Source organism: Anarhichas minor, unplaced genomic scaffold (genome assembly GCF_050575085.1).
Source record: "Anarhichas minor isolate MPS153535 unplaced genomic scaffold, ASM5057508v1 ptg000020l, whole genome shotgun sequence".
Classification (NCBI taxonomy): Eukaryota; Metazoa; Chordata; class Actinopteri; order Perciformes; family Anarhichadidae; genus Anarhichas; species Anarhichas minor.
The window spans coordinates 3,343,786-3,415,261 of record NW_027466466.1 but is presented as its reverse complement, the minus strand read 5'-3'; the positions used below and the strand labels follow the sequence as shown (position 1 = coordinate 3,415,261).

At 42.3% G+C, this 71,476-nt stretch overlaps 4 protein-coding genes across 5 annotated transcripts; 1 reads left to right on the top strand and 3 right to left on the bottom strand.

Annotated features, from left to right (window-relative positions):
• Positions 1–20,007: 20,007 nt before the first annotated feature.
• Positions 20,008–26,158, top strand: snphb (syntaphilin b). The gene is made up of 7 exons (XM_076095339.1): positions 20,008–20,050; positions 20,167–20,290; positions 22,599–22,724; positions 23,360–23,467; positions 23,813–23,959; positions 24,136–24,781; positions 24,929–26,158. Exons 1-7 carry the CDS (start codon positions 20,008–20,010, stop codon positions 26,156–26,158), a joined length of 2,424 nt encoding a protein of 807 aa, XP_075951454.1.
• A 4,954-nt stretch (positions 26,159–31,112) lies between these two features.
• sdcbp2 (syndecan binding protein (syntenin) 2) lies at positions 31,113–46,520 on the bottom strand. Of its 2 annotated transcripts, XM_076095402.1 has the most exons (9): positions 46,354–46,520; positions 43,762–43,812; positions 42,704–42,800; positions 37,975–38,075; positions 36,861–37,025; positions 35,233–35,408; positions 34,750–34,921; positions 33,578–33,669; positions 31,113–32,790 (listed from the first exon to the last, which is right to left on the bottom strand). In XM_076095402.1, the coding sequence occupies exons 2-9, from the start codon at positions 43,810–43,812 to the stop codon at positions 32,736–32,738; spliced, it is 909 nt and encodes a 302-aa protein (XP_075951517.1). In that variant the 5' UTR covers positions 46,354–46,520; the 3' UTR covers positions 31,113–32,735. The 2 variants fall into 2 exon arrangements, with proteins under 2 accessions (XP_075951517.1, XP_075951518.1); XM_076095403.1 differs by lacking the exons at positions 42,704–42,800; positions 43,762–43,812; positions 46,354–46,520 and adding an exon at positions 41,793–42,470.
• A 2,321-nt stretch (positions 46,521–48,841) lies between these two features.
• Positions 48,842–56,692, bottom strand: fkbp1ab (FKBP prolyl isomerase 1Ab). Its single transcript, XM_076095316.1, has 5 exons — positions 56,531–56,692; positions 56,301–56,348; positions 53,275–53,387; positions 52,494–52,673; positions 48,842–50,244 (listed from the first exon to the last, which is right to left on the bottom strand). The coding sequence occupies exons 1-4, from the start codon at positions 56,565–56,567 to the stop codon at positions 52,545–52,547; spliced, it is 327 nt and encodes a 108-aa protein (XP_075951431.1). The 5' UTR covers positions 56,568–56,692; the 3' UTR covers positions 48,842–50,244; positions 52,494–52,544.
• Positions 56,693–59,623: 2,931 nt separating this feature from the next.
• On the bottom strand, positions 59,624–66,992 carry nsfl1c (NSFL1 (p97) cofactor (p47)). The gene is made up of 9 exons (XM_076095315.1): positions 66,833–66,992; positions 65,970–66,070; positions 65,707–65,784; positions 63,657–63,822; positions 63,423–63,518; positions 63,020–63,129; positions 62,617–62,754; positions 61,405–61,575; positions 59,624–60,768 (listed from the first exon to the last, which is right to left on the bottom strand). The coding sequence occupies exons 1-9, from the start codon at positions 66,932–66,934 to the stop codon at positions 60,606–60,608; spliced, it is 1,125 nt and encodes a 374-aa protein (XP_075951430.1). The 5' UTR covers positions 66,935–66,992; the 3' UTR covers positions 59,624–60,605.
• Between the last annotated feature and the right edge of the window lie 4,484 nt (positions 66,993–71,476).

Here is a 71,476-nt window from a genome sequence, read left to right as displayed (position 1 = left end):
GGGCAGTTCCAAAGGACCCTGGCTTTGTGCCACACATCATCATCTCTGATGTATACACTCTGTCAAGGTAGTGTTGGATAATATAGCGTTCTGAAGCCTCTCTTCCTCAATATTGCAGAAGAGTACGTGTACATTTATGTGTAAACATAAACACACAAGCCCTGTTAGCAAGGCAAGAACCAGCACTATTTTTGCCATGTCGACTATTGCAAAATGTTCCCTCATCTGCACACTCTGACATTACAAGGCCAAAACACAGCCTTCTCAGCAAAGCCATTCAAGTTTCAATAAATGTTTTGCTACGTTTTGTCAGGGCAGAACGTGTTCCACGTTTCAGGGCTTTATTTGTTGTTAGGCTGCACTCAAGGATGAACTCAAACAGTTTCAAGAAAGATGAACATTGAGGTATCTTTTGTAGAGTTCAATGGGAATGCTGCCTGCCTGATAAGCAAGGAAAAAGTCACCGTTCTAATTATCTTAAGCTCTGTGAGTTAATCGCCAAAGCCATTCACCGTAGGGCAGTTTCGGAAAGATTGCATGTTGCAAGTTTCTGATATTCTATGTCCAGAAAAGAAGAGCTTTTTCAACAATATCTCTCTATCGGCAAACGCAGTGGCAGAGAGGATTAGCAAGTTATCAAGGGACATTTATGATCAGTTACACGCAGCACTCCAAATTAAGGATCGCTCGGGGACAATAAAAATAGCACCCAGGACACAAAGAATTGTTATATTGGTAGAAATGAAATTATTACGTTTATGTCATGGTTAAGAGAGGAAAGCCTCAAGCTAATGAGTCATTTTGTTTGCAATATTTCAGTCATCATTGTTAAACATCGTGATCAGTGATTAATTTAGAGCGCTCATATTTAAACACTTTCCAAACGCCCTCACAATTTAGGGTTTAATTAAAAGATTGTTGATACTATTCCAAATGTACTATGAAATATATTCAAAGTGTGTGTGTGTAAATTTCCATCGCTCTATATCAGAAACAAGTTTGTATTTTTGCTCTGCAGTTAGAAATATAGAAGAAACGGTAACTCAACCAATGCCTACAGGAATAATGTAGTCATTGGTTACAATGCCCCATAAAGCCAGAGTGATTTCAAGTTGTTCATGGTGGATGAGAGTGATTATGTGACTTAATTCGTATAGTTTATGATAAATAATAATAAAACAAAGATTATAACATTTAATGAAAAAAAATCAATCTGGGACATTGGTTGTAAAGTCTGGGACAGGTGAAAGTATTCAGAACAGTTGTAGGACACTGAGGAAAATCAAATTCCGAGCCCTGGTTACATGACGAAACAAGAGTTGTTCCTGTATACTCTGTGGCGCCTGACGGAAGCACAGACTAAACCGACAATGCTCAGCCAGATTTTTTCACCAGTTGTTTAAATTTCCTGTTCGAAGTGACGAAAGAGTTGCTGAGTTTGTGTCTAACGCACAGCCTTACCACAGCTATGAATATATTTCAGCAGATCTGCAGCACAATTAAGCCCTGGATTGCCATGGAACTGACAGGTAGGTGGAGCCCTGTCCATGACAGACAAAATGTCACAGCTCTGCCACTATTATCATGTTTTTTCCATCTCTCACTCACCTAATCAGCTCATTCAGTGCACGTGCCAGTCACACTCACCTCATCAGCTCATTACTCTCACCTGCTCACTCTGCTGCATCCACTATTTAGACCCCAGTCTCACACACACACTCACTGCCAGATCGTTCTCCGCTTTCATGCAAGACCGTCCAGCGTTTATAAAGCATATATTAACATAGTCCCTAACCATTAGTGCATATCTAAATCATTATATATATAAAAACAAATGGGGAATCCATCATTTATAAAGTATGAAAACACAATCATGAAACACATAATAGACAAGCTTATTAGTCAAGAATAAAACATTTATAACTGTTGTTAGGAATTGTATACTAATGAGTGTTAATGTAGGAACAATGCTTTATAAACGATGAATTAAGTTTTTACTCATACTTAACTAATGCTCCAGAAAGATTATGGTAATCAATCTTAAGAAAAGAAAATCGCAATTTGATTAGATACAACGGCGGTCACAATGGGTAGGGCCCCTACATTTATTAAGGGCTGCCCCCTCCAGCCCACTGTAACTGTGGTGAATATGTTTGCACATTTTTGACCCCACATGTATCCCCAGAGATGTGAAACTGTGATCATTCATAGGCAGTGGTAAATATAATGTATGTTAACACTGAATGAGTATTCATGAAAATGTCCATGTATGTGTTAGGTGCCTCGTGTAAACAACTACAGAATTGCTCTGTTACCTTTTGTCACCTTTTCTTACCCGTTGGCAGATTAAATATTGGTCGCGTCCATTATTCTCTCTGCAAGTGACTCTGTGCTGCTTGAGATATATAATAAATAGAATAACAGAGAATACAGGACTATTCAGTGCTTGGACGGTTGAGTGATACAAAAGGCTGTTCTCCTCAGTGCAGCAGTGGGGGGGCAAAGTATAATCAGGCATAGTGAGTAAGAGTGAAAACTTACCACCTTATTGTTTTTATCGAACATGAAAATACTTCTGCCACCGAGTTGTTCATGAATCCATTTTAATGTACGTTATTGCCAATTATTCATTTTTCAATGCAGGAGTTACATGGGATGTTTGAAATAGATGCTTATTAGCACATTTCCTTTTAGTGACTTGCCAGACAGAGGATGAAAATGTATTTTGAAATAAGGTGTAAAACTGCGTCCATGTTTGACAAGTGTGACGGTACAATCATAAAATGTATATAGCTCAGCAGGAGATGATATAAAAGCGTAATTTAAAAAATAAATCAAAATGGGCTGTTTCAGAAAGCCATTTCCCAGTCTTCATACATTTAAAATTCCCATTTATGCATTTTAATAACAATCATATTACTGTTTTGCTTCAGATAGCAGAAAGCCCTTTCCAATACTGGTTCAGTGGTTCACTATAGTTCATTCTCGGGACGTCAGTGTTTTGTTTGCGTACCTTTGAACTTGTTGGAGGTGAATTAAGTAGGTCCAAAATTTAAGAATACATTTTTAAGTATAAATGAAGATTCATAAAGTATTCCTTGTACTTCTATGCTGCCGCCTCAATTTCCTTATTAAGTATGAACAACTACAGTAGAAATGGTAATAGGGTAACACTTTATAATAACTGCACACTATGAAGCATTAGTTAAATCCTTTGACTGATTGGACTTTTTTTTTATTAATTATCCATTAGTTATGCTTTGACACCAAAAAGCATCTCAGAGTCGATAAAGTGGACGTGATGCAGACCGTTTAGAGAAAGTAATGATTGAGTGAACTCTGCTGGTTAAAGGTTAGTATTACACTCAATGAAGAACGGAGTGAAGAGTATCTTTGATCGACGATACATGTTAACTTATCTCCAACCCATCCATTTGGATGCAGGATCCCACAGCCAAAGATATTTCTTTGATTGTAAATTCTTACTCATCATTTTTGTTTGACATTAACATTAGTATATCCATTCACTCACAGCCATTTAAACTTGTTTACACATATTTCACCACATGTACTGGCAGAGTACCTCTGTAATATTCCCACTAGAGAGCAGCATCGAGAAGAACAAGAAGCCATCCTGGAATGATAGTAAATGCACCAATCACAGGGCCCTTTTAAATAAATGAATTAAGTATATTACTGTGTCATGCATACATTTCTGCCCACACAGGTTTGGAAGACACCATAAACTCAAACAAGCCAGGATCAGGATGGGACAGGACAGGAGATCTAGCCTGTCCATGCACCAGCGTTGGAACTCTGACCACTTTGCGTTGCTCAATAGTGGATCCCACTGTGTGGTCTGCATAACCTGTACAAACCATCCAGACCACACTTTGCCACCATATATGATATAGGCCACCATGGAACGCAGCCCATTCTCTGGACTTGAACATATCCATGTCACCATAAAATAACAATAATGTCAGGAAGTAAAGTGACATTTTTTTATCAACCTGACAAAATTACGTTCTTGTGGGAAGAAAAGAAAAGGCAACATAGTGGGGCAGATTAGTGAAACAATCTTTCACTTGGTGATACAAGCAACAAATTTGGCACAAATTATCTTCAAGACCTATATTTTCAAAAAAGCCTGGTATCCACGATGGAAAAACAATATGGCCGCCATTTTCCAAGATGGCCGCCAGCAATTGCCAATATATGCGATTTACAGATACACAGGGCTAATTAGATAGCATTTGGGACACTAAACTATACTAGAACTACAGTTAGCACTACAGTTAGTAGACTACAACTACAGCAAGTACACTAATTAGCCGAGACTGAACCCCATGCTGAGTCTCACAGCAATGATGTCACCAGTGTGCCCTGGTTGTGCTTTGACATCACTCTTTTATAAACAGAATGTCCCCTCATATAGATCAATCAAAACATTTTAATTTGGATCAAAAAGATAACTTGGAACTTGGACTACTACTTCATCCAGCTGAAACCTAATCTCTGATCAAAGAACGACAAAAAGTGTGAATTTTGAGTAACAAATGGCCGCCATCTTGAAAAATTGCGACCATATTGAATTTTTATTGGCACCATTGAATTTCTCATGTCAAAATACATACATTTTGATGTCTAGATTATTAAAATATGTCCAGCCATTAAATTTCTACACTGAAAAACCTATTCACATTTTCGGCGACGGCCATCTTAAAAAAATCTTGGATTTTCAGGTGGATAGAGTAGTTCCTACGCATTATTCATGCAAAATTTGGTGCTTGTATCACCAAGTGAAAGATTCTAATGGAATATTGACTTAATCTGCCGCACTAACACGGTAACTTCTTTACATTCTAATATAATGTAAAGAAGTTACATTGTATTAGAATGTAGCTTCTTTACATTCTATTAGAATGTAAAGAAGCTACAGTGTATAGAATGATTCTATTGAAGTTATTCCTTTTTTAAATGTTTTAGACGAGTCACTAATCACTTTAAAATAGTGATTATAGCTGATTTAACTTACAGACATGAGATTGATCTTCTCATGTCACTCTCTTTATACAATGATATAAATTCATCCCCGTTTTATTGATATCTTACGAAAAATTACTCCTCATTTTTCGTGCGTTTTTCCTGCAAAAGTCCAGCAACATGAGTCTGTTTTCGCTTGTTACATGCATACTGTCTTTTCAAAATAAACCTCCATCTTCACAGGAAACAACTAAGGTTTAGGGCCTAAACCTTAGTTGTTGGCATAGTCTATGGCATAGACCATAGACTATCCCTTGGAAAGCGAAACACAAGAGCCACATGGTTAGGGCCAAGCCAGAGATGACACTCACACCAAGATTGTGAGCAGCTGCAGTCATCAGCTGTATTTGTTTTTTATCATTGTTGTTTCGTTTTTAAATTTGTACAGAAAAAGTAGACTTTCAACAATCTGCATGGATTTGTCTCAGAGTGAAATAAAAGTGTGCAATAAAAATTTTAAATTACACATCTTGTTAAATACAAATACAGCCATACTGTCCATGACAGTGAGCGCCTTGTTGACCAGTTTCTCCCCTATGGCTTCAGACGCCCCCTGCTCCTTTGTTGTCTTCTGAAGGAGACTCTCGGTCATCTGCAGCCTGCAAGAAACCACCTGCAAACACACAAGTGACATTTTGAGATTTCTGTGTTTAACACTTTTTTCGTAGCGGGCTGTTAACAAGGGGAAAACACATTTCCATGTTGCAAGTGAAATGGGATGGACTGGGCCTCGAGTACAGTACGTTTTCGTAAAGTCCCTGTGACTCTTGGGAGGAGTTGACTCTCTGGCCCAGAGAACTCCCTTACATCCTGTCAGAAGTCACTACCCTGTTCTCTAAAGTCAGAGCATTTTTTGCATTCTCATCATTCACCAGTTACAAAGCACAATGGCACTGAGCCAGACAGCCGTCAGCCAAATTATTTTAAAGTTCTGTAAAAGTCTGAATACATTTTCTGGAAAGAACAATTTAATTGAATGCCAATTAAAGGGAATCTAGGAGTGTCCTTGAAATAAAGAGTTGTATTTAAACATAAGCATGCAATAAAAATGAAGATAAATGTATTAACAGGAACGTTATTCGTTTGTCAAATTGTGTGCTTGCATGTTGACAAATGTTCGGCATGTTCACCTGACATGTCCTGCACAAAGACATCTGTGGGTTATCAGTTTGTTTTATTAATATCCCTATAATAAGATCTTTTCAGGAAATTTGACCGTAAAATAGAACATTACCGTGTCTTTTACTTTATCACCAATTCACAATATTATATATGACGTTAGCAAAACTAATGCTACAATATCACAGACGGAAAGTTATTATTATAGTATTTTTATTCTGTGTAATTGTTACATTATTTGGTAAAATTCAAAATAGTGTTTGTAATTCAATTTGAAAGTGACCAACAGAGATGTGACGTCTAGTATGAGGTTGCCTTTCTCTGAAAGTAGAACCTATTCTCATAGCAACGTTTTATTTTTGTTGTTGATTTTGAGTTGTTTTATAAAGCTAGTCACATGCAAACATCGACAACAGAAAATATCTTTAGTAAAGTATTACAATCCAATATGAAGCTGTGTGCTTCATGAGAAAATAATTAAAATACTGTGCAAGCATGAAGTATAAAAAAAACATTGGTTTTGTGTTGTTTCAACAGTAATACAATGCCGGGATCAGCAGCCCCCAACATAGAACTAACTTCACCGCGGTGTGTGTTCCTTTAACAGAATCCGACGTAGACGCAGATGCCTCCATCCACACACCCTGTGCCCATCCTCACGTGGCAGCCATCCAGCGTAACTCTAGCGTCCCCCTCCCCTGGCCCAGCCCACCTCTCCTCTCCTCTCCTCCCGTCCTCCCTCGGGTGTGTGAGCCAGGATCACCGCTCCATCCAGCGGAGCTCTTGGCGAAGAAGCTGCAGGGGAAACGATGAAAACCGATGGATCCGCGACAGGACTAACGGGGTTCCGGGAAAGGGGTCGCAGGTAAGCGAGGCCGGAGCATGTCATTGAAATCATCAGTGGCACCGGCCGCGGCAGAGCTGTCTTCTTTTTTTTTTTTACGGAGGATGCGCCTGCGGCGTGGAGAGATTTCCACCAAGGAAACAGAATGTAAATATGACATAAATTGTGTAAATATGAGGAGGAAACGTTGGGGGGGGGGGGGGTCTTTTGGGGAGCCGAGAGTATTCCGCAAGGGCTCGAGCTGTTTTCTGCTGTGTCTGTTTTGTTTTGGTGCAGCTGATGGAGGGATGCTGCGCAGTGCGCTCCGGCAGATGTTTACGCGTCTTGTCACCCTGTTTGAGCGTGCAACTCCCCCACGGCCTTAGTTGGGGATGGGGCGACAGATCCATGCTGTCATAACATGCCGTCATAACATGATACATGTGTTTTTCTTGGTGTAATAGAAGCGTGCCCGACTGCGAACCCCTTCTCTGCACGGAGAAACAGCTCACTGTGTCTTAACCTCAAAGTAAGTGACATCCATGTTTGCAGGCAGGGAAGTCGTGACGAGTTGCCTAGCGCTGCAGTTTGACCTTGCAGCATTTGTAGTTTTCCAAGAACGCAGGTCTCACCTGACGGATAGCAGAGCAACAGCTCTATTTTTTGTATGGCTTTGAAATGTTGCCACTGAATTATTGACATATCAACGCTTTATCCAATTTCCAGGAGGCTGTAGGGGCTTAGCTCGGCGTTCATTGGCTCTAGCATGTTGTTCCTTCATGCAACAACATAGCATGCATGCAGAAAAGAATGGATAGCGTGGTGCTGAGTTTGGTTATTTTGTCAGATCTTCCTGAGCCTTGGAACAAAAACACATGTTTTATTATGAGGCAAATACTGACTGATGGTCTTGTAATCTCATTCTCCTATACCCAAAAAAGCTCAAATATTATCCGAATTCAGTGTTGGATACAGTAGTAAGTGCACCACAATTCAAGCAGCCAGGACAAACGGACTATGAGACAATACAGACATTCAAATAAGCTCCTCGCCTCATTTGGAGCAAGACGCCCAGAAAAGAGGCGCTTTGTGGTCGTTTTCCCTCTTTTTGAAATCATTTTGTGTATCTTTTTCTGTTGTTTTGAGTCACTTTCTAGTCGTTTTGATCTCTTTGGCCCCCTGGCCCCCCTTATCCCTCATGCCTGTTCAGAAATCCTCCCATGCATACAAACCTGTATTTATTTATAAGCCCACACAGTGTCTGAAATGCAAGAGTGTGGAGAGCAGAAACACAACATGCCTCGGCCGTAGAGGGACGAAGCTCAGTGTTGTTTACTGTCCTTTTTGGTACAGGTCACTTTTTGTCCTTTGCAGCATGGCCATCTTGCCAGCAGCAGGCTCCTCCATCCTGTTCCTCAGCACTCTCAGCCAATGGCAGCTCTCCTCCTGCTCACGTTCCACACGAGAGGCGGACGGACCGTCACCATGGTGACATGGCTTTCACAGAATGGTGTTTGTTCAGATGCGCCCGTGGAGGGAAAAATTTCAAATTCTGCCTTTTTGTTAATGATAATTCTACCAAACAGAATGATTGATCCTTAAGACTGTACCTCCACAGCAGTGGTCTCACAGGACTGTATGCAAGAGTTTATTTCAGTTCTTTTATTGTGCGAAATCTCCACATTCTCCTGCTTGTTGGGTTTCATTTCTTTTGCATGTAGTAATCTGTCTCCTCTGAGCTATTGGTTGTAATGCTAATTACGCCATTTAACTCCACGCCATTTAACTCCACGGCTGTTCATGCCGCAGGGGAGGAAACAGCATTTCCATGAAAGAGGTTTTGCCTTTCTGTGTGGAGTTTGCATGGTTTCCCGTGCCTTTGTGCATTTCCTCCAGGTGCTCTGGTATACCCACATATTCCAAAGACATCAGGTTAATTCTCACCGTAATCACCGTAGGTGTGAGTGTGAATGGTTGTCTCTCTCTAAAGCCCCTTTCTCACAGGACATGAAAACCCCACTATCATTATGCTTTTGTCTTTAGAGGGAAACATTACAATCAACGTTCAAGGACCCTGCAGTAGTCACGGTTATTTATTGGCTCCAATTCCAATCAGTAGTGATGGAGACATGACACCCAGGAGGATGCGCACATTTTTTCGCCGTGACATCTGGAATCGGCTTCATCCCCGGTGACCCTCAAGGATAAGCAGTGTAGCTAACGGATGGATGGCTTCAGCCTGCATATTAAAAACGATGAGCTGACAGTTATAAAGCTCTGTAGGGTGAACTGCAGAGTCGTGGGATTCTATATATGTTTGTCACTACGAGCCAATCGTGTCTCGTAGAAGTAGTCATGTGATCCATTGTTAATGTTAAATATATTACAACAGCTTTAAGCTTTTCTCACATTTAAACACAAATCTCTGTGGAACTGGTTTATTTTTCCCTCTTAAAGCGTGATAGGGGTCACTTGTGACTTTAGTGTCTTTAAGCTTTGTGTTTTGGTTCTACAGTCCGCCACTTTACTATGTTGGTTCATCTTATCGTTTTCATCAAACGAAAGCTAAAGCTAAAGGGACAAATATTTCCTCAGTAGTTGGTCGAGATCAAAACAAAGCTAAAAGAGATTGAATATTTGTTTTCTATGTTTCTGTCCAAAGGACATAACTTTAAATGTGAATTACTGCTCCGTGTCTGCTGAATGTGTAAATAGGCACCTGTTGGCTAACATGTTCCCCATATCACAAGAAGGATATAGTACTATTTTTAACAAAAGAAAATGATTAACAAAGATTCTGTAATATCATAGTCTATCATTGCAGCTTCCTGCTGAATGGAGCCTGATGTGTCCTTAGAAAGAGTGTAGTGCTCAGTCTCCTCTGACCTAAAACGTGATTGTGAATATTGATTTCCTGTTTACCTCAATGCTCTTTGCTCGTCTTGCCTCTGAGAAAAATAGTTCACACAGACTATTAGCACGATCACTTAGGCTGCAGCGCCCTGGCCTGATTTTGAATGCTGCTGCCTGGCCCACTAATGACATGTAAGATATTTTGAGCATTTGACAAATGAGCAAATGAAGGCTAAATATTGTTCAAATCCAGTGAGACCATGGTGGGAGAAATCTGTGAAATAAACCCTTTGCTGGGCTTAATGTCAAACCAATTAACAAGAAAATAGACCAAACACCAGGTTTATAACTGAAGACATTCTCCTCTCTCTTTTCTCTTTCACCCTCTGTGTTAAGTGTTGATTGATGGCGCAGAAAGAGCCATGCTGTAGTTTTAGTGCTGTGCTCTGCTCAGCTAAGCTAGTCTGCATCCGCTGCAGCAGTAGGGTGACTCTGCAGGATTGACCTGATCTGTGTACACTGTGAAAACAGAAAGTCACTGCTCTTTACTGAATGTTGTTCCCATCCTGCGTTTTCTGGGAGCGGCTCAATGAACACATGGGTATATGCTTAACTCTTTTCCACCTCACACTACTGGTCTTTCATTGTTGAACTACGTGCATGTCCACGGAGCAACGGAGACTTGAAGGAAAGTGTAGCTACTAACTGTGTTGGCTCTGGTTTCAGGGTCCTGGTATTGAACATGCCGGCTCACCGTCGCGCTGTCATGGTTTACTGGGACGCTTGAATATAGCAGAGCCATCGTTAATGTCATTAGTAACACCTGCGCTGTATGTTTGTTTTATCTTCAAATCAACAGCACATCTCACTAGAATGTACATTTTCAAAATGTTTCATTGGCTGATTCTTATTTCTTGTTGTATATGCTACTTACGTAGCATATATCTTAGTTGTTTGTTAAATAGAAAGATATATGCAAATGTGGTTCAGTTTGTGTTCTATTGTTTTCTAAAACACAAGAAGCATTTTTCAACCACAGAGAGAGCATTAAATACAGTAGACAGAGCTTTTCTCTGTAACTTACTGGCCTCTGTGTTTGATATGAAACAGAGTCCCACATGTCTTGCTGTGGTCTACAGGGACCGAACCTGGCAACAGCTAACAAACAAACAGGGTCATCAACGCAGGCTCCAAAGCTGAAATTCACCTAAACTGCTCGCAAAACAATATATTATTTTACCAAATTAAACAACATATTTTATGACAGAAAATGTCTTTTTCGCAATTATATTTTCCCCCTCATCTTGTTTGTGAATATGTATAGCACAGAGAGTACCACAAAGTGTGCTGAACGTAGATGCTGACTGTGCAGCATGTCCTGATGAGAGAATGAGTCATCCTCATCTAGTCCGATAGAGACCCTTTGCCTTGGAGAGATGCAGCGCTTCATTCAGCCCACTATGTATTATTTAGCTCAAATGAAAGCTTCTCAACTTATGCGGTTTAGGAGACGTGTACAGGGATGGGGATGCTACGAGCTTGCAGTAGCAGTTTAATTAGCTAACCTGTCTCACACCAATGGAAATAGAAAAGTGTTTTGGATTACAGTTCTTTGCAAAAACACAGAAACCAAGTAAGGCATAACACTTAGAAATATACATCTCACTTCTGAGATGTTTATTTCATTTATTTTACTGGTGTACTTTAAGAAAACACTGCCGTCTGCAGTACTTTGTATACCTTGTACACTTCTCATATGGCTTTTGTAAGTGTATTCGTGAGGGTGTGTGTGGGAGTTGCCAATTCCAGTTTTGTTTTACATTGCTGTTAAATGAAGGGTTTGACGTTTTGGGAAATATGCTTATTCACTTACTTGTCAAGAGTTTGATGAAAAGATTGATTCTAGTTAAGCAGCCGCTTAGCTTAGAATGACGACAGAAACGGAGGCAAACTGCTTGTCTGGTTCTGTTCAATGGTACATATATATTTGGGTTAAACAAAAAAAATATGACATGTTAATCAGTCAAATTTAAAATAGCTGGTACACTTTAAAAATATAGTCTGAGAAAACTCAAAAACTAAGTCTTTTTGAGTTTACTCAACTTCAGGGCCAGCCAGTTGGGTCAACTCATTTTAAGTTTTACTATAAAATTAAAACAAAAAATGATTTATTAGGATTTTTGTTTAGATAACTTGAACGTTTTAGATTAGCAAACCCGTGACAGTTATTTTTGTGATGATAAAATGTCAAAGGCTCAGTAAGTGAAGTGAGGAGGGACGCCACCCCCTTGTTAGCAAATTGACCAAAATGCATGCCCCTTGTTAACCTGTGATCCCCCTCTCTTAGTAGCAGAGTGCAGGGGAAGAGAGGTTTAGCTGAATATGTTAATCTACACTGCCTGACTATCTGTCTGAGGGTTGTGCAAATTAGAATCTATGGCCCCCCAACATGGCTCTAGATTATCAGCAGCCGAACTGAGCTGTGTATTGATAAATCCACGACGCTGTCCGTGGTGCTGAATAGCAGAACGATTTGTAATTAAAAGTGTAGTGAGTGGTTACAGCATAGTTCTGATTTTGATCAGATAGAAGACCGTGTGAATGAAAAAGACACATAACAAACTTCCATCAGAACTTTCTTCAAATTTTTAAAAAGCAGGCAGTCTGGAGATTTTCAACCTAAATATAATGCATGCTGGGAAGTATGGCATCAGTCTGACAGTCTTTCTAAACAACCTGATTTGATAAGTTGAGTGAGTCAATTGGACATTATATAAACTACAACAGAATATTTTACTGCTGGTGATTTTTATGTCATTATGTTCTTTATGGCAAGGACTATAAATTGGCGTTTTTGCCGTCTAAGCATTTTTATTTAACTTTGGATACGCTAGCTGCCAACAACTATAGCTTAGCATATTTAGCTTACAGACAAGACAGTGGTATAGATCTCCTCATCTTACTCTTAGCAAGAAAGTGAATAAGCGTTTTCTAAAATGGCAAACTTCCTTAACATAATGCACAATATTATCTGACAGCCCTGCTGCAGGTTAACTTATAATGGAAAACACACGTGACTGTGCACACGAACACACTGTTACGCAAGACTGTAAACAATGACCGGTGACAGCAAATGGTCAGCAAGGTGCACGGTGACAGGTCGCTGACGGGCTACTCACCACAGTACCCTGACTCAGCACAATGTTGATCTCGGCATGACACAGCAAGAACACAAACACGGAGGCATAGATGATACAGACCAGAGGGGCTTTGAATGAGCAACCCTGAGCACACAAACAAAATATTCAAGGAGAAACGCCACCAAGGAAACAATTTAACGTTAGGTTTAGGAAAAACGTCATGGTTGGGTTTAAAATAAGTATGTAAACAAAACGAAATACATAAACACGTCACTAACATAACGTCACAAAAACTCAACAACTCTTTGGGACACGAACACCGGTCTCCTGGTTGAAAGTCGATAGTTTGAAACTGTGTTTGTTTGACCCATCCACCTCCACTCCCTTCCATCATAAGTAGTTTTACTCACTGTCTAGACTGCGTCACTAGCTCGGCGCTTTGCATATTCACATGGATGTGTTTTAATTCGTGTACGACAAAGGATCCTAATTGACTTTCCATCGGAATTGTTTCCCGTTTAATTGCTTCGCCGTTTAGAGGTCGTGGTCATTTCATGTATTTCATTACCCCTTTTTACACATGTTCTGTGCAGTTGTTTTAGATATACACAGAGGGAGATGAACTGTGTGTGTGTGTGTGTGTGTGTGTGTGTGTGTGTGTGTGTGTGTGTGTGTGTGTGTGTGTGTGTCCAGATTAAACGGTGCTGTCCATCCTCTGCCTATCTAGCAACCCTTTCTCATCTACTCCACCTGTCTTTCTCCACTTTCTCACCTTCACAAGGTCCGTGACACAGGCCGCCTCTTCCTCCTCTCATCTCATTGGCTTCCCTCTCTTTAAAATACTTTCTCCCTTTAAACCCCCTTTTCTCCCCTCCCTCAGCCCCCATCTCTTTTTCTCCCCCTCTGTGTTTCCTTCGCGTCAGCACAGAGGCTGCTTGCGTGTGTCTATCTCACTCAGGCTGCCCGTGGCTGGGGACGGTGTTGCATAACAGTCCTAACTTAATGAATCCTGTATGTGCTCTGATGTGGTTTCATCGGTTGTGACAACAGCTAGAGCCGAAGAACACGCTGCCTTCCCCACTCCCACTGGGTAGACTACACTTGTAAAATCCCAATTCATTGAAGGAAAAAAAATCTTCATGCACTGTTTTTCCAAGTCATGCTTTTGCCATTTGTACATTTAATCAGGTAAGAAATGGATATGACCGTGATTTTATTTCTGTCTTTGTCTGTGTGCACTCATATGTGCGTCTCTGAAAGGTTTTCATTTGTGTCTTAATTGTCGCCAAACCCTCGTATTCCCTGTAGCTTTTATCTAAACGGTACCAGCAGCTGAATCATGGCTGCAGGATCGTCCCCATTCATGTTCCCTGCTCCCTTTGTTTCACCTTCATCTCTTTGATTCACAATTCACCTACTTTGTTACATAACCTTGATAACTGATTGAAAGTAAAAGGCATTAATTAGACAGGATTTAGTGGCATTAAAAGAGTTTACTCTGGATTTAACATAAGACACACAAGCAGAACAAAATGTGCAGCACTCATACCCGTCTGGTATCTGTGTTTCCCCATGCATATTGATGATAGAGGCCCGCACTATGACCCAGTGTGACATCTGCACTGTCACAGCCAATGAAAAAAAAACACATTTTTGCTTTAAGTGGTCAAAGTTTAATAAACAGAGTTTTTCAGCTTTAAAAGCACAGTGAGAGAAACCGTCCATTAATGAATCAGCGTATTGAGGATGCAGAAGTTTGATCATCTGTCTTTATAGTGATCCAGCCCCCAACAAACATATCCGGCCCCTTGACTTTTATAGTTTACAACAGGGGTCTCAAACTCCCCGCCCGCGGGCCGAATCCGGCCCGCCACGTCATTTTATCCGCCAGCAAAAAAAAAAAAAAGTTAGACTTGATAATAAAAATATCCCCATAGTCGAAATTATGAGATAGAAAGTCGAAGTTATGAGATACTTAAACACACAGTCACAGAAGCAGCTCTTTGGCTGGTTACTGTACACTTGAAATGGAAATGGATTGCGAGTACATTGAAGATACTTTAAACTGGCTTTAAAACACATGAAATACTTCACGTGGGATTGTACAAACGCACCCTTGAAAGGATTTTAAGCTTTGAACAAAGTTATTGTAATAACTTGTTTGATATTTGTCTTTGATATTTTCTTTAATAGTTTGATCTTTGATAGAGTAATGTGGGTTTCTTAACCCTAAAGTAAAAGGATTTAAGTTATAATAACAGAAATGTGCTTAAATATATTTTTACATTTATATAACTGCATGTACAATATTTTAACACTTGAATAAACAATAATCAAATGCAGAGACAGTTATTTAACAATATCTTAGGAGTAGTTACATTTACAACCGGCCCTTTGTGGGCGACCGTGATGCTGATGTGGCCCAGAGTGAAAATGAGTTTGAGACCCCTGGTTTACAATCAAACCGTACACATTTTCCATATAAATCTGTAGATAGAAATGTTAATTCATGGTTCTTATGCATCTCTATAATTATGACTTGCTCCTGAGGAGAGGCAAGCAAACAATGGATACTGTGTGTCGTTCTATGCTGGGCTATTTAAACAACACGTTTATTCACTCTGATGAATATCACTGACAGTATAATTCACGACACTGATATGAAACAAACACTTGTACTTTAGATTTGTACTTTAGTTAAACCATAAATGAAGCTGGCAGCACGGAGCATGTACTTATACTTCATATATAAGTAAAGAACAAACAGTTTAATTCCTTACAAATATTCTAAAATGAAATCAAAAGAAGTTTATTCCCACAGACAATAAAATACAACGTATTCCATGAGATGGAGCACATGTGTAAACCCATACAAGCAAACACTCAGTTCCCATTTGGCATCTGGAAATGATTTAGAATCCAATCAAAGCAGTAATGCTGTAAAAAAAAAGAGCAGAGAAACAATGCTAGATCCATTAAAGTAGTTCAGATATGGATAAGCTTTAAAACAGGATTTGAATGAATAACATCTTATTGAAGTGATGCAGTAGAGAGATAAGAATATTAGGCTTCAGTTCCATTAATCCACCTATCCTCGTTAGGATGGGGGGGGGGGTTTGAGTCAGTGATGGTCGGCACAGAGACAACGCAGCATGTCGAGGAGTTACAGCAGGAAGGTGACTTACAGCAGGTGCCTTGCCTTTACACACATACACAAACCTGGCACTCAAGAGCCCACTGAGTTGTGTGTGTGTGATGTATTATTGATGTGAATAATCCTCCTCTCTCTCCCCTCTATCTCTGTCTCTCACTTTCACCGTGCCTCTCTATCGCGCATAAAACACCAATACCACGGCTGTGGCTGGAACACATTTGCATTTGGCCTTTTCAGCAACATAATGGCTGGGTAAGCTTTGCTCGGTCACTGACGGGGATAATGATTAAATGTTTATGTCCTCGGCTCCCTGCATCCAGACAGCCGTGTGTGTGTGTGTGTGTGTCTGAGAGGCAAATGGGTACTCTCACATAAGGTCACACACTTCAACAAACTTAGCATCAAGACAGATCTGCATGTAAATTTCAGTTCCCTTTGCTCACTTCTGCCACTCTCACTGGTATTCGGCCTGAGATGAGACAAATGAGCGATGATGATGATGACGGTTAGGTCTCCCACATGGCTAGGAGGTGATTGGCTGCTGAACCCTGATGTCCCGCCTTTGCCAGATAAGTGTCAGCTTGAGTCAGCAGCACCGTGCTGCATGCTGCTGAGGCATCCAGAGGCAAACACAGAGGCAGTCAGCAAATTGGTGTGTGTGTGTGTGTGTGTGTGTGTGTGTGTGTGTGTGTGTGTGTGTGTGTGTGTGTGCGTGTGTGTGTGCGTGCGTGCGTGCGTGCGTGCGTGCGTGCGTGCGTGCGTGTGTGTGTGTGTCTGTGGTCACTCACTGGTCATGTCTGTGTTTCCCTCCAGGCTCTCAGTGTTGTGCTGAAGAACAGAGGGACAAAGTGAGGACAGAAGACGCTAAAGCTTGTCTGGACCTATGTCTGCACCTGCTCCAGCCAATCGGAGGTCTGGGTTGTGCTCTCGCCGGTAGGTGGCCAATGAGGACCTGTACCTGTTTTGTGACGGTATTCAGTAAGATAGCCGCAGTTTAAAAGAAGCATCTCCAGGGAAGGAACGTTTTAACCTCCGTCATTTGATATTGCAGTGTGAGAGGACCAGGTCCTGTGTTTATCAAGTGTCTCAGAGTAGGATATGAACCCTTACTGGCAAAAAGTACATTCCTAAATTTGAAAATGACCCCAATCTCTACCAGACTGTAATCTCCGGGTCTGAGAAGTGAAGCCAGTGCAGAAGTGCCTTAAACTTGCAAAGAGAAGTCTGATTTAATAGAAGTCTATGAGAAAATGACTCTACTTCTCACTTGATTTATTACCTCAGTAAACATTGTCAACATGAGTTTATGGTCTCAATCTCTAGTTTCAAGTTGTCAACACACCTGCTGTTGTCTGTTCTGGGAGTTCTCCATGTTTTCATCTTAGAACTTTAACCCTTTCACTGTGTGTTGTCAGTTCATGAAAGATTGTAAACTTTTTGGTCATGTGTATGCATAGCGTCTTTTTTTTGTTTTTATGACAACAATATCTTGACAACAGATCCCCACTTTAACCACCTTTGTATGACAGACTATCACTGCTCCTTTGCTTTTATTATTTAATTGGGCTACTATATATTTGTTTGACTTTGTTACTTCACACTTTGTATGGATGAGCTTGTCACCACTCAACCTGACAGCCGTAACGTTAGAGCAAGAAGCACAATCCGTTGAAAACGAGGTGTAAGTCGCTAAAAGCACCCAGCAGCAACATTCAGTGTCCGCCCGGTCCATCTGTTGAGTGTTTATTTATTTTTTCTGTTGCTTATTTATGTTGCTCAAGAAAGTCATAGTATAGTAAGTTGAAAAAAGTCCTAAAAATGTCATAGTACAGTATGTCGGAAAAGTCATAATATAGTATGTAGGAAATGGTCATTAAAAAGTTATGGTATAGTATATCGAAAAGTCATAGTATAGTATGGCGATACAATTTATGAAATGAATAGTATGGTATGTCGAACAGTCTGAAAAAAGGAATAGCATAGTGTTTCGAAAATAGCCATAAAAAAGTCATAGCATATATATCGAAAAAAGCATTAAGTCATAGTATAGTATGTCAAAAAAAGTTTTTTTTAAAAGGTAATATTATAGTATTTCAAAGAAAGTCGTAGTATATTATGTCGTAAATATCCATTAAAAAATCATAGTATAGTCCGTTGTAAGGCATAAAGTCATAGTAAAGTATGATGAAAAAATCATTAGGTCATAGCATAGTGTGTCAAAAAAGCCATAGTAGAGTATATTGAAAACAGTCATAGTTTAGTATTTTAAAAAGCCACAGTATTGTTATAGTGTGTCAAAAAACACTAGGAACTTAGGATGATGGGTCCAGCAGTATGCAAGATTAGCCATGGATAACAATAATAACTTTATTAATGGCTTTACTATTAATGATTTAACCCGGCAGTCCAAAAGTTTGTCTTATTAAAGCATTCGTAAATTATTTATTTTAAAGAAGTTAAAGCCCCCCGTAAAAGGTGCCATAATAGAAAGTGGTACCCTCTTACTCGGGTCTCTCTTTCTCCCTCTCTGTCATGGATGGGTCCGCATTTTATGCCAATTTGTTTCTGTACCTTGTTTCATTTAGCTCTCATCATCCTGATGGGGGAGCTGTGGTATCATTGAATATACTAGGTGTCCTCAGCCACCTCTTTCCCACTGAAGTGAACAGCCAGTTCACTGCAACCTGGGAACAGTTGTATTGAGTATATTGATGTGTTTTCTCCTACAGCTACTGGACTTCCGTGGCCTGTTTAATGGACACAGGTTAAAGCATAAGGCCATGTAACTGAGGTTGTGTTGTCTGTAGAGACCGGTGATGCCTTTTTCTACATCAATTAAGCCTCAGTCTAAATGCTGCAATAAAGTTGTGTACAGAATGTATGTTTTCTACCTAATATACAATATACAATAGTATACAATATTGTTGCACATTCATTTACTTCTGTGTTCCAGTTTTACACAGTCACTCCTTTAATAATATGAAGAGCCTATTTGGCATTGGTATTGGCTGGTGATCTGAAGAATAATACTTTGTTGCCATGAATCCACTTATACTAATTGTGTGTCATGTGATTTTTAAGTGTTTAAGTGATAAATCCTCCCAACACTGAAGTCAAGACGTCTGATTAGTGGTTGTAGAAGGTTTTTTTTTTTTAGATGGTGATACTGTACGTAGCTACAGACAGTTCAATCTGTCGCTGTGGTGTCCTCCTCTCTCTCGTCTCTCCTCCTCAGATTCAACCCTCTGAAGGCGTTGCAGCCCAAACGCCGCTTGCAGCAAATACTGGCGTCCTCACCCGTCCCGGTGCCGAAGCCGGCGTCTGGGTCTGGGTCGGGGACGGCTGCGCCAGCGGCGTCGATGGCCGTTCCTGTGCCAGCGCCCCCTGCGTGAGACACACTTCAGTTACAGTCTCAGAGAGCATGCTCAGTAGCTGTAGCTCTAGTATGCATTGTAGCCACTAAAACAAGACCAAGCACACAGGCAACATTTATACTACCTGTGTCACTTGGACACGGTTTTCCTGAAGACGACAACAACACTGAGATCCCAACTGGAGCTCTCAGTGTTTTATATTTAGCTTAGAAGTTGGCATCAACAACAGCAAAAAGCACACACTTGTGTGCGTGTTGTTGTGTCACATCACCTCTGAGTCTATTGATAAAACAAGGGAAACCCTGATGTACAGGTGTGCACTTGAACGCACCACTAACATGTACATTAGTAAAGTTACTTGGTCAATTTGTACACTAGGATTGAAGAAGTTGTGTTTAGAGGCTACATGCACAGTAGAAATGCCACCATTGTGCTGTGGAAGCACACTGTGATCACAAGTGATCACTGGTTCGCCACAGCCGCTCAATCAGCCGCACCATGTTTGTTATGAACACTATCCACTTCCACAGCGGAGAGTTGGGTGAGACACCGGCATTGCCTGAAATGAGAATGTGCATCTTGGTTTATTTAAAAAAATCAGAGATGGTTGATCTAAAATGATTCCAGCGTCTTGAGCAAAGTCTCTGTCTCTACCAGAAACGACCCACAGCGTTAAGGATGATGTCTGTACTCCACCCACTCACACTGACCAACACCTGACTCCGCTCGGCTCCTACGGCCTCTCCACAACTGCCACCCACACCCCACCGTCCAGACACAGGTTCCATCCCAGCAGATGGACGCCGTAGACTGTCGGACCTGTTGTACTATGTATTCCACCCCCTCCAGGCTCACTGCTTTAGCTGCTTCCCTCTGCCGGCTTCTGTTCTGTCTTGGCTTTTGTCACATATTGATCTTCAAAGAACTACAAAGTAGTCAATATCTGGCCTCCTCCCTTATGGTGTCACACAGGACACGTTTACTCAGCACAACTCTTGAGAAAGTTGGGTTAGATGTAGTACATGTTTTCACAAAGAAGTGAGAATTACACAAAGAAGTGAGAATTACACACCATAGTGTGAGTGTGTCAAATATAGTCATTGCATGGTGAAAGTGTTCCAGCGGGTTGAAGTTTCAGTATAGAGACACTGGGTCCATATTTTGGATTTCAGTGCGGTGGTGTGGAGTTATCGAGTCCTGTGTGAGAATCCCCCATGGCTGCTCCGAGTGGTCGCGCTTGTCCCCTTCCCCCTCTGTGGAGGCCAGTGATTGGGCAACAGTCAGTTAAAAGAAACAGGTCATTACAACATTCACTGGGTGTCATACAATATCGCTGATTATCCAACATTCGCAATATATATAATGAGCACAGAATACCTTGACAGAAGTTGCCCATCACAGATCACCCCTCCTCCTCCTCCTTCTGGCTACCACTGATACACTGTACTGTGATATTCAACAACTTTATTTTCTGTAGCAGGATGGTTAATACATAAATATGTGTTTTCTTTACTTTTGTTCGACATTATTATTTTGATGATACATGTAGTTACATGGTTTATAAGATGATTAGTTAGGCATTTTAGGAAATGCACGTAGTTGCGCTCTTGTCCAGAGTTAGATGAAAAGATCTATACCACTTTTGTTTGAACGGTATTAAGCTAGAGTCAGGGAGCTACTTAGCTTAGCATAAATACCAGAAGTAGAGGGAACCAGCGCAATCAAAAGCTAAGAAATCCATCTCCCAGCACCTTTCAAAGCTCTGTAATGAGCACAACTCTCCTCAGGTTTTTAATCTGTCAAAAGAAATGGTGGATTTATGTGTTGGAACTATAGAGAGACAAAATCTTGACATCACGTTAGTCTCCATTCCACTAGCTTCTGTATCTCGGTATAATCTTTCATTGAGTATTTCTGACAGACAAACTGGCAACCACTACAGCACTTTATTTAGATGTTAAAACCCTTGTTATTTTAACAGTTATCAATAATAATCCATGGCAATTTTTTAGCTGGAATCTCTGTTGTCTACAAACTTCTGCAGTGCTTGGTCTCTCTATTTCTCTAGCTGTTTCCCCCTGCTTCCAGTCTATACGCTAAGCTAAGCTAATCACGTTCTGCCTCTAGCATCACGTTTAACGGACAGAGTTGTATCTCTGGGCACGAAAGCGAATCAGCCCATTTCCCAAATTGGTCTTTTAAATTATAAATTGTAATCTGGCCTCATAGTGCAGGATCAGGTTGTCTGTATTATCGGCTGAGGAGGGAGCAAAGAGCAGGTTATTTTCAGCAGTGGTTACTCTACAGAAGAAGAAGAATGACATCTTCCTTGGCAGTGTGTGGAGAGAAAGAAGGGATTTTTGATCGTCCAAAGGGTTGGATTGGTCTTTATCATTTCACACCAGGCTAAATCTGACACTATTTTGACAATTTAATTGACCTGTGTCTCCTCAAATAGTCAATCCACAAACTGGCAAAGAGAATACAATTTGTCCTGTCATGTTCTGGCAATCTTTTGGGATGTATCGGATGTATTGGAGGTTGAATTTATGTTTGATCATGTCTTTGATGTCTACCCAATGAGGTCTGCTGTGTGTAGAGACATTTGTGTGTGAAAGCTTGTCTGGATGAAGAGGCTCTTATGAATAAATGCTAATGCTGTTGCCGCTGCTCCCCTGCTGCTCTTATCAGAACATTTTATCTCTCTTGTTTTAGGATGTTGAGCGCTAGCTTTTCTTCTGTGCCAGTAAAAGGCCTCATGGCTGCAAATGTCTTCAGGTAGATGTTTGTTTCATACATCGGAAGCCAACGAGAGCAGCCCAAACGATTAAAGCAGAGCAATCTGTCTTTACTTTTGCAAAGCTTTTAGAGAGCTTCCTCTCTTTAGGCCCCATCAGTGGTTGAGTGCTTGTTGATATTTAGCATCTGCCTGCATCTCAGGCTCTGAATGACTTAGGCGAATCCTAAGACAGAACGCTTCTCCTCATCTCAATAGAGAGCATACATTTGTAGCATGCACATTGTATCGGTCTGGTGTGGTACTCTGCTGTCCTCTGTCATTTAACACCCTGTTGTCTCTGCCTGGTCAGGTTTGACTACTGCAGGTTCATAGAGCTAGACTACGTTCCTATGGAGACGGGCTATATGGTCTCAATGCGTCCGACTAAAGGCTATGCATCGACCAAGTCGCCGACGAAAGGACAGGCTTCCACAAAGTCTCCGGATCGCCACAGCCGTTCAGCAAACTCTCCCTCGACCCCTCGTACTCGGTCTGTCCTGAGTCCCCTCTTCTTTCCTCAAAATCGGTGTTGACTTTCTGAAGCATGGGAATGATGACACCTTTGGCACTGCTGTGAATGTCTCGTGGTGTTACAATAATCTTGTTCACACAGCATTATGTCTAGGCTGACCTGTTACTTCCTCCTTCTTTTCTCTTTGTTTGTTCTATTTCCTTTTTTTCATACTCTATAGACGGCTATCCTCACTTTATTTCTTTTGAGGAATGCTTCTTGTGATATCGCTCAGTTCGTAATTTCTTTGGATTTGTAGTTCCCTTTGTTTAAAAAACCTGTGACATCGCTGTCAGTGCCCACATAACTGTGTCCTTGTTTCTAAGACAGAACTGTGACTTTAGCCTCTATATTTGTAATGTGTCTGTGTGTATAAGTGCATTTCGGTGTTGTATTGGCATGTTAGTGGACCTGGATTGCTTCATTTGTGTCTTTTTTGATCTGTGGTTTTGAAAGATGTTGTGATGGTTTTGCTCAACGGCTAGCAGAATTCACTGTCACCTCGTTGTTTGGAGTTTGGTTTCATGGCGTGTCTAACGTGTCCTCTTACTTTGGACCAGGCGGACACCAGCCGCACCCAGTAACAGAGATCCCCATGGCAACACATCCCTCAGCAGCAGCAGCAACTCAGGCTCTTGTAAAGGCAGCGACTCCAGCCCCACCAAAGGGTAAGACATCAGAAAACCAACTAAATTGCCTAATCTTCATGGGTCTTTAGACCGCAGTGGAAACGCAGACAACAATGGGCTGAAGGAACCTTTTAGTTCCTTGAAAAGTAGTTTCTGGGACTAAAAGTTTGTGGAAACCTGGCTTTGCTACCAACCTAAACAGACGTTCAAAGCCAGCTTTTGGTACTTGACAGTTTTTGAGAGTCAGTGCTAAGGATACATGTTGGTCGCTACCGAAAAAGTATTGGGATTAAATACCCAGCCCTATATACTAAACATATAAGTGTCACTGAAGTTAAATCTGTTCAAAAGAACTCGGGATACATCTTTCATTATGTGTCCTAGACGTCATCAGAAGTACTCATGTACGGAAAACCATGGTATCCGGCCCCCTCCACCGGAGCAGTACCTCACACCCCTGCAGCAGAAAGAGGTGTGCATCCGACACCTGCGGGCCAGGCTAAATGAAACCATCAACACCCTCCAAGACAGGTGAGATACGGAGATCGAAGTAGAGATTATCAATATTGGCCAGAGTCAGTTCTTAAATTGTCTGACTTGTTCTTAGGTTTTTCCTACCAGGTTCTAATCCTAACCCTAAACCTAATTTCTTGATTCTCATTGTTCTTTCTTTCTCCCCTTTCTCCTCTCCATTTGTACCCTCTTAGGGACACAGAGATAGATGAGCTGAGAGGCCAGCTGTACAGGATGCAGGAGGACTGGGTTGAGGAGGAATGTCACCGTGTGGAGGCTCAGCTGGCCCTGAAGGACGCGCGCCATGAGATCCAGCAGCTCAAACATGCTGTGGACACTGTTCGCGCCACACTCAGTGATGCAGGGGGGCTCAGTGGCGACGTAGGGGTCCAGAAGTACTTTCAGGACATCAACACTCAGAACCACAAGCTTGAGAACCTTTTGATCAGCATGGAGCTAGCCCAGGCTGGATTAGCCAAGGAGGGGGAAGCCATACCAGGCTGTCGGACCCGTGTTGGAGGCTCAGCACCAGCATCGGTATCAGGGGAAAGTCCAGGGGGAATACCCAAACCGGCAGTAGGAGGGAGGGGGTCTTGCTCCTGCGACGGTAGCCCAGCCCATTCTCTGACCCGAAGCTCCACCTACACTAAGCTGAGCGATCAGGCGCTTGCGGACCGAAATGTAAATGGCTCGGACTTTCCTTGTCTGTCAGGTGACGGCACCCAGGATAGCGGTTTTGTGTGCTGCGGGGAGAGCAGCGTCCCCAGCCAGGCCGACCTGCTGTTAGAGGCCGCCTTCCTCTCTGAGGAAACAGCATCTTTACTCAACTCCTACGCACAAACCTTTTCCCAATCTCTGCCCCACTCTCTACCTCAATCTTTGCCCCACACTCTTCCCAACTCTCTGCCCAACTCTCTGCCGCACACCTTCTCCCATACCTTGCCTCGCTCTTTCCCTCGCAATTTGTCCCACTCTGTGGCCCACACTATGCAGCACTCCGCCACCTATGAGAAGCTGTGCACAGGTGAGCGGCTGGCACCCACTCACTGCGGTCTCGGTGGAGTAGGTTGTATGAGCCATCCTTGCCTGTCCCACCACCACCTCTACCTGCACCCCCTGCGGGAGACAGGCATTCAAACTGAAAGCTGCCCCATCCCTGCAACGGCAGGTTACCCCTCTGATCTGGATACCATTGCGGAGCAACGCACCTTCCGCTCCCAGGCCTGCAGCCCCACCTCCACCTGGATGTCTGATGAGGGGGAGGAGGAGCTGGACTCCATCACCACCACAGCTTCAATAACCACTGCGACGATCATGAGCACGGCCACAGAGTCGATCCCGGCCTCCAAAACCCCGCTGGTCCCTCACTTACCACGGTCTGCTACAGTGGCGTGTTCCATGGAAAGTCCTTCGTGTAGGGGGGAAGAGGGAGTGGAGGAAGTGGAAAAGCAGGAGAATGAGAAGAGAGAGAAGGAATCTGAAGCAACGGAGTGGCAGGAGGACACAACAGTGATCAACCTGGCAGAAGAAGGGCATCAGACGCAAATGGGCTCAGAGGGAGGGAATGAGGTGGAAGTTCAGGGTGCAGTGGAGGAGGCAGCACCAGGTAAGCTGTGTAATTTAACAGAGACATCAGCAGGGACGTTGGGTGAGCTTCATTTTGGAAGTTGCTGTGGAGAAGGCACACAGTCTGGGACAACACTGGAAAACCTTAGCATGGAAGACGAGCTGCAAGAAGTTGGTTCATCAGCAGGAACAACCAAGGTAGAGACAGAAGAGTTGAGTCCAGGTCGCCAAGGGTTATCACCAGATGTAGAACAGCCTCACACTTCGCAGCCAAGGAGATCTACTTCCCATGAGGAGATAGCTGGCATCACTGTGGTGGAGTTGAATGATGAGGATGATGATGAAGATGGAACTAAAGAACATGGTGCCACAGGGGGTGCCACAGCAGAGGTAGAAAATCCATCGAGCTCGGGGATAATTGAGAAAAGCTACTGGAGTCGTCACTTCCTGGTTGATCTGCTGGCAGTGGCCATTCCTGTGGTGCCAACAGTGGCGTGGCTGTGCCGCGGCCCAGTCCGTAGCGGACCCATGTATCATATAGGGTCGCTGCTGCGAGGCTGTTGCACTGTGGCACTGCACTCGCTTCGCAGGGGAGGTGGGTTAAGGCATTACCCCGCAGGCGGGGGAGACCTGGGCGGATCGCAGATATGAGGAGTCTATAAGAGGGTCTGGGTCCTTACCTTGTTGGAAGATACCCGTAGCGTGAGAGGAAGAAGAGAAGAAACTTAATGTCCTGGATTCCTCATCAAGGTTAATAGCTGAGGGAACATCAGGAACAAGAAATGTGCATTTATGACTAAAATCTCTGACTGGTAAAGTCTGTTCTGTTTGGTCGTGCTCTTTATTGTCTCTCACCCACTGGTCCTTGCTGTTGCTACCAAGATGTCCGCCAACACTACTGACTTGTGCAAAACTGAATGAGCTGGTTGAAATGAATGATCTATGCTTGGATGTTAAACGCTGATTGTTTTCTTTTTAAAATGCAGGGAAATGTTACAGGTTCATTGATTTGTCAACCTACCAGGCTGTCTCAATTCTGGCATGTTCTAATGATCTCGGTGAGTAAGTACATGAAATATGGTATGCGTATGTATCAGATGTGTCTCTGTATAACCAAATGGCCTCGTTGTCTGCAGTGCATGAGCTACACTCTGCACACTAACCTGCAGCAGCGACTAAGGGAAGATCCACCCTAATTCGGATTTCTGAAAACATGGACTTTATCTACTACCAAGAAACAATGATGTAGACACAGAACTCAGGTTGATTCTAAGGGTAGAACACACCGAAACACACCGCAGCCAGGCTGACATGAACCGTAGATGCTAACAACACTTTTTGCTGTTGGAGGGCAGATCAATCGTGCTGTCAAGCCAAACACCCTTTGGTTGTTTCTGATTATGCCAGGCAGGCACTGTGCAAATTGAGCCAGATTTGAACATAAAACTGGTTGCCTGTGATTGGATGTGGGACGAATTTCTGCGAAATTTGTTTGTTTGAGGGGCCATGAAGTGGGGATTTAGACCTAAAACAGCCCTGCAATTCAACAAAGGACAGAGCTGTGTTGTTTCATACATGAAATACAATCCAGAAAATCTGGATCCATGAAAAACACATCCATGACTTTGAGTTGTCTTGCGGTTTGAGCAATTTCCCGCATGACTACTAGCTCGTTTGGAGCTGGAGCCAGAAGGCGATTAGCTTAGCTTAGCATGAAGACATTTATTCAACCGAACAGAAAATGCCACTTATTACTACTAGCAAACCTCGTTTTCCTTTTCTCTTCTCCATGCACAGCATTCGTTTGGGTTTTTGACTGTGCAGTTACATCCAGGACCTACATATTGTTTGCTCCTTTACATGGACAGTATAACAGAAGTGGACGTATCCACCATGACATCATTGGTTTGTGGATTACCATTTTGTTTACCACGAGGTAGCCGAACCCTAAAGAATGGGACCATCATTTACTAAATTACGCTGCATTAGAGAAGACTTGAAACTAGCAATTGAGACCATAAACTGATGGTTGCTGAGGTAATAAATCATAGACTTCTATACAACCAGATCTCTTTTTGCCACCAGAGGTGGCGCCCCCTGATGGCCATTCGAAATAATGCACGTTTAAGGCACTTCCGCATTGGTTTCACTTTTCATACCAGGAGGTACGTCCACTTCTTTCATAAAGTCTGTGCTCCCTTATGGTTTCTCTCAACCATTAAAGGAATAGTTCGACATTTTGGGAAAAATACTTTTTGCTTTCTTGCCACGAGTTAGATGAACCTTGCATTTGATGAACTCAGCTGAACTGTTATAATAATTAGACTCTGCTTTCATTTCACACAACACGCGCAAGAAATCTCTTCGATTCAACAAATTGTTTGTAGATACTTACTGGCTCAGTTTGACACGTTGCTGTTGATCTGAATGGCGTGCGTTGCGCTCAGTCTGTGCTCTGTGCTGTATATTTCTGCTAACTTAATGCTCTTGTTGGTGTAGTTTAACTGTCACTCTTGTAGTGTGTATTTGAAGTCCACTGTACAAGAGTTAGTGAGTCACTGCGAATAAATCAACTTTATGTACTTTGTGTAATAGATCATTCTGCAAAGCATTTCTATACATGTACTACGTGTTTGTCGACACTCAAAATGTAAAACAATAAGATTCCTCAGTTAGAGTCGCGTTTAGGATCAGGGTCTTTACTTTGTGTGAATGTGTGTCTTTGATGAAAGTGGCACCTGGTGGAAAACGTCTTCTGTTTGCTGATCTTGTGCAAAATGTATAACTTCATGTGTAACAAGGGCAAATAAGCAGCCTGCAACTGTAAAATCTAAAATCATCTGATAGTCAGAGACTCGAGCCAAATGTGGACACAACCAGCAAAAAATAGTCTGACGCCAACTGAATTGTTTCGTTCTTTGGTGAAGAAATAAGCAGCATGACTCTTTTATTTCCTTTTTTTTTTGGTTGACATATTTTGCACTATTGTTCACTTTATAAATTTTAAGCAATTACTTGAAGTCTGAGATTGTATGTGTATCCAAAGTGTTGTATGTCTAGTGAGTTCTGATTGTTCTACAGCGTCAATTCAGTTTGACAATGTGCTGATTATGTTTCAGGCAAAGTTAAGGCAGATTTTTTCAGATAGATCCTTAGAAATACCATTACAATACACGTCATTATTTCTGTGAATACTATAAAACAGTTGACTTTCATTAATAACGATAGGAGCTATTGATCTCAGCTCTTTACATTTCACCACAATATGTATCGACGGACCGTACAAAGTAATGGAGTCTAAATGCTGTTGTAAAACTCACACTGATAGAGAATGAGCAGTGTTTATGCTACGTGGTCAAATGATGTAATGGCCAGACGTCAATGACAATCATGAGAATCCCTGTCTGTGTTTGGTTTCCACTTCATCGACCTGAAGGATCCACAAAAACAGTGGCCGTTAGCAATGTATCGAGATCTATGAAAAGATTGACAGAATGCCTTAGAGACCCAAAGGACCACCTCTAACCACAACATCACCGTCATTATCATGAGTTGTGCATTGTTGTCTTTGCATTTTCTGACTGTATGAGCTGCGAGCCGCTCGGCTTAAGTGTGGGAGGCTAAAACTATTTAATGTTTTACAAAAAGCCATATAATCCTGTGAGGGAACAGGTGTGAGAATGTGGGAGGCGGCCTCCTCCTCTCCATATTGATGTTTTGTGAAAAAAAATCTCTAATGTTGCAAGTCATGTGAATGATAACATCAGTATATCAGAATTGTACTTTGATTTAAGTCCGTCCAACTCTGCTGCTGTCATTAAAAGCAGGCTATTGTAACAAACACGGTGATGGAGGAAAGGAAAGGGTAGAGATAGTGACCTCGGGATGTTGTATCAAGTGGTTCAGGTTTAGGAATCCAGGCTTGTAGGTAGCAGCTTCATCCTAACCCCATTCATTTGCCTCTTTGCACAGCAGGGTACACTTAAGTTGCTTATCTTCATCTTGTTAAGTTATCTTGTGCACACAAGACATAAACCTGAGGGGTGTACTGTCTTAGGGCAAAGAAAACTAACCTGTGTTAAAGCGTCAATTTTTGTTGTGTAAAAATATGTGCGTCAACACGACCAAACTCTACGTGTCATCACACATTGTAAAGTCATCTAAACACGAAATCTCTACTATGTTTTTTGCGCAAATGGCCTTCCATAACTCTTGAGTTAACCGCAAAAGAATAGTTTTTTAACATAACCAAACTTTACGTGTGAAGACACATTTTAATGTCCGAACACAGAATCTCTAAAATGTTATTTGTGCAAATTGTCTTCCTTAATTTTTGTTGAGGTAACAGTGTACAAATATAGTGTTAACACGCATTTTAATGTTGTCTAAACACAACATCTCTAAGATGTTATTTTTGCGCTTACCAAACTCTTCGTGTTAAAGGGCCTGGCAATGTCGATGTCGCTTCGTGCTACACCCCCTCTGGTGCACACAAGTTACGTATCCTTTGCATCGTGTACACAGAAAATAAAAGCAATTGTCAGATACGCAGAAGATATTATGTTGTACACACAATTTCCTAACTTGTTCGACCAAGCTGTTAAAATAGTGTGTGCAAGAAAAGAAGACAATAAATTGTATCTCTTGTGCACAGAAAGTTTAAATAATATAGGCCTCTGTATTCAATCTTTTTGAACATCTGCTTTAGTATGTTTAATGTGTGCTGGTGTTTCTAAAAGGCCTCTATCACGGCCTTACGAACTTGTCTTAGAGTTTAGTAAACAAAATCACACGCTTGGAGGCATATTGTCCCTTACATTTACCTATTCAATGGGTAACAAACATTACGGCCTGCAGTCTCCTTGTTTCAGATTCTAACCCTAGTTATTAAATTGCAGTATCCCGAGTGTTCTCTGCAAGAACATCGTTGTATCTCACCCGGTTTTATATTTCTGTCCCATAATACACACGAACTTCCTGCTGTAGTAACGGTTGTGCCCGTGTACAATGTGAGTGTGTGTGTGGGGGGGGGGACTGAGTGATTATATACTAAGTATATCCTTAAACACATATGATGCTGAATATCTCGTGGAAAGACAAGTGGTGGGTGGGGTGTCAATATTTGAATGTGTATTGTCAATCTATGCTTTATTCCTTGTCGAGTATGTGTTGCATAGCCTATGTAATGATAATAAATGTGTGCAGAGGTTATACCACATCCTTTAACATTCTAACATTGAGGGCATTTAATGCCTTGTATAGGAATTTAGCCGACATCATTGATATCTACAGATAACGTAATGTTAATTAACTACTTTAATGGTAATAGTAGTGTGTACAGTTAAAGACATCAATGGGCTACTTCTCCATTCACACTCCCACCACGCTGTATAAAGAGAGACCAAAAGCCCCTATATTAAAACAGCATGGAGGAAATGTTTCCGTTGTCTTGATCTGTGTTTGTCTGAATCTTGTATCTCTGGATGTTTTTCTTGCTTGATATTGTGGACCGTTGCATTTTCCCCGACCACACTCATTCTTAAGAATATATGTTTAGTATGACGTTCAGCGCGACGTACCGAGGAGACGACAAACACCACCGAGCTAAGGTGAACAGAAAGACTGTTTATTTGTTTTACAATATTATCTTGGTTACATTCGTATATAAACTTTTAGATTTTCTTACAGAATGACTGATGTTTTTTCAGATTGCATACCTAGAAAATTAAAGGAATACATGCATCCAAACATGAACAGCATTAAAAGGAGCAACTTTATATAACAAGTAGAAATTCACAACTGCGAGCTCTGCTCAGTCTCATTGTGCTCATCAGTCAAGGGAGGAATATTACAGCGGGACGTCCTCCGACAACGAGCAGAGGAGAGCAAGTTCACTGAATGAACCCAATTTAGTGGAGTTTGAATGCCTTCCATTTGAGCGCATGATTTTCAGCATCAAATTTCAGCAGTTTCCTATGATTAACAAACAAGTTGGTTTTAATGAGTTCTCTCATTAACATGAGGCACCACAAACACAATAAAAGAAAGAAACCGCTGTTGAAGTTCACTGTTGAAATGGATACAGGAAAGACAACCTTTTAAAAAAGGTAGTGGAAAGTGCACTTAGTGGGTCCGCCCAGCACAGACCCTGTCCAGACAAACACCACACATTCCCTCAAATTACAGTTGTAAGCGCATGACCACATCCGACAAACGCCTTCAACTGACCTCCAGCTAAGCCAATCACATCAGCGCACTGTGATCTCGCTGACGTGTGCCTTTCACCGTCTCATAGCTGTTAATGGTGCTTGCGGACAGGGCTAAGTCACAGCTGAATGGAGCAACAAACATCTGCCGCTGCCTCTTTTCTCCCTACACCTTTCCCCTGGAATGTGCACAGTGTTCCCCCAGTACCTACTAATGCGACACATCACAGCATCACTGTGACATTTGCCCACAGAGAGAGGAAATGATGTCTCTTGGACAAAGGTGGTAACTGCCACGTCGCACGTACATTAGAATGTTCCTTATTCACAAGTACTAAAAACAACTAATCTCGATGCCAGAATCAACACTAATTTTATTTACCAATATATGGTATGAACTAAAAGCAACACTTAAAACTTATTAGTTTTTACTGGCCAAGTAAAAATGACACTGGAGTCTAGAATCCTTTTCACAGTGTTACTTCAGATCAGATTATTTGCGTACACACATTAGGGGCCAAGTGCAGGGACAGGGAGCACAGCCGTACTCTACACGGTAGGGCTCTGATGATGGACCATTGGCTTTTACAGCATTCTGACAAGATGAAACGTCACGTGCCAATAATTCGTCTCCACAAAATGAGGAGGAAGCTCTGGACTCATGATGGTGTGCATGGCTTTTCAAAAAAAAACAAAAAAAAACACTGTCCTTGATCTCAAATAAAAAACAAAAAATATAGACTTGACTACAAGGTTAACATATAAAAAGTAATAGATGTGTCAACAGAGATAAAGGAAATGTAGAAAGACTATACTAAACAACTGAAGAATAGAAAAACAAAAAGGCATTTAAACATTATGTTAAAGATGAGAAATAGCGATGGCGATGATTGTGATGCAGGAGGTGGTCTGGTATGAAGACAGGAAAAGAGAGAGAGAGAGAGAGAGAGAAAGATGTGAGAGAGGAAAAGAGAGAGAGATCTCTGTATTGTAGACATCCTGACAGTTTACAGTCCTGGTTTTCACACCTCTGGGACAGAGTGATCCATGGCTGACCGCAGGAGACCGGTCGACATCCTGAAGAAAGAAAGAAAAAAAGAAATCACATCCATAAGCTGTCAGTGAACCTGTATATTCCCCATGTTTTGGTGTCTAAGTGACTGAAGGGACAAAAAAAATGTTAAAACTGGTCCAGTATTTAGGGAGAGCGCTGCAGACGGCTATGTAATCACATCGTCAATGTGTGTTCACTAGAGGTGCTTGTTTTTGCCTCAGATTATTATTGTAAGTGTCCGACAACATTATGGAAAGAGCCCTACGGAGAAATAAAACCGCTCTCGTACCTTTCACTTGAACCGGTCTGTTTGTTATCGTGCGTCGCGCTCGGAGAAGTCTCGTTCTGAAATCTTGCGTTGCATCCACGTTGTTGAAATGGGCTTAATATTCAGCCGTGGCCTTTAAAATCTTTTAGACAACACTGGGCTACGCTTTCTGTCGTCCAACACGACAATCTCCAACAACACCGGCACTCCTCTCTCCAACTCTCCCTCGCGTTCCCACCGCTGTTCCCACCACAAATAAGCACTTTTAGTGGATGTAAATTGCTGGTGCGCAATTGCCCAATATGATTACATCATAGCCCGTTCAGCGTCTGCAACGCACTTCCTAAATATTGAACCAATTTTTAAAAATTGTCCCCCTCAAAAATTGTGGGTCGCTTTCATACCCGTTGTTCTGTTGCAAGGAATAAAATGATACACTTCATGTTCAAACTTACAGGACCAATAGTAAAGACATTTAAACCAACGAGTAGCTAATTGATTAGACAGCTTTGGTAAAGACACTGGATTCACTGGAGTCCTACCTCTTAATCATGTGTTCATAGATGAACTTGGGCATGATGGTGATGGTCATGGCGGCCGGAGAGGTGGTCAGAATGTCCTTGATCTGAGAATCCTGGGATTTTCACACAGGAACAGAGACATGTGAGGACCTCGTGTGGTCAATGAATTACCATCACAGTGAGGCTTCTCAACCCTTGTGCATCACCAGGGACATTTTCAGTTTGAAAATCTTCGATGATTTTAGCGGTGTTCATGCATATGGCATACATTTTGGTAAAAGGTGGGAGGTATTGTTGGACTTCGACTCTATATAAAAAAAAAAAAAGTAACATTTTTACAATAAAAAAAAAATTAAAAAAAACATAAAATCATATATTCTATTATATCTGGCTTTAAAATTGTAGTTCTTAAATGTTTCCAATAGATTGAGCCTTTTTTACTCATGTTTGCCTTTTGCTTCATGATAATTTGCATAGGGCAATACATTTCCTATATATGCTAATTTTCTTTGTTTGTTTGTTTTTTTTATCCGACACTGCACAAAAATTGCTCATCATTGACATATCCCAGACTGTGAAAGCATTTAGAATACAAAAAATAATTACATTTTTGTGCGTGCTTTTTTTCCCCCATAACATCAGTGGCATGAAGTAAACAAGCTGGCATTGAAAGTGGTAAAATTCAAAAAAAGTAAAATAAATACTTGGTAGTTATGATCAGGACTCAGACATTGTTGTCCTCTCATTAAAGGGATGCACAAGGGTTAAACACTTAGACTAAGGATACATTCAAAGCCTTCATCACAGAGCAGGATGAAACTACACAACTACCAGAGAAAACACTGGAGGACAAAGCAGACTAAAGGGCTACATTACTGATACGAACTAATGACCTTTTAACATCACATTTGTATTTGGGAGCTGCTGAATGCTGCACTTACTTAAACACGCTGCACGTTCCTGATGTTACACTACATTCTGTAAGTATGCAAGCAGCCACCCCAACGCAAAATTCAATATTAGCCACCAAACAGTGTAGAGGCGTCACGCATGTTCTGTATGTATTCCTATAAAGCTCATTCTGTCTTATAGAACATTAATTACTTCCTCATGAGCACTCAGTACACCGTTTATATCCACCAGTGACCAGACAATAAAAAGACTCTTTATAGATATAGAGACAAGTGTCTGACCTTGAGTCCAATAACGTTTTGTCCATTGATTTCACAGATGAAGTGCTCGGTCAGCAGGCCGTTGCGGGCAGCAGAGGCATCCTTGACCAGCGAGGTGACTTTACCAGACTTGTAGATGAAGCCCACGTGGCCCGAGCTGTCTTTGTGCATGGTGATGGTGCGCTGGAACGGCCTAGAGACACACACGCAGAAAGGGTTAGCGATCCACTGGTGGACAGCTTTGCTTTATGGGACATTTATTTTGGCAGTATATCTAGAAATGTATAATCATAATCAAGAAAGACATGGAACTTGGAAACAGATAGAAACATATAAGATAACAAGAAACTCTATTTGATACGTTTGTGAAAACTAAACTAAACTGTCAGCTGAGCAGCAAAGTGATGCTGCAGCCAGCAGAGGGAGCCACACCTTCGAGCTGCTAATTCAAACTGTACGTATGAGTGAACCATTACAGTCTGGTATGGACCGGGTAAACCTCACCTGTCCCTGACCACGAGCTCAATGCGGGTCTCGGCTGCAGCCTTCAAAGCCTTGTGGGCCTTGTCCACGCTCAAGCCAGCACAGTTCTGCCCGTTGATCTGAAGGACCTGGTCACCAAAACGCAGCCCGGCCAAGGCAGCAGGGGAGTTAGCCTGCACCAGCTGGACAAACACTCCCTGAGAGAGGACACAGATAAAACATTTTAAATGTGTCCAAAGAATGGATGAAGAGACGGAGGTTGATAGTGGAGACAAAACAGAGGAAGGGAGGCAAGGACACAGCGGGGAAAGAGGAGATGGAATGTTGCTAGAAACCATGAAAGAAATGAAACCAAACGGAACCAAAAGAACAATTCTTTGAAAGAGAATGAGCTACACTTTTACTTGCAATGTATTGAAATTATTTGATTGAAAAGAGCGCCTTGTTGAATCAAGTGTGCTGCGACATTTCATCCGTACATCGATCACCAATACACTGAATCTCCTCTTTTTACCAACTCATTACTCTGTACGAGTGCAACTCAACACAAACTGAATAATTAACTCCATTCATCAGACGCAGGCTGGATAAGTATCAAAACCTGTTCTTTTGTTTGAGTTTCTCTTACCACACATTCATTATTCACTGCTGTGAGCACTGATAACAAACATCACCAAGTCCCTGTTTCAGAAGCTAACTTCACCCTGTTAACTATACTGTACTGTTACAACCCATTCACCTATGACCCAGGGATGTTACTCTATAATAAAAACAGGTCTGTTACTACTTATAGATTATATGATTTTTTTGTCCACATTAATGCCTGTGTTACATAGTTTCTATTCTTCGTGGTGTGGTTTCAGGGCACTCCCCTGTGCACTCCCCTGTGGATAATAGTGTCTTCTTTATCACTCTTTACCGAAGAACTGTGACAGAAAGCCCAACGACTGGATTTTCTGCACCATTGCTACTGTCTCTTCCTGCATGTTTTAATGAGGACGCAGCGGTACGCCTTTACTGTGAAACAACCTCAGGGTAATGAATGCTAGCGATTTTAAGATGACATTTGATTTGTCACTTTATGAAATGTATTTTGAAGGATAGAAAGTCTTGTTTACCTGTTGGGTTGCAGGGAGGCACAGTTATCAAAAGTTTTAATATTCTAAAGACTTAAACTTAGTACGATCCCTTGAATTGACTAACCCCATATTTCAGTTTGGTTCATCTTTGTGGTATTTTTACACAGAAACAGGATTATGGTTTTTGTCCACCATCTTTTTTAAGTACGTTCATATTGCACACAATATAATGTTAATACATCATTTTATGTCCATTCTTTGGCGCAGACATTTTTGTCACGCAAGGATGTTCAAGCAACGTTTTGTGTTGAATGCACAAAGGGTTAAAATAGATTTCAATAAATAAATGTTCCTGTAAATAACAACACCCTGAAAAGTAGTCACCTAATTGTCAGAAACTTATTGGCAAGCCCTTGCTCTAAATAGAGGGTTAAACATTGAATATCTACACCAAGTGAAGTCTGAACCAGATGTTGAGTGGAAGAGTAGCAGAGGTCCTCAGTACGTTGTCATGGGGGTGAATAATTCAGAGGACAGGTGCGTATCAAAGAGTTAGTGATGCTGACTCACGTTGTCGATGGCCCTGAGCCGGAGCCCCACCTTCCCGTCCTGGTCCTTACAGAGGATAATCTCCCGCAGCCCTGGGCGGACCTCTGCCCTCCTGATGCCGACATCCGCCCCCGTCACCGGCCGCACCATCCCCCCCACACCTGAGAGGGAGGGCACCGCCACTTGCTGAGGAGGGAGAGGGGGGAGGCAGACAGCGTGGAAGGTGCAGAAAGTATAGGAGGTGGGTTGAGAGAGAACAAGGGGGAAATTGAGTGGGGGTGAGACAGAGGCGGGAGGAAGAAAGGATTAACGAGGCATGTTGCATTCAAATTCAGCTCGACATAAAAAGGAACGCTGCACCGAATAGAGGCACGTGGGAGGATTCTATTTCATCTCCTCCTCCACCAGTGGATGGGATCAGGAATGCTGTAAGCACTGCTTTGAGAAACTTCCTCATTAATATGCTCTGAACCAGCAATGAAAAGAATTGAAAACACTAGAAAAATAAAAAGGGTATGAAGATATCAGCAAATGGCAGAGAACACAGATGGTTCATTGCCAGCTGCCAAGCTAGGGCGCTGTGAGAGCCTTGACATGCTGCAGGATCCACAAGTACACATCGATGCCCGCACGCAAATGGAGGGGAGTGAAGAGCTCACACCCTCCCACACTCTGCTCCAGGCCTGCAGTGAGTCACTCAGTACTGTGGGTCTCCAGGAATAAAATACTGTTGAGCTGCGATAGATCTACAGCTCCTATCACTTACTAAAAACATGTTTTATTCACCCAAGACTGATGAAGCTTTAATGTGACCTGGAATTAAATAAGTAATTAGAATGTTTTATTTGACTCATCGTTGACCCAAATAATAAAAACGATCTATTTTGTATGAAATGAAGATATCAATGTGGGACGCCACTGATTATACACATCAAAGTATGTTTACAGGTGTTTGGGGAGTACTATTGAATACGTTGTACTTTCAGCGGAGTCTGTGTGAAGTCTAACAAACTGCCTCAACTCTTGTCACTGGTATTGGTTGGGGGCTGAATAAAGAAAATAATAAACCTTTCTTTCATCTTTCAGACGCTGGCATGTACAGACACACCGCCACAGGATATACATAACCACTTACATTGTCAGCCACAGGCATCAAAGCCAGGTTCCTCTGGACTTCCTCACTGTTGAGGACCAGACCCATGTAGTCTCCTAGCTCCCCCAGGTCCGGGTACAGGCCTTTGAGAATGGAGAGAGGGGCAGAAGAGAAGGGGTGGGTGAGTCTATTCTAACACACTATTACAGACGTAAATAGGATTAGGATTGAACTCTGGCTTCCTGTTTCACTGTCTCTCCAAGCAACCTATAAAAGAAGGAAGGCTCATTAAGTCATTGTGCCAGCGATATATTCTGCATTGGTGCCAGACTTCTTGTAACACTTCTATTTAAGTTAATGGGTGGGCATGGCCAGTCCCACTATAACCCATCATATCCGTGTGTCTGTGTGACTGCGCACCTCTGTGTCTGTCCACAGCTAATCTGGCATTCTGCTGCAGCAAACTGCATCATATTTTGAGTGCCCAGTTATGGCTGAATGCTTGAGGACCTGTCGTGGTTGCGCTGACTCACACTTTCTCAAGACACCTTTTATTGCCCGTTTTATACTGCCACCGACTCACTGCTGACTCATCACTCACTACTTCTGATGTCCCATGGCCAATAGGGGCCTCTAGTGATGACACGGCTGAGTGCATCTCAGAAAGCCCCACCTGCTAATGGGAGTTACAGTACAGACTGCTGCGTACCTCTCGGGTACTCTGTGTGTGCGTGTGTGTGTGTGTGCGCGCTCACGCATATATAACATTAGCTGTCGGACTGTGGTAATTCAAATGAGTGTTAATAGAATATTTCATCATAGACATAAAGTGTGATGCAACCAAACCCTCTTTCTCACTTGTTTGAGGGAAATCTCTTTACATACCATCAGAAGTCTGTATATATGCTTCAATAAAGCAAATATAAACAAGATCAGTCCAGTCTCTCCAAGACATAGACAGTATTGTGTAATGAGCTGATTATTCCAAATTATAATAATATCCTAAATACAACATATACACTATATATTATAATGCAAGGTTTAATGTTTATAAATCAGTTTCCAAACCAACAAAGCAAATATCAGCTTACTTAGTGATTGATGATATTGGAATTAGTAATCCTCACAATTAGGTGAGTGAATCAACTCACTCAGTATAAATATAAAACCAAATGTCTTGCAAACAGTCAGATCGTCAACAACACACACAATACATAAATCATTTTGGGCTTCTTACAATTCCCCGAACAAGTGTGAGCTGAACACAGATTTAACATGTTTAAGGGTTGATTAAGAATGCAAATAACACTAATAACTCAAAAGTCAAATACAAATCAACCAACAACATCTATATACACAGCTCCAGGAAGTAGCTCAGTGATGCCAAGTCAATACTCTTATCGATATTCAGTATTTATTCTCTTGTTCCAACAACAATGACTGTGCAATGTTTGTGCAATGTTTGTACCAGGTGGAGTCAACTCTAAAGTCAACATGGTTTGAGTAAGTCCCTTCAACCACATACACACTCCACCCAAGCACTCAGAAATCACCCACTGCACAGGTACAGGTGACCGCTGTGCTCATGGTGCAGACAATACAGAGAGAAACACCCACACGCTGTGGGCCAAACATTAAAAGCACGAATGATAAGAGATCCTGATTCATCCTGTACTCCTCCACTCGGCACTGATAAAAAAATTAATGCGTTTCATTATTTCAGAAAACATGTCTCCCACTCTCGCCTGCTCCACATCTACATGCATATCAATGAACTTGGGGATGGACTCCGCTCTTTTATTCAATTCATACTAATATTTCACCGTTCTTGTCGTGACACAATTCCTCTCAGAAGTCTATCTTGAGCTAGAGTATTTGGGAAAGCTATATGATTTCCACGATGCGCAAAAGACCGACAGAACTTGATGTTAAAAATAGAATCGGAGGACTGTCGTTTGTCAAAATGTTGACGCAATTTATGAAAATCAGTTTTTCCCCTGAACATTAAGTGTTCCATCACAGCACCTGAGCCTAAATATCTGACCAGACATGGAGCTACAGCCAGAGAGCAAAACATGCCGAGCGGAAAACTACAGGGAGAGGTTGTATTTTAGTCATCTAAAAGACTGAGGAATTCAACACCAACAACTATATTTAAAGTCATTTATTTTAAGAAAAGGATACGTTTCGTTTTATAACAAGTAAAAAATAATATTTTTTTTTAAATAGTGTAGTGCTGTGTTATATCAAATTCATTGACACCGATAGTATTTGAGAGATAACCCCTGACCGTAAACCCCTATTTACAAATCAGTCAGTAAGTGAGGACCATTACAGAATCTTCCTTAGTCTGAATTCTATCCTATCTGAGTTTAGGGTGACATTTAGGATTTTTGAAACATGTTTCCTAACTGCATTTATCTTAGAATAGGAATTTAGCTGTTACAGAACGATCCTAATTTGGTGATTTCCAAAATTAGGAATCCTAAATTGGGATGGCATAGACGGCCTGTCCTAAATTCAAAATAACTGCCACAACTGGCAGCACCACTGTTGTTGTTAGGTCTGTATGACAATGACTCTGTGTAGCAGCGGAGGCGGAGCTTCAGGCTTCTGCAGTCCATCATGTCGGCCGCAGCGGGCAGACAGCGGATCCTTTGGCTGCTGGATCCTGGATATAGCCTGGATAGGAATGCTGGATACCATTACAACCGAACTGTTCATCACTTCCCTTGAGACAGGTAGCCTACAGGAACAGCGCCACTCTACCGCAGCAACTCAAACTGTGAACGCTTCTGCCATACTAACCCATCATTTTACTGCTGGCAAAATACCTCCGCTAATGTGTGAATGCTGTTAAAATGATCTCCGTGGCAAGATTTTTGTATTGTCTTTCTTTTAGTCAATGGACGCTGTCACTATGCCTTTCATATGGGGATGTAAATCACCTAGAAACTCTAAAAGCCACCATCAGATGTCAAGGGAAAGGGAAGGCCTGGGGGTCATCATGCTTTTTCCATGATTACTGTATGAATATGAAAATAGAGACAGGCCTGACCTGCCCCCCAGGGCTGGCCACTGAAGGCAGCCAAACCTTCAAGACGTATCTCCCTGCCCTCCTCTTTTCATCTCATGCTGCTTTATAGAGGGGTAGATTAACCCTGGAACCAAATCAGGAACTTTGGTGAGCTTCCAAACACGTCGATGTGCATCATTCTACCATTTTTGGGGTGTCTTATTCCAGTGGTACTCTACAGGTTCAAACCTTAACTTACCAACTGACCCTGAAACTTCTTTACTCGGGTATTTCACAACGGAACAAAAACATGTAGACCATAGTGCACTGTGTATGGTAAGAGAAGCATTTTGAAACTATGGAAATGTGACTCAGGCCCCCAGTTTCATCAGAGACCTGGTTTTAGGAGTTGGTGGTGATGTTACATGTTCCAGGCTTTGTGGCAATCTTACTCAGTTCCTCAGAATATGGACTCCTGTCTTAAAGCACATCGAGGATCAAACAAACTCTTCTTTGAATAACTACAGTAGTACTACAATGTTTTCCTCATATAGAAGTACACACTAAGCAGCATACAGCTGAGTTGCATATTTTTTTAAGTGCTTTTTGGGGCCTTTTATAAGTTATTTCAGGGAATAATAATAAGTTAGAATAGTAACATCTTTCAATATATTTCATATCTAAACCTTATAATAAATGTATTGGGGCCCCAGGCCGCTTAACAGTCAAATCTGCCCCTGGTGTCATTTCCTGAACCAGAGTGAATTTCACCGGTGTTTCTGACCGTGAGTAGCCGTGACTTGGGTGTGTAACGCAACCATGTCATGGCGGGTGTATTGCTCACCTATGGAAGCACAGGGCTCAGTGTTACGTCGTTTGTATGTCGGTCCACGGGTGATGACGAGGCGATTTAAAAACAGCAGATGCAATCTACAGCGTTATCTGCCTTGGCTGTGGTCCGATGCTGATCAGTCCCCCTTCACCTCCCATCTGTCCTCTAGCTCACTGCCCTGGGTCTCCACCGCCTCCCTCCCTTCCTACTTGTCAAATCAACTCCTCCTCCTCTCATTCTCCCATCACGCCCTGTCCCAGCACAACTGCCACAGCCAGTCTCCATGGTGACTCATAGCTAGCTCTGCTGAGGTAAAATCAAAAGACCAAAAGCCCACCGGACTTTGCATCCAAACAGAGAAAAGAGAAACTGAATGAGTGGGAGAATGGGAACAGGGGGAGAAGTGAGTCAAAATAAGTAGAAGAGTTATGTTCTGTAATCTCTAACAGGGCCCCTTGCCAATCTTTTAATCTTCTTTCTCTTCTTCCATCTCAGCCAGGCTTACTGCAAAGTTCATGTCTACTTTCATACAAACTCAGAAAAAAACATTTCCTCCCCGAGCAGAATACAATGGGAGAGAAAGAAAGAGTCACAAACACAGAGGGGAAAGAGAGAGAAATCATAGCCGCTGTGGGGGACCCATTCACTCATGTTATTGTCCAAAGACCCCACAAGTCCTCCTCCCACCCCAGTCATCTTTATCCATTGCTAATACTACAGAGCTGTTCTTCTCCAACCAATAGCACAGACATCAACAAACAGCCAGCATAAGAAACAAGAGACAGAATAACAAGGGAAAATGAATAGCAGATACTGGTGATGGTGATGGAAATTAGATTACTGATTTTCTTGAGTTTGAAGTTAGTAACACAATGGAGGGATAAACTAGTCTGACAACTTTCAACGGCATATGCGAGACTCACTTGATCCTGGCATCCCAGCGGTGGCAAGCTGAGGCTGGTAGGTTCCCTCAGTGATGGCTGGCATGGGGGTGGCAGTCTGGGCAAACTGAGCCTGGGCCTAGAAAGTAATCAGACACACCAGTCAACTGGAAGTGTACGTGGACATGAAAAGGTAAACACTGGATGAAAGGCAGGGAAACACAAATGAGAAGAAAAAAAGAGAAAAATGATTGAAGGGTTGTTGAGGAAACATTCATCTTCATTAGAAATGCATGTCCTTTAAAAGAATGAAGTCTTAAGCCCTGAAGGAATGGCTTTGAGCATGCGTGAGTCGAGTGTACCTCGAACACTTTACAGTGGGTCACAGCAATACAAATATCAGCAATCAGATTGCTAGAATACTTCTTCCTCCACAACAATGTACCAGAGATTAAAGGCAATAAAGACATTTTTCAATGTTAAAAGTTATCTGGGATTTATTTGATATACGATTTATTTTGATCTGACTTTCTACTGACTTCAATTAAGTTGGGGGACTTAAGCAGAGGCCTCTTGTCTTGAGACATCCGGACGTTTGGTCCCTTCCATTGATCAAGCATCAAAAAACACTGGATCCTACATTTCTCATAATGCTACTGCATGAAATCATTTATTAGATCCCCCCCCCCCCCCCCCCCACATCACCAGCAGGCTTTCTGTCTGAAATTTGAGAAAGCTCCAGAGCCACAGAAGACATTATGCAACCGTTTCAGAGGCTGTGTGATACTCCTTGTGACGATTAAACTGAGTGTCATGTGTAAAATCGCTGCTGTGCCCCTTTAATACTAGTCATTCTCTCAAATGTTTGACTTTACACTAATCTGTGTGTATTTGTAACCCCTCATCGATTTTTCTATGTGCTACATTTTCTCAGCTTTACCGGCTAGAATCATATTTGCTTACTGAACATACAATCAGGAAGCTATTCAAGCTAATGCGTCATCATGCCAAATAAAAATTGGGTTAGACCACTACACACTACAGAGATGGTCATCTCCAGATAGATCTCCGTCTTCATCGATTCACCCAGACACACTTACCTTTATAACCTTGTCGACCTTGAGGTCCTCGAGGGATGGATACAGGGACATCTGAGGGGGAAACACACAGAGACGTGAGTGGAGGACCTTGAGAAAGGGAGGATGGCATAGCTGTCTCAGTGCAGCCAGATAAGCCTCACCACACTGCGGACTGGGATAACCTCACACTACCTTTAAACTCCAATAAGCTACACTACATGTTAACATTGAATAAAATGTCTCTCTGTAATGTGAAAGGGTTGCTATGTGGTGCCGATGAGAAAAAACAACTCTGCTGCTGTATGCACCTTTCAGCAGCATCCTGTTCATTGTTTTAATTTTCTGGAGTGACAAACCCAAACTAAACGCTGCTTACCTGCCACACAGGTGACATATGTGACTGACGGATGAAATAAAAGCAAAAATGTAGCAGGTCGAGGAGAGCCAGATGTTCTGCTCAGGATGCGGTAGCACAAACCACAGCAGAGAATGCTTGACATGCACTTCTCAGTGCCACAGTGTAGTTATTTGGAAGACAAAAAAAGAAAGTAGTTGCTGCTTCTAAAGCAAACGGATTACATCTAGTGTTAATACTAAGAATACTGGAGCTCTACGCTGCATACAATTCAATTATAAACATCCCGTGTTTGACTCAAGCTAGAACCTGTACTTTTTTGCTTGAAAAAAATGACTTACTGCCAATTCCAATAGCTCAACTCGGGGTATATTCTAATACTGAGCACATTATAATAAATATTCCTGTCTCCCTTTCTTGATAACTCCACCTCGCTCTTTGTTGGTATTATCTTCTTTAAATGACTCAGAGATCCGTTCATTCTAATGTGCTGGTACTCTGTACTTGTGAAAATTCCAAATAAAGTTATTTGAACTTGAATTCAAAATCTGTATACCTCACTGCATGGAACTTATTTTAACATAAGGTAACGTGCGGTCAGACTGAGTTGGTGACCTGCTATGTCGGAATGAATGAGCTGATAGAGGGAAACACTGAATTCAAAAATTACAAAGACGGTGTATTCAATGTGGATTGGTGATGTCATCGCCAATACAAAATAACCTACATAAAGTCATTATTAGATCTGATACCAATCCCATGTATTGGATTCATTAAAACGGAGGCAAAATGATCATAAAAAGCTAAATGATTGCACTTTAGGTTTGCCAGTCACAGACGCAGTGTGACAACAGGGTGTCGCTGACTCACAATCACAAGACATGAACTCTTACTCAATAGAAGGAAAGGGAAATAAAGCGAGGAGGATGACCGTATAATAAAAAATTAAAAAATACAGACATCGTGATTCATGACCAGCCTCCTAACGGACTACAAAAAGCCAACTACCTGATGACCTGATGTGAGCAGAAGGAAAAAAAAAAAAGCTTGAGTCCCTAAAATAAGCAAATCATTCTGACCACAATCACGTTACTGCCACTCTCCCGGCTACTCCAGCTACTACTCTACTCTGTTATTCTCAGTGCTTGCAGACAAGAGCATCATTGTGCAAGGGGACACAGAGGAGCATTTTAATACCTCCCAGTGTTTATTTTAGAGCTGTGTTTGTTAGTTTGTTTGCTCTCTTCATATCCCTCCCTCATTCGGACTAGCAGGCTGGAGGTGTATGTGAATAAGCCTGGAAAACATTAGTTTGGGGCGCTTTTGCAATGACATAACCTAATCCTTGAGTCACTTCTGCAGCGGTTCACATGAAGTGGACATGTGACTTTCTTGGAAATGTAAAAGGACATTTCTTACATTTGTATATAAACAGAAATGGGGGTAAAAAGCTTGGCGAGTATCTCAGAAAGTGGCTTCCCATCAATGTTAGCTCGCGAAGGAAAAAGCTTTAGTGGAAACTAGAAAGGAAAGAGGGCTAACTTCAGCAAGCCTGAACGAATTGGTTAGATAGAAGAATGTAGTCTTCTTGGCAGCTTATTCCGGTCTATTGACAACGCTGGGAGGGAGACAGAGAGAGAGGGAGGGAGGACAGACAACGGTAAAAACGGAGCAGACGTCTGTCCTGCTCTGAACTGACCCACGCCCTTTCTACTGGACCCCTAAAATGGGCCACATTGTATTGCACGAGGTCAGACGTTATATTCTTTACAAATAAGGCAGCTAACTTACCGTACTAACGCTAAAACAACACAGGCTCAGAGATAATACGCAGGGCTTAATAGCACAATAAAAAAAAATTGCGTTTGCTTCATATTCTGATGTTGAGGTAAACGTCTTATATAACTTTTTTAGATAAGAGTTAGTGGCGTGTCTCAATCATGTCACTATGTAACATAATTGAACGTTGTTAATCGACGCTAACGCCTCACTGCACAGCCATTAACAATTAACCAGCCGCTGTTAGCTGGCTTAAGTAGACAGACGTTTCTAGAAGCTAGTCAACGCTAGTTGACATTGGAACACATTGAGATATAACAACGAAGACAAAACTAGTACCCTTTAGCTAAGTCTTTGTTCCGACATAAACAGCAAGGAAGCAAAGTGCTAGCGTTAGCTGCATCGTTAGCTTGTTAGGTAAACGAAACCGTTACCGCTAAGGAAGGGTTGGTACAACGGTTTGGAAGAAACAGTCTCACCTTTAATTTCTTGCTCGTAAAGTTAGTGCAAACAACAGCTTCTGAATCTCCGACAGCAGCAAACTCCTTTGTGTTTATGTTTCTGTCTTCCTCGCTTTTGCTCTTCTTCGTCGTGCTGAAGGGGAATTCTGGAAAGTGATGTCACTGCTGGCTTCCTGATCTTGCAAACCACGTCAATCAATGTTGACGTTTTAAGCCACGCCCCGTATCGGTCACACGCACTTTTCGACTCGCCTTGACTGTGTTTTACGAGAAACATTCCGTGTGATAGTCACCATGACATGCCTAACACAGATGGCATATTGAGCCTATTTTGTGTCTTCTGTTGTTGCACTCTGCCAGGGGCCGGGTTAAAGTAATGGCACGTTAGACCGGTCCGGATCTATAACACAGCTGATTATCCCAAACCAAATATAAGGCCCTTATGATACAGCCTGTTCCCCGGGAATAGTTTTTTTTACTGTATTTTTCTGACTGCCTGACAAAACTAGGACTTTTTTTCCAGAGAAGTATGGATCCTAATCAACTCCTTCATTGATTGATTTCAGTGTCCACCATATAACACCCAGCCCATCTGGCTTTACAAGACACAAGGACACAAAACAGCATCCACAACCAAGATAATCCTCATAAATCTTATCTCAGGTATCCCTTCTTCCATTGTCCCTTATTTTTGTTTGACTATATTTTTAGCCTGTATAACAGTTGAAATAAAATGCAAGTCATAGCGGGGGAAATGTGTAGCACCATTCATCAACCAAATGATTGTATTGTTTGGATAGAATTACTATCAGAGAACCTCCTTTAAACCCTATACTCCGGCAGCATACATTAAATATGATCCCATGGAGAAGCCAAGATCAGAGCACCATTTCGTTTTATTTATCACAGAGTTTTCTTTCTAAGGTATAAAAGGGCACTGACTTAGAGCTACCAATTGTATAAGTAATGACAGTACAGAATTCGAATCTGTCCTTTTTCCATTATGGAAATCATGCAGCCTACGGTGGAACCTTTCCAGTGTGGCTTATTTGGACTTTTTAAACCCTTTAATCATTTGTTTGAACTGAAATCTCCGGATTTAAAGATACTTATTAAAAACCAAATAACTGTTGGGTTATCATTTTAAAGGGGCACTGCAGTGATTCAGTATTGAACTTCCATAAAGTTTGGGGGACTCACAAGACAGATTTTAAAAAAGAATTTGGTGCCACACAAGTCTATATATCCTGATTTTTAGTACGTAAGCAAAAAATACTGGATACTGCATTCCCCATAATGCAGCCAATGGCTAATGGCATCATCGGTGTTATTTCCTGAGACTTGGCAAAGCTCCCTCGGAGCCACAGAAGACATTACCTAACTGTTTTCACGGGCTGAGTATCCTCATGACTCGTAAGCTGACCTGCATGTGTGAAATTGGAGCCCCTTTTAAGCAATATGCTTTCATTCATGTTGAAAGAAAAAACAGCAATGACTTGTTTAGTGTTTTGTAAACCACTCAAAAATGTGTTTTTAACCTTGAAGATGGTTGTTGCCAAGGATATGCAGAGTCAAACTGTTGTGGTGCAAGGAGCACGGCTGCAAATCCGACCTTCTGGGGGCCCTTTGAGTCGGCACAGCAGCAGATCTATGGCTTTCAATTAGCAGCGGAGGAAGAAGTACTTAGATTCTTTACTTAATTGTAAGAAAAAGCATTGCACTACAAGAAAAATATAATACAGAAATATCATCAACAAAATATATTTTAAGTATCAAGAGTTAAACTACTAATTTTGCAGAATAGTCTTTCAGTCTTCATTACTTAATTAGGGATATAAATGTATCTATGTAATCAAATTATATTAATATATAACAATAATAATATCACATTCTTATATAATGTACTATTCATATACAATATATATTAATATTAAAATGGATATTTATAATAATGTCAACAGAATTAGGGAGTATTGAGAAAAGGACCAAGGTTGTGGTCTGATGCCTTTGAATCTGCTAATAAAATATTTACACGTTATAGACTCAAGAGAGCAAATATAGAATATTACAGACGGCAGCGCCCTCCTCACTTCTTAAACAAAATAAATTTCCAGATCTCTCCACTCCGTGTGAAGTGTAAAAAAAGAAGTAGGAGCTTACTATCATGTTATCTTTTATCTGGAAAAATGTTGCCACGGAGCTTAGCTCAGTTTTTCCAGGCTCAATTCTCAGACGGCTGACTTTAAAGGGTAATCAAATGATCTTCCTGGGGATGTTGTTGGCCTACTGCTGTTTTTTGTTTTGTTTTTTTGGGGTGTGTACAAATATGTATATAATGCAATCCATATGCATGTTAATGCCATCCATGTATGTTAACTATTTAGTTTATTCCTGTTTTGCAATTTGGCGATATCTGCGCTGTGTTGCTTTGTTGCTGTGGAAAAAGAAAATAATAAAATATTATTTAAAAACAAACAGAAAAACAAAAATAAAAACAAAATGCAAGTGGAGAGCACTTATTTTATTTTAAATATGTCATCATTGGTTTAGTCTGCATACAGTAACGTATCAGCAAATAACTACACAGTACAGAGGTGGACTGCTGCCGCACCACCTGCAGCTTGGCCAATATGTAACATCGACAGCCACGGTCAATATCTGACAGCCAGGCCAGTATATTCCTTCATTAAACTCCATTTAAAACTATTTATTTGAAATACAAAACCACTAGGATGCCCATGTGTCAGCTTCTTTATCTACCACAACACTGATTCTTCAGTTAGGCAGTGTGGTACTTCACTGACACTGGGGACAAAAAAACTAAAAGGAAAAACAATATCTATCATCATATAGATCGTTATACAGTACATTAGCTTTGTTGTTTCTCAGAGATAGAAAGTTGGCATCTGAAAAATACATGATTGAAGTTGTTACACAAAATAACGGGGGAGGTCACAATTTTATTGTCTCCTCAACCCCCTGTCAATTTCAAGCATTTCCCATTTATTTATTTTTATTTTTACTAAGAAAAAGAATAATCCAATTGATGTGCGTCAACGCAAATCCTGTCCTTGCACTGTTCGACCTGTGTATGGCTTTAAATGGGGTTTAAAGACTTGGCGATATAAGAAGGCAATAACAACGCAAATCGAATGCAAAGCTTTCAACGTATACATACTACTAGGGTTTCCGGTCGGGCCTTGAACATGCAGAGGGGTCAAGGTAGTAACCATGTGTCTGGTGAAGAGATGTAGGCACACAGAACTATCTACAACCGCGATTGGTTCGCCTTTACAGCAATTACGCCTCTCTAGCTCACACTTCAAACGGCCATTTCATGTAGCAAACTCAGTTTCTGTGTTGCACCATGAAGGCCTCCCATGACCTGACGCTTCACTACAGGCAGCCACTGAACTCAACACTCATCTCTCTCTAACAGAAACTCGTTCCATTTGTTCTGATTTTCTGGATAGGGATACAAATGTGTGCTTTTCGTTATATTTTTGCACACTTTTTTCTGTTCCTGTAATACGACAAAGCGCCAGCTCTCGAACACTCTTATGCTAGCGCGCGTCGACTTTGTGAGAGATGAATGTCGCCGCTAGAGGTTATTTGGTGTTTTTGTACTTCTCAGCGTAACCATGCAAGACCAACACTTGGAAAAAACATTAAGAAAATGAAAGCGCAATATTCGAAAGAATTCAAGACTTGGAGGTTTGTAAGGTGGCCCATGTTTCTTATGTAGGAAGGATATGATGGAAAATAGAATTCACTCAGTCACAGAGACAAAATAACATAAACTGTCTGTAGTTTGATGAAATAAGTAGTGGAACTATAGACTCAAGCCTCGTATAGAATCAAGTGCAGACTCTCCTAGCTTCTCTCCGGGTTACCCAGGTAGGAAGTCACCTGTGAAGACAACAAGAGGGGACATTTAGGATTAGAGCACAAATGACAGTGTGCCTGGACTAAAAACGTTACAGATGTAAAACAACGCTACATGCTTCGGTTAACAGCACACTGACACTAGATCAGTTTGAGGCAGATCTAACATTACTACAAAGCTCATCTCGACCGCTGACCGCTCAAAGACATCGGCCAAACGGCATCATTTCTAATGCTAGAAACATCTTCATTAATTCTGTCCATATCTATTCAATTTTGGTCTTGTGGATTGGATTTTTCCAACAGCGCGGCTCATGAATAAAGTGTATTTAAACAGCTTACTCGCAGATCTCAGTTGTTTAAACTTTCATTCGATGCACCACCAAGGACAGTTCTCAAATGGCCTCTGCTTGAAGAATAGCCAATGAAACATTTGGTGTCATGGATTACCACTCTATACAAGTCTCTGCCAGTTGATTTTCTTTGTGTAGTGAAAACCAGGGACACCATTCGCTGCTTAAAATTTAAGAGGTATAAAATTTGATAAAAAAGGTAACAGAGAAAGAGACAAAAATGAGGAAAGTTATTGTGGAGAATTTCAGTATTAAACGCATTATTAGTAGGATTTAATAACACCCCTAGTGGTGAGTAGAAGTGTCACAATAATAAATATGTTAGTCACAATATGTTTCCATATGGAATGTATTATAGGTTTACAATATTCTTACTTATAGAGGATATTATATGTTACAGTATATTAACTCATTGAATGTATTAAATCATAGAAGTATAGTCACTGTAGGTATTAAAACACTAAGAATAGTCTTGAGGGTCAGATAGGGATTCTGAGTGAGGTGTCAGACATGCAGCAGCAAATGGAGGCGACCTCATCGATGGAGGATGGGGCCAGTGGGACGGTCAAATGCCAAGCTGACCAGCAGGACAGAGAGGAGGAGTCCAAAATGTTTTGCGAGGAGCCAAGATGTTTTGCTAAGGGATCGATAATGGGAGGGGGCAGAATTCAAATGAAGCCAATCACTAATCGCCACGGAGGGTCATTCACACGTTTTATGACAGTATCGGACACTTTCCGACTCTCAGGGGACACAAAAGACAATGTTTTAGGGAGTTTACCTCAGATCACTGCAGCTCTCATTTTCAGCTAACTGGCCGCGCCGGACTGTGAGGAGATGCGTGTATGTGGTCTCTGCTCTCGAGAACATTACTATTGATAGTTAATTCAGTTTGTAAGTGAACTTTTTGTAGTACATTAAATATTGTTTTTAATTTGAACCGGATCTAGCTCATTCTTCTGATGCGCGTGCGCAGTAAGAAGCTCGCAGCAGAAGAGTACCTGCGGCCTGCAGGCTCTCTCATCCTTTGTTCTTAAAAACCTAACACTATCGTAGCTATTCGCTGCATTGCACCACCCAATTTTATATAAAGTTACAATCTCAAAGATCTTTGTTTGGTTCTTATTTGGGGCACCTATGGCAATTTAGCAGTCATTTCTGGTGTGTTTTGGGATCTCACTTCCCAGAGAGCACCGCTTGTAATTTTCCGTAGGAATGTCGCAAGAGAGCTTGTAATACTGCAAATGCAAGGGCTTTAATCAGTGTGCAACAGGCTCACTAACTATTGTGTTACCCCATTCGGCAAAAGATAGTGACAGACATTTATTTCAATATTCAATATTCATTATTATTATTATTACCCTAAGCTCATCAGTGTAAACTGTTTCACAAAAGAGGAATGGTTTCCATACAGTTGTGTGAACTTGTTGTCCTCCTTAGCAACTGAGCTAATGAGCTAGCTAACTGATAGTTAGCAAGCTAGCTAGCTCTGAGAGCTTTTTCCCTCTTCAGTAACACATCTGTATATTGTGTGATTTCTCTTGCTATATAGTTAGCAGTGTAGGTGTAGTGGTTGATGAGTGCACTATAAATGCCACTAATGTAACTTAGCCAGTTATTTTGATGAATTAGCTACAGTTGTGTAGAGTGCTGAGCTAAACAACCTACCTAGCGCAGAAACGCCTAATGTAGGTTGTTAAGCTTAGCCCTCTACACAAATGTAGCTGATTCATCTCAACATGTACACTACATGAACATGTTAGCATTGTGACTTATTGAAATAGAGAAAATGAAAAAAAAACTTTTGTGAGCTATTGTGATTAGCACTAGCATGTTAATGACTTTCACCGTGCCACAGGAAGAATGTGATTTGTCGCTAACAGTTGTAAAACCAGTTGTAATTTGTTGCAGAATACTTACACAGAACTAAAAAATTAAAATTAAAATTAAAAAACAGGCCGTGAGTTTGTTTCATTCCAAACCCAGCAGCTCGACGTCAAAGATGAGGGTGGCGTTGGGAGGAATGATGCCCGGGTGGCCTTTGTTTCCGTAAGCAAAGTCGGGTGAGCAGGTCAGCTGGGCCCTTTGACCAACACTCATCTGGAGGTACGAGGAGACAGGCGACAAGAACAGAGGAGAGAGAACAACATAAGCTACAGTTAATCCGATCAAAAGTCAGTCTATGGAGGTCGAAGTTGGATAACAAACCACGGGGCACAGTGAAAGTGATCTACTCCTCCACTCTTTATTGCACAATATTTGATGTTGCAACCGTCATTTTTAAGCAGATGCCTTAGTGAGATATTAAAGGCGTTCTAACCCATATACACAGTACGCGGAGAACGTGAAGCCACACTTCCATGAAGCTACAGGACTAATCATTAGCCACCTCGTCAAAATGCTGCAGGGCTCAGTGTGTGAGATAAAGCGCTGCGTCCCGTTCTGTATTGACCCACCGTTTGCTGCGTTAATGGAAACCTTTGTGGGGGGAAAACTCGATAATGGAACTATGTCAACAAATGAATGTATATCAGCAGTTGAACAAACAGCAAAATGCGTTTTCTTCTCTTGCAATCAGAATTGCTTTTTGCCTCTGAATTGTGACTGTTGAAGCTGCTTAGTGACTGACATGTTAAGACTCAAAGCTTAAATGGAAGTGCATAATTGATATGTGCGGTCTGCGTTCAGTTCTCTGGCCTACCTGCACTACACCCTCTTCCCAGCCTCGGATCACTTCCTGCTTGCCGATCTTGAACCTGAAAGGCTTGTCCCTGTCACGGGACGAGTCAAACTTGCGTCCGTCTGTCAGGGAGCCTGTGGGATAAGGGGGACGGAGAGAGAGGCAGAGTCAGAGAGAGAGCGAGGCAGCCGCCGATGCGCGACCTCATCTTGTGAGTGAAACATCCAGCCATTATCTCTGGACATGCACGGCATTAAGAGGGAGTCATCATCACTTCCTGCATGCAGGAAACATGAGCAGACCAGATAATGATAGAAAGATACTGGCTCTGGAAACTGTATTTATAACATTTTATTAAAAAAACGTTGGAAACAAATAGATCTCTGACATCCATCTTCCCCTGCTGTGTGTATATTGAGAACGCAAATTAAAGGATTCCAAGGATCTCCGAAATAGCCGCCGCAGCTGTCTGCAGGGTGGGTTTCAGTGTGACAGTCAGGAAAAACCCAAGCATCGAACCGCAGAATAGCACCCCGCCAAGACTATTTACGCCAGTGCTATTACTGTTATTAGCCCCGGCGAGGAAGGCAGCGTGTGCGTGTGATGGTTTGGCGTGATGCAAGTGTGTGTGTGATTGTGTGTGTGTGGGCGAAGGTGCGACATCGCTTATGTTGTTGGGCATATCAGGGGGGGGGGGCGGCTGGCAAGATGCAGCCTGTAATCCAGGCGGGCGGGAGTGGGCGTCCTGTCCTTTTCTTGCACATCGAGACAGCAGCCGAAAGGAATTATCTGCACAAGCTGAAAGGACTGATCCAAAGCATCAAAGCCACTGTGGCCATTTCACCACCAAACCACACAGTGATGACATTTTCAAACACGGGGCCATTCCCTGCAGGCAGAGCCTTTGCAAATACCCCCCCTCCTCCCCAACAAATCAAAGTTTTGATCTTCACTTTGACGTCTGCCTTTTAAAAAAAGGCTTGTGTGTAATGGAATATCCTGTTTCATGTCGCGCTCCAAGGCTGAGTTGTAGGCTGACAGGAAGGGAGGCCGCCCTGAGAGGATATCCTGCAGTTTTTGTGTGATATAAAAACTAAAAACAAAGAAGATGCAGACTAATGCTGAAAAGAAATTTCAAAAAAACACTTCACATGTAAGAGGCCCGAATCACAGCTTGTTATAATCTTGAAAGCAAAGAGGTTTGTGTTGCAGAGAGAGTTGTGTCTGTCTTAACCAGGCAAGAGGACCAGACCAGCACGGTGGGAAGGGAAGTCCATCTGGAATCCCATTTTGCTGCTGATGCTACGCGTTTCATTGTTTGTACTATGTTTGAATTGGAATCTCTCGGCTGTCTAGCCATGCTAGCGGTGTGACTGTGAATGGCAATATCTGTCTGTCGGTCACAGACTGAAACATGCCAATAGCTACTGAATTGGTTTCCATGGGATTTTGTACAGACATTCATGCTCACCCGAGGATGTATCATTATAACTTTGGTGATCCTCTCACCTCCATCAGGGCAATATGTTTATTTGTCCAATGCTTTACAACCTGCAAACCTAAAGAGATTCTCATCTGCCTCAGCTGTACTTTGTGTTTAGTGCTTATTATCAATGTTATAACACACTAAACTAAGATGGTTAACATGGTGTGATAACATTACACCAGCCGAACATCGACATGTTATCATTGTGAGCATGTTGGCATTTCGCTCAAAGCAGCGCTGTGCACTTTGTTTGGAAAATGACAACAGAAAACAAATCTGCAACTACTTTGATAACTGATTAATCTGTTTAATACATTTTCAAGCAAAATGTGAAAAATAAAAAAATACTGGTTCTAGCTCCTAAAATGTGATATTTTCTGGTTTTCCAGCCTTTTACAATAGTAATCTGAATATCTTTGGCTCTTCATACGCAGACTACCGTTTTGGACTAATTGTTGGGTAAAACAAGACATTTTAAGAAGTCAAACTGTGATGGTCTGTTTTCTGTATTTACTGACATTCTGTAGACCGAATGATTAATTGCAACATGAATCAATACTGAAAACAATCCTCAGCAGCCCTAGACATATAATCATGTATATTGGTCCCATGGCTATATTATGGCTACGAAAAATAATTAAAAGATACAACTGATGTTTTGGGCGCCTTTTAGAAATAAATAAGTGCTGCCATGTACTACTATAGGATGGGGAATGCTTCAAATATTCAGTGTCATTTAAAGAATTACAGGAATAATACAGTAAATCGGCCAGACGGTTATAATCCGCTCAACTGAACGCCACCAACCCCCCCCCCCCCGAACCCCCCCCCAAAAAAAAACTCCAACAAAGACAGAAAAGCGCTGGAAATCAGACGGGATTTAAGACCCCGCTGTCTGGTGTCTGTCTGTCTGTCTGTCTGGGCTTCTGAGTGAACCCTGCGGCGGAATCCGTCTGCATCTCTCTCTTTTTTCTTTCTTTTTTTTGTTAATTCTCCAGACACACTACATTATCCGCTGATCTTGATGAGACCGTAATGGACCGGTCGGCCCAAACTAGAGCGCGCATTATTTTTACGCAGTGATGAATCCAGCGCGCTGTCCCCGGGACGTACACGGTCAGACACCGATCCCGCTGCTGTGCACACTATCACAACCGAGGAATCTTGAGCGCAGAATGTGCTTCCACGGAGTAAAAAAATGGGTGGAAGGGGTTACATTTCCATGCAGCCCGGTCGGTGACTGACAGTCGTGCCTCTTTACCCTATTGATAAATCACTGCCTGGAAGGTTTTGGGGGTAAAAAAAATGTCTCGCGCTCCACAGCGTTTCAATAAAGTGCACCAGCATCGCTATAATAAGGTTATTATGGGGATTTACACTGTCTGCGGTGATACTTACAGGATTACCACGCTTGTCTATATTTCATACGGGTGTAGTGAGACAGTTGCCCACAGCCGTCACTTGTACGGCCTATGTGAGTATTAATAACCAAACAGGAGCGGAGAAATATGCAGCGTGTGTCCATGCGTGCGGGGCAATAAGTTTCTTATTTAAAACTCACCGACATAATGCACCACGCACGTCTGTCCTTTTTTGGGGAAAGTCCTTCCTGTGGAGGAAACCAAAAAAGGCACTTAATATAACGGGTTTACTACGCAACTGAGGCGGTGTTTCTGCGATCTGCATCGGGCTGGGCATCTATGCGAAACAGATTAAAGTGCAAATAGTAATGAACACAAACGCATTTTTTTTTTTCTTCCATGCAAGTTGGCTTTTTAAATTTTTTTTTACCGTCGCCCGGGGTGATAGTCTCGATTTCGACTCCCATTTCAGCGGTGTGTTCTGGAGAGCTGTCCCTGCGCCCGGCTCCGCTATTCCTGCAGTCCGTCCGTCTGTCTGTCTGCTCCTCCAGCGGATGTTCTCAGCTCTCTCTCTCTCTCTCTCTCTCGCCCTCTCTCCCTCTCTCTCTCTAGCTCTCCGCAGGGAGACCAACGTCAAGATAGTATATTGTACCACACCACTTCCGCTTGCAACCTCCAAAATAAAACCCGTAGAGAGAGAGAGAGAGAGAGAGAGAGAGAGAGAGGGGGGGGGGGGGGTTCATGTATGACACGGGCCCCCTGGCGGCCATAGTGGAGGCCCACAATAACATGACTCATCCAACTATAAAACAAAGAATGTCTTGTTATGTTGTTCTGTTATGTCTGTGACCGCGAGTAACCCCGAGCCCGAGGCAAAACGCTCCCTTGCTTCGCTTTTCACCGTCTCTCACAATGGAGAAGGTGGTATTGGCCGTGATAGACGAGGTACTCAAAATGTTCTTTAGTAAAAGTATTAGAATAAGTATTAGTAAAACTATCAACACGTGTGTGTTCGCGGGAGGTTGTTTTTTCTAACGTTCCACGAATGTTTAGGTATAGGGTTAACGTCTTCAAGGCGGAGCTTTCAATTCTATGATGCTGGATAGTTTAATGAATAATTATGCATCATATTTTAATGGTTATTTTGTGAGCCAAATCTGAATCTGCAACGTAACCAGTGACATATCTCTGTCAGGTAAATGTAGTACTACAATGTGAGTTGCATATTTGTTCCGTACTTTTGGGCCTTTCGTAAGTGATAGCAGGGTTCAATGAATTCAATATTTTTCACATGTAAACACCGTAATAAATCTATAGATGTTTTTGGGCGCTTTTCGTAGCCACTTTTAGTGGTTCTCTAGAAAGCTGCACGTTACAACACCACATGTCAACGACGGGCACTGCACTAGTGCACTTTAAAACCATCAAACGACGCTATTTATATGATGAAGGTTTGGAACCATAATTTCAGCATATAGTATCCTGCTGAAATTAGTTTAATAATCTATTACAATAATATGTATGGGTGTCCCAGAAATCCATGACAATGTAGCAGTGAGCCAGCACAAACAAAACCAGGACCTTGAAACTGAAGCTTCCACTTCCGCAGAGAAAATTGTTTTATTTTGAAGGCACATTAAGTATTGTGTCGTTTTTCTTATATCTGTGATTATAGTTATCCCTGGTGGGCAGTGCGTAGTGTTTCCTTTGTGTGTGTGATTGTGAGTGTGTGAGAGTGTGTGTGTGTGTTTCCGTCTATTCAATTGAATAAAACAGTCTAATCTCACTTCAGAATCCTATTCTTAATGTGTATTTCAAAATACATCCTTCCCAGAGAAACACAGATCACAATGTTCTGACTGCAGTTTACACTGCGGTGTACAACTACTGGGGGGGAAAAGCAAGCGAGAGAGAGAGAGAGAGAGAGAGAGAGAGAGAGAGAGAGAGAGAGAGAGACGGGGCTAATTTAGGTGAACATCTCCGAGTCAAAGCATCGTCCTGTCCCAGGAGACACTCTGCCTCCGTTCATGTCTCCTCAGCAAAGTTGCATCCATAGCAACACCCGCATCTTCCTTTCTGTAGAAACCAACAGCAATACAATTAAGTGCTTCTGATACCCACTGGGACAACGTCAATAAACTTAAAATTGCTAGATGAATAATTGCATTATGATCTCCATGTATGAGCCTCATTCTATTCTAACTGGGGAAAAACAGTGTTAATATGTTCACGTTCTAGCTTTTTTAATTTGCTAACATTCTCCATGACTCATTCATTTGCAGCTTAATAGTTTTTGGTGGGTGTTGTGTGCCGAGGTCACAGGAACAGATAATTGGCTGTTAAGTGCACGACATGGAGTGTCCATGTGGGCGTGCACGGGAACGGAGATACATGTTGGCTCAAAATACAATAAAAGCACAACTGAGAGTGATTTGCGTTTCATATCTTGAGTCCAATTATCGGAAGAATGACAGAGTTGATTCCATCGCTGAACACTAATGATGCCAGTATGAGATTTATAGGAAAGACAACGATTTCAAGTGGACGTGTTTCTACCGACAGGCTTCTTGGAAACAAAAGCAGCACATTGAGTCTGTTGGTGTGATGCAGTCAACACAATTATGGAGAAGCAGAAACAAAGGGAGCAACAATATTCGAGGATTATTCGAGGGCTTGACAGGAAACAGCTGTTGGTCACGTGTAATGTACAAGTAGAGATGTGGGTGTTTTTGTTTATATACTTGTAATATGGATATGGAATCACTCAGTGTATGTGCTGCAGTTACACTACTTTAAGTGTCCCAGATATAAGAAAAAAATATGCTGACTCAACACAACTACTAGGTTCTCCATCTCCTGTCATTTGGTGTGGTTAACAGTCACCGTGGTCTGAGCTGTTATGGCCACATAGAGGGCTCCAGAGGTCTAGAGTCACCATCAGATTGCAACGGAAGCCCTGAGAGTCAAGTGACAAAAAAGAACAAAAGTCGGAATTTCATTGATTTCTCTCCTGTTTATGACAAAAACGTTTTTGCCAGATCATCATTTCAAAGATCCTTCATTTATGTATTCTGTGAAAACAGATGAAAACGTGTATTGGCAGGGGAATTTTTTTCATTCATCCAAATGTTTGTTGTTGTGATACTCAGTGTAGCCACAAGAGGCTGAAGTTGTATTTTCTTCATGCACTCTAAACACAAGGTACATACTGTACAGCATATTGTGTATGTGAGCAAGTTACTACATCAAATCTCACCTGAAAGAAAACACTGTTGTGGTACACAAGACCAAGGAGTCCGGCTTCCACTGAAGAGTATCGACATTTCTGAAATGTGGCTACGCCCAGAGTGATCGGATCAGTGTAGTTCATGTACTGTACTGAATAATAGTGATGATGTTCTGACTGAAATACTGACACCAAGCTTATTAGACAGAACCACAACATCACATTTAGAAAACATCCCAGAAAGCTGACATAAATCCCCCCCCCCCCCCGCCTGCAATAAAAACACAAGACCATAAGTTCTTTATACATCAACCATAAAATGGATTTATTTCACCAGAGGTCCAAACATATTTCTGTGTCGCCCCAGGATGCATAGAAGGTGTCAGTGTCGTCGCAGGAATTCAACTTCCACTTCTACAAACCAGCGTTTACAATCTAAATGTTCTTTTGCTCAACCATTGGTTTGACTATAAAGCCGCGTGTAACTGTTCGTCATGTCACACAATATCAAAATGCCACCGTCTAACTGGGACAACCCTACAGTCTGTAAAAGGAAAGGGGGGGGGGGGGGGGGGGGGGAGGCAGTTTAAAAAAATAATTCCATCTTCATTTGAACAAAGGGACAGGTGTGGTGATGGAGCTGGAGGAAGGAGCGTAAGGCTACCGGTATAGGTTGGTTGGAGAACCCCCCCTTGTGTTTTGTTACACTATTACACTTCTCACTCCACATAGAATATGTGGAGTGAGATGGAAGCTTGCACAAAAGCACACTGTCAACATGTACTTTTGCCTTCTTAAGACGAGTATTCCCGATGTGGGTCTGGTTTGTGCCATTGAGACGGACAAACAGACGGGGAATCTGCCTCTGCATGGATCTGGTGAGGCCCCAGCACCTGAAACTAGCTGAAGGGCCAAATGAAGGTTAATAGAAGAGGAAAAGTGGGGAGCGTGTTAAAGGAGAAAAGAGAGCCGGGTTTAGTGAACATTTCTGCGGGAAGCTGGACTGCTGCTGCGTTTTTTGGGTTAAACCATCTAGTGCTGTCAGGTTAACCATGGGGGGGGGGGGGGGGGGGGGGGGGGGGGCTCTGGGGTGCAGAATGTTATGTTTCACTTTAGGAAAAAAAAAACATAATAAATCAGAAATTAGAAGTCCAAACATAAGTCTGTGTTTTCTCCTCCCTCAGAAGGGGCAGCAGCTTTCACAGGGCTGCAGTTACTCAGCCACACCACCGGGTGGAGGGGGGGGTGGAGGGGAAGGGTTGGTCTTACTCTCCCCCCCTCAATTTAGCCGCTGGACGATGACGGCGTTGAGGAGGTTAGCCTGCTCCAGCGTCTGGCCCTCGTCCGACAGCTCCTTGTTGGGGAAGGTGGTCATGAGGACAAACTCTCTGGCGGCCATGGCGGGCCGGGCCCCCACCAAAAACTGGCGCACGTCAGACACCCTGGGGGACACAACAACACATCAAAACAGGAAATGTGGGATGACTTTGAGTCATGCAGTTTATCAAATTTTAAATCGACTTCCAACGATTATGAAAACAAGAGAACGGACGTTAGACAATTATTGCGCCGCAATCCGTTTCGCTATTTTGTTTTCTCCTGTGTCATAAAATCCAGCGCACCCCTTTCCTTTACAGCGGTGCACTCTGGCCCCACTCGGCGGGTCAAAGACAGCCACTCAGAAACTCTCCCCGGTGGTGCACGGCAACCGGCTCGAGTACGGCTTAAAGCGCAGGGTGAAGGAACGCATCATTGACTGCAACTGAGGGTCAAACTACAATAATTAACTTCTCGTTGTTTTAGACCAGCAGCATACGTACATGTGTCCCTTACACCTCCCGGGACACCTCGTCATTTAACGTTCAATTTCTCTGCATTTGCAATCGAAATAAACTTTTGTTTCAACATTTTCAGCAGTTGGGCATTTTGGGTTGAATAACTGGGGAAACACATGTAGGTCTGTTACATTAAATGGGTCACTTAACATTTCCACAGAGCTGCAGAAACACAAGAGACAACTGGAGCGGTCAGATCCAGGTTCATGTGCTACTACAAGTTGAAAAGAGCTAATCGATCACCTGTGGCTGTAGTTGAACCTTTGGACCAGCCTGCCGCCGTCGGCCAGTCTGATCTGAATGTTAGTGACGGGCTGGGAGGAGTCCAGCGTCACGGAGGTGCTCGCTTGGGCCTCGCTGGCGGCCTGTTCCTGCTGATAGGTGGCCGGAGCTTCAACCAAATCTGGGGTGACACTAGAGGAGGAGGATGGAAAAAGATGAGAACTCACTCCGACTTGACACTTTGTCAAACTGTGGTCGTACTATACTGAGACAGTGAGCTGAGGTTTGGGTTGAGCGATACGGAAACAATAAAGAAAACATTTTTGACCAAATGCACTGATATTTGGACGATATTGCAGGGCCGGTGCTTCTGATAAGTATTTACAAAATGACATTTTTGATAAACAACCATCAGTAATGTGGATACGATGACAAGGCAACCTGTCAGATCCAAAAGAGGCCAGTTTTACCCTTTTACTTATATATTAACTTTTTCTTTTTTAAGAACAAAAGGCATGCAGGGACATTTCCTGCTCCAGTTTGGCTTACTATTCCAAACATTTCCTATCATTGCTGTTAATTAAATTGCTGCTGGAGAGATCTTAAACATTTCTAACTAAGGACAAAATGACCATCGCTGTCCTGTGAAAGACATGCGTCTGAGCTAAGAGGAGCATACCTGTTTGTGACTACGCTTTGTTCAGATGATCCGAAAGTTTAACACGGTTTATTTAGCTTCAGACGTCTCTCAGCTTTGAGGTTGTAATACATTTACACAACATAGCTGTTTATGTTATGTATACACATCTTTTTGTTTTCTTTACCATATTTAAAAAGCACTTGGTAACCTTGTTTGGAAAAGTGCTACGTCAGTGCATCCTCAGTAAATGTAACACTTAATCCCTCAGTTCATCTGGAACAAATAACCATAGAATTGTCAGATATGTGGCTACTGTAAACATGTTTGTGCAGAATACCATATCGCTGACCCGGAGAGCAGCAGAAAATGGATGGACGGATGATTGAATTCAATGAGGTTAATTTCACTGCGATATGAATTTGCTCCAACAGCGTCACATGATTGATCAGAAACCAGTCATTTATCTGGAAGCCCAGAAACAAAGCCAGCACCCAGTCTAGAGATGATTAAGTCCCATGTAAAACAAGTAAGACCTGTTCACCAGCCGTTATTTAGAATGTGCATCGATTTCAGCAGCTGTTCTTTGATCTCACCTTCCCAACTTCTGTCCTTCGCCACCGAAGGCCTTGAACACCATCCTGGGTTTGGAGAAGTCCTCGTCCCTGTGGTCCTCCATGTCTAGGTTGACCTGGCCCCCTCGGGACCGCTGCCTCAGCTCCAGGGGAATCTCCCTGCAGGTGAACAAGGGGAATTCTGCTCACAACGCATGTACACATATTTATCAGGGTTGGGAGGGTTACTTTAAAAATATATTCCTATACGCTTACTTACTACTAACTAACGGATATACAGTTCACCTGTTTTTGTATCCGAATTACACAACCCGTTTCTCCCCGAGCCTGGTATTTACATGTAAACATTAAGGACACAGTGTGTCCTCATGCGTCTATAATCAATCTAAATATAACTTTGAATAAGTTAACAGAATATTCTCACCCCCTTCTGATTGCCTCGAGGAAGTTGGAATTTCCAGGATCGCTGTAGTTTCTGAGCTCACCGTTATCCAGACTGAAACCGGTCTTCCACAGCTTCAGCACCACGTGGACCTACAACACACACACACACACTTCATGTGACCGAGGTCATACTTCAATATGGATGTTATTTCCCTACAGATAGAGATGGTAAAAACTGAATGAATGCATCACAATGTTTCATAAAAACAATGCTATTCCTTGTGCGTGTGCAGAAATACACATTTGAACAATTAGCAGTGAACTAGGTGGACTGATCGTTTGCTCTGTTGGCTGAGATCCTCCTAGAGGGCTTGACTACTACCAATGATGCAGGAAACAAAGCAATAACTGAAAAAAGAGGACCCATCAGGATCTGCACTCACATCCTGCTGGCTTTTGGAGCCGTGCCTTTCTCCAGCCACATAGGCCGACTCCTCCTCGGGAGCTGCGCCTAACCTGTAGCCGCCACCAATGAAGGCCTTAGTGGTGACAGGAGACATTAAAAAAAACAAATTACAAACAGAAAAAGAAGCAGATGAAATAGCCGTTACAGCTGTTTGAGCAATAACAAACTGATGTATAAGACAGCGCAGATGCAGCACCAAGTTTCACCTCACCCTGGCTTTGCTGCTCTCCCCTGGGCCTCTCCCAGGCTTGTCCAGCGGCACAGCCCCGTGTTCCCTCGCCCCCTTGAACAAATCCTCCACCACTTCGTTGGAGCTCTTCTTCTTGGGAGGTCCGACGATCTGCTGCCCACTGCGCTCTGAGCCCCCCGCGAAAAACCTGGCAGGGTGTGAATTAAGATGGTGAGGAACTCTCAAACAATACGAGCAAAACAGCAGACGCAAAAAGGTGCAACAAGTTTAACAACAAAAAGTCCCCTGAATGTCACACTGGTTCAAAATCTATTTTGAGGTATGATGATTCGATGAATGTCTAGGGTACCATAGCACTAAAGCGTAATGTCATCAACTTTTAAAAAAACAAGCTCCTGCCGTATTAGTGCTGGCATGCTAGGCATCAAAACACCTACAAAGATGAGGACAAGGAGATTGTGAGGTCGGACGTTTTTCACTCCCACAGCTTACAACTAGCTGGTGGTCTACGACACCTGTGACAATGTAGCTGCATGCGTTGGCGCTGTCGCGGGCCCCCTCTCAAATGTAACTATACACCGGGGCCATGGCAGCTATGAGGATACTACGTGGGAGCCGCAAGAACTGTGATTGGTCATCTCCCCTGAAACAAGACTTCCAAGTCTATTCTTATTGGACAGTTTTAGATTTCAAAACCAAGCAATAGCAATAAACGGCTAAAACACATTGAATGAAACATCTATAAAAAGAGTCTGCATCTCTTTGCTTGCCTTATTAGAAGTGGCAGCATGAACAGGGTTCAAAGCTAGTTTGTCATCAAGACAACACCCAGATATTTGTAGTTATAGTAATCCTCCAGGTCAACGTCATCACCTTAATAACAGTTGGCAGATATTACTAACTGACAGAAACACTGCGTGCAATAGAACGCCTTCTCTTCCACTCCGTCTCAAACACACATACAGCGAGAGACTGAGCTGTGTCTCTGGAATTCTCTCAGTCATCAGTCCAAAAGTTTAACTTTAGAGAAAAATTAGACATTTAATCATTTCTACAATTCACAACATGTTTTCAGCCAAGAAAATCTGCTTCAATCCCTGTTTGTTGCCGTATTGCCTTTAATAATAAAAAAACCATTGTTACAGTGGTCAAAAGTGTTTACAGTACACACCTGTATAAACGAGGAGGTCTAGCAACAACCTAACAGCACCATAGATTACATTTATATAACCACAATAACACTAAATCATATTTCGCCCATATTTTTAGGGACGATAACGTCATAACATATGACGAAAGACATTCAAAGCGTAAAAAGAAAAATGACATTTGATACAGCCCTACTGAGAGTTACCTGGTAGGAGGAGATATGAAAACACACAAAGAAATATGACCTCAATGCTCCTCAAGCATGTCAGCTGAACATAAGTAAATATTAAAGCCATCAGGCACTGCGAAACAGAACTGTGGCAAATGTAAATAACGCATGGAATTATAACTGACTCTTGATAACACGTGTACTATTCTTTACTTCAGCTTTCTTACTGATTGTAATAAAAAAAAGAAGAGGACATTAGCAACCCAACACATCCCCTTAACAACCAGTCCACTGCACCGCCCCGGCAGCAGAATCTGCCGACGCTGCAGAAAAGCACGGCCGACCGGCTCACAGTGAATGAGGAGAGACCAAAAATAGTTTGGTGCATTCTGGAATCACCCTGCTAGGTGTGACTTCGACCATCCCAACACCGTGAGGATGCTCAGACAAGACAGCCACGTCTACAGCCATGACCAATTGTCACAAACACCTGGATGAGGATGAGAAAGACCTCCAATGGCTACTGTTACATCACACAATCACCTGGGCAGTGACTTTAGTCATTAACTTGAAGCATGACACTCAGTCTCTACTGGGCCCATGATCGATTTTCCATAACTTATCCAACTCTGATCCGAGTTTCTCGAGGAGGGCAAAGCAGACACATAAGCTTGCCTTATTCCTTCATCTGGCTCTGTAAAAGCAAGTGACACATTTGCTAAAGATGGACACAGACAACACAATTTAACTCACCTTTGGCCTTCCTCCTCGTCACTCTCATCCTCTGCCTCATGCATCATATCTCTGAAGGACGTCACTCTGGGCTGAGCGCTGATGATATAGGGGAAAAAAAGTAGGTTTGTTGCATTGAATCTGTGTGTTACCAAATTAAATTTCATGAACAAAGACTCTTTGGCCCAGAATGTTTTGCTAAACTCGACTGGACAATGCACAGCCGCTGATGTGCGCCCAATACATTTTCATCACACTGAAGTTTGGCCGGCTGTAAACGGTACCTGGGCCCAGCAGACCGGGACACCGAGGAGCCAATCTCAGGTTGAGGAAGAGTCACTATGTCGTCATCAGCTCCATCCTCGAAGAAACTGGCGAGTGCAAGCTGGGAGGAGGCAAAAAGAAATCAATGTCACCAAGAAATCCTGACAGACAGCTCACCGAGCATAACGAGTGTGTTATTGATGACCTTTTAAACATCTCAGTCAAGAGCTAGAAAACTCAACTCCATCTGTGGTTGATGTGTCTTTAAGTATGAAATCCCTATTGGCACTAACGTATCCCAGCTGATAGATTTACAGCCTCTTTACCTATTGTAACAGTGATGGCGCTAGTCGAGTGAGAAAACTCATAACAGTCCATCAGTTTCACTTTACTATTTATATTTGACTCCACAAAAAGAGCGGATGTGCGATAGTCTTCCTAAACACAGTCACGTGATTCAGCGGGACAGCGGGTGTCGCAGCTTCAGAAGCTACCCAATGATCTTTACATGGTTATAAGTATCACTAATATCTAGCGATAACGTTACATCGTTACGTGCTAACGCTAGCTAGCACGGCTCGATGGACTCACGGCAGACTTGCGCTAGCCAAAACTTAATGGCAACCTGCTTTGCAATGAGACATCATCAAAGGACCTTTAAGGGCTCGTGGCCGCGCCCGCTGCCGAACTGTAAAACACCCTAGTTGTTTGGTGACAACGCGCTCGGGCCATTGTCAAATGGTGACTTGCACAAATTACCGGCAACACAGGCTAATGTTAGCCGTCAAGCTATTCGCCTGACACATGTATCAGCGCTGTTTCCTATTGACTTCCTATCGTACAGTCCACCGCAACGCAACGGAGAAACGCAGAAAAGACGTACCTGCAAATTCCAGCCGGCGGACTCCAGGAAAAACCGGGCCCTCTCCTCATCCACATCGGTAACGGCGACGAACTCCCTCACAGACTCCTCTTGGCTCGCCATTTTGATTTGCTCCTCCAGCGACTCGTCCGCCTCCACCAGGGGAAACAAGCAACAGATGATGGTTCCTATCTGGCTCCGACCCCAAGGACTGCAACGACAGAGACGACAGACACACTTCTTGGAATCAAAATAAACAAGTTAACTTCTAGAATTAAATTAGTAGATTTGTCAAGATTAAGCAGCGCTATATTTAGCCTAATCTCAATGGTCTACAGTCAGTTTCATTTTGATAATCACACTTTCACACGGTTTGTACCGCGCTGTGACACTGACATTGTTTTGACCAGTAGGTGGCAATGTATCCACAGGTTAAAACAAAACTACAGTAGCTCACGAGCGTCATAGACTCCATGGTTTGGAACAAAGGTCTTAAATATTGACCCGAGACCTAGAGGAAGACTTGCCAGAATGTCTTGATGCATATGACTATACGAGACCTACTTTTCTGTATGTTTTGTATATGTTTTAAACAATTGATGGTGAAGAGACAATAATGTATGGCTTTTTATTACAACTAAATTATGTAATAAATGGCACTGGTTAGCGCATTTAATAGGGGTTAATGTCCAGTTGATAATGGCTAGTATTCTTGATGGTAAAGGATGCTGCTATACCACTTGCTCAAAAATAGTTACTTTATTTAGAATTGTATCATCTATTTTGTTTTCTCTAATGATTTCTAGGTTATTTTTCCTTTGAGTCTGAGGCTGCTTATAGACATTATTATGTTTTTTTCATCTCGTCTCATTAATCTGAGCTCATCTCATCCAGACGAGACGCCTCCGTGTGAAATCACAGAGCTTTGAATGCAGCAATCGGATCTTAATCTGCATCTTATCACACTTTTCAGCTCCCATCTAGTCTTCTTGTGCAAGACCACAGATACCGTGAAACAGATGCTGAGTGAAGTGCGGGTACACTTCACCTCTGACAAACCAGTTAAAGTAAACATGTGCCTCTGATTTCAGTATAATGAGCAGATGGAGAGAATACTCCGATGGGAGACACCTTTGTACCCCCTCTAAGGTGTCTGATGGCGAGCAGGTCGGATGGCACAAAGCAATAAGTCCCAGACAGATTGGGAGTATCTTAATTGTTTCCGGGGGGGGTCGTTAGTTTTTTTTATGCATTTGCTGTTGGTTGTTTGATCTTCAAGGCTAATTAGCAAAGTGAGAAAACCAGGTTGTCACCTCACCTCATGAAGCACAACCCCCCACACACACCTCTCTCCTCAGATGTGCACAAAGACCAAGACAGAAACAAAAAAATACAGTGCGTTGTGCCGAGGAGGTCACATATTGTTTTCCCCTTCGGATGTTTTCAGCTTTAGGGTCCGTATGATGAGGCAACTGCACCCAGATACGTGGCAAGAGGCTGAAAGAGATGAGGAAGACAATGGCTAGAAGAGAAACACGCCTTAAACCTTTACAGTGACACGCTAAGAGCAAGAAGAGGTGTGTGTATATGAGAGAAATTGAGACAGAAATAAGACAAATCAAGCACTGATAGGCAACGGTGACACACCAGAAATATGTATTGTTGTGCAGCAACTGTGTACCTGAAGCCTGTCACACGCAAATACTGTCAGTGAGGACAAATGACAAAACACGACAGTCACAGTAAGTCGGCCCTAACCCAGGTGACGGGTTGACATCATTGAATGTCGCCTCAGGAAACCCTGAAGGCACGTGTGTGTTGAGGTATGCACATATGTTCTTTATCGTCCCACGAGGCTGGAGTTGTTGTAGTGTCATGTCACCACCAGTGTATAAATGCCAAATAAAAACCATTACACAGACATTAAAAGACAAGAAGTGATTCAATGAACCTGATGCAAAGAGAGTCATGGTGTATGAATGTGATTAAAGACAGTTTGCTGGTTGGGACTGATAAGCACGGGCTTTTGCATTAACATAAATGAAATGCACCCAGGGAGCAACTTTCATAGGAATGAATGGGGAGCCATGTTTGAAAGCGGTATCCAGTTCTCCTTAATATAGCTGAGTCATGTTTCTGTCTGGCTGCTAATTGGTCGTCTAAATGTGCTGCAGCACTTAACTTGTTGTTTTTACTCTGAAGTTTGTATAGGGATTACACAAACGGGACACAAAGTGTTAATTTGTATGATTTTATAGGTGTCGGTATTGGCATATTTTTAAAACTCAATAAGCCAGGTTAGTTATCTTCATGCTAAGCTAATCGCCTCCAGCCCCATAGTTAGCGCACACATACCAAACTAGAAAAGTCGACTCAGCGGAGTGCAGATCTCAACTAGGTGTGTCTCCCTCTCCCCTCCAAAAACGAGTTGAATCTCGCTCGATTGTCCCGACTGGCTCCCTTTAGATTCCAGATGGCGAAGATAACAACGCATCGTGGCTAACTTTAAGGGATCAAAACCGATCGGATACAGAATTACGCAACGGTCAAAATGTGGCCTGCAGACAAGGTGAGGCTTGTTTTTAGCCTAGCCGACTGCCGGAAAAGCCTTTTGCTACAGATGCACTTGTGGCGCAAACGGGACAGTTAATAAAATAGGTCTTTCAAAAAGTGTGAATCCCCGTCACCACAAGAGATCCTTGAGCATACAGTCATAAATGAGCACAGAAAATATTATGCCGATGGGTCAGGCAGTGTGCGAGATTAGCCGTGACAGACAAACATACTCGCACGCAAACACATACACGATAAAACGCATGATCTCCACACAGGCGAAAATAATAAGCGTCATCCCCAAAATGACAAAAATATTCCTTTGAATATATAAGGCTGGGGAAATTATTTAAAAATATACTTTTAAACTCCAGTAGTTTAAATATATTATTGAATTATATATACAGTATATACAGTATATATAGTATTAATGTAAGTAAAGTTACGTAATTATGTCTAACGCTTCATAAAAAAAGTGTTTTCGAATGTAAGAACAGGAGAGCACATCTTGTTTGAGGATTCAGATGATCTCTAACCTCTTTCTCATTAGAAGAAAAACACACTCCTGTTGAACGACACCTCACAGCCGAGCACAGTTGCCTAACCTTGAGCAACCTGCCGGAGGTCAATGACCGCCAGAGTGCCGTGAAAGTCGGGTGAAATGACTGCTCATAAAACTGTAGCTGTTGGAGAAGGTTGATTAGGACGAGCATCCGTAAACCCCTCAGACCTGAGAGCATCTCCACCACCTCCCTGAACCCCCCCCCCCCCCCCCCCTCTCTCCCCTTCCCCACCCCCTCTAAATCACATACACACAAGTCACGCAATTATCTTGCTCTTCCGTCCTCCCTCGGGCAGTGGTGACATGTCGTAAAGAGGAACACAGCATTGTTTATGACTCCTGACAGTTAGCTAGTGAAGGCATGGGTCTCACCCCACCCCGATTATGGCTTGTCAGCTTCAGGAAAGCACCTAACCTTTTGACCAAAGGACACTTTGGAATAATACTTGATGGAAAGTAAAGGGGAAGCGAGAGCAAGTAAGAGCCTCGTTAAAATAAGACAAGTGTATCTCCTGCTTATAAAATGAAATGTGTGGAGTTTTTTTGTTCTGATCTGAGCATCCCTCACTGCATCTGCCGATTGATACCGACTCGTACGCTAAACTTGGTTCCCTTATACTCGCTCTTCATTTGAACCTTGCTGTCCTCCTTCTCTTGTTCATCCTCCTCTTGCTGCAGGAGTGTCGAGCAGAACAATAAATCTCCCGTGTCTCTTGGCAGACAGTAGCTAATAGTGACAATGCTGTCTGAGGGGGCCAAGGCCTTGCATTAACTTAACTGCCCTGCTAAAGGTCAACCGTTTCACAAACCATTGGTCCTTTAGAGAGGAATCCCAAAACAGGGCCGCGCGTGATGTATGGACGGCAGCAGACCTGGGTGATGCTGGGCTTTACGTGTAGTAGAACAACATGTTTGGCAATGACCCCTGATCCAAATGGTTTTCTTCAAAAGTAGATCAGATTACCACAGAATTTGTAGCCTACGGGCTGTTGTGATCTCTTTGTTATATTTTGTCACGAGGTGCCAGGGGATTTTAAGAGCCCTGTGCTATGATACTCACTCTGCTTGTATCGATGTCATCACCAACGGTGGTTCAGTCTGTTGAAAGCACTTGCGCTTTCAAAACACCACATCAGTATTTCCCTTCGGCACAACCTTTGAGGCCACCAGACAAACACCAGGTGAAGTCAGCTCCAACAATGACTGGCCCGAGGGTCACTGTCAACACGGGGCTTTGTTCCCACCCATCAAAACCCAAAGCATAATTACAAACTGCCAGAACTTTTCTTAGGACATAATACAACTTACATCATTTCAAAGTAATTTAGTGTAAGTGAACCTGGAAGAGGTATTTCTGGTGGTTCACCCTTTGTAAGATGCTGTGATATGTGCAGTAACAAAAGTGCTGCCATCTAATAGAGTCTTGAAAGCAGATTAGGAACCAGATGGGAGAACCAAACAGCTGCCGGTCATGATTGTTTACTGACTTAGATTAATTAAGATTAATTCCTGAATAGATTCACACACTCGACTAGCTGAGCGGTAGCCAT

Excerpts from the sequence above, each read along its gene's own strand:
- snphb (XM_076095339.1), top strand. The coding sequence starts at position 20,008 with ATGTTTGTTATGAACACTATCCACTTCCACAGCGGAGAGTTGG. Across the intron at positions 20,051-20,166 it reads CTTCCACAGCGGAGAGTTGG|AAACGACCCACAGCGTTAAG; the intron begins GTGAGACACCGG and ends TGTCTCTACCAG. Across the intron at positions 23,468-23,812 it reads GACTCCAGCCCCACCAAAGG|ACGTCATCAGAAGTACTCAT; the intron begins GTAAGACATCAG and ends TATGTGTCCTAG.
- fkbp1ab (XM_076095316.1), bottom strand. The coding sequence starts at position 56,567 with ATGGGAGTCGAAATCGAGACTATCACCCCGGGCGACG. Across the intron at positions 56,349-56,530 it reads GACTATCACCCCGGGCGACG|GAAGGACTTTCCCCAAAAAA; the intron begins GTAAAAAAAAAT and ends TTTCCTCCACAG. Across the intron at positions 53,388-56,300 it reads GTGCGTGGTGCATTATGTCG|GCTCCCTGACAGACGGACGC; the intron begins GTGAGTTTTAAA and ends CTTATCCCACAG.
- sdcbp2 (XM_076095402.1), bottom strand. The coding sequence starts at position 43,812 with ATGTCCCTGTATCCATCCCTCGAGGACCTCAAGGTCGACAAGGTTATA. Across the intron at positions 38,076-42,703 it reads CGCTGGGATGCCAGGATCAA|GCCTGTACCCGGACCTGGGG; the intron begins GTGAGTCTCGCA and ends CCATTCTCAAAG. Across the intron at positions 37,026-37,974 it reads TGATGCCTGTGGCTGACAAT|CAAGTGGCGGTGCCCTCCCT; the intron begins GTAAGTGGTTAT and ends CTCCCTCCTCAG.
- nsfl1c (XM_076095315.1), bottom strand. The coding sequence starts at position 66,934 with ATGGCGAGCCAAGAGGAGTCTGTGAGGGAGTTCGTCGCCGTTACCGAT. Across the intron at positions 66,071-66,832 it reads CCGCCGGCTGGAATTTGCAG|CTTGCACTCGCCAGTTTCTT; the intron begins GTACGTCTTTTC and ends GCCTCCTCCCAG. Across the intron at positions 63,130-63,422 it reads GCTCCAAAAGCCAGCAGGAT|GTCCACGTGGTGCTGAAGCT; the intron begins GTGAGTGCAGAT and ends TGTGTGTTGTAG.